Below are 72089 nucleotides of genomic sequence, written 5' to 3' on the forward strand. Positions count from 1 at the left end.
ATAACCTATAAACAACACCTGAAAAGCAACAACAATATTGGGGTGAGATAATAATCTTAGTGAGTTCCCCTATCTTATGGGTTCACTCGGCTCTACAGGGTTTCTAATCGATTTCCTAACTCAAGTCTTCAAAGAGGATAAATACTTAAGCAACTAGGAGATTATCACATTGTATGGAAACATGCACACTTGAGTTAACAACTAAAAAAATCATTATTCTGAAACCGTACCAAGGCATTTTTACCCGACCAACCCTACGTCTAGGATTCTCGACGCGGGTCACGGATCCTTGTATCATACTTCGAAGTTTTTGTGGATTTCATATTCTTTCATGGGACTTGTACCCAATCTAAGAATCATTGCTCCCTATGGGACCCAAACCCATTTCGAGCCTTATTCCTTGTAAGGGACTCTAACCCACTTTTAGGTCCACTATGGGACTCTAACCCATTTGGTTACATTATGGGACTCTAACCCATTTGGTTTAGCCCGAAGCATTAGTGCAAATATCCCAATTCTTACTTCTCATAAGCATCCAACTTTGAGACTGGCACGACAATGGGGTTGTTTCCGAATACATGATTTGTTTGTTAAAAGCAACATGATTAACCGCTAATCACTAGGTGATTACTTTCACCCTCACACAAACATCATGTTCCATACAAAGAATATTAATTCATGATTTGATTTATTTGTAACAACTATCCATCCACGAAACACACCGAGGTATCCTTGTGTTCGAATATTGCCAACTAGTTCTCTTATCCTAGCTTAAGTTAGGTTAATAATTCATTCACCTAGATGTCATCCTAGTTATCCTCACTTATCAACATTTTAGGTTATTAAGCACAAACAAGATAATTATCAAACATACATAATAACACACATAAGGCCCCTAACAATTATTATCATTCACCAAGCATCCTTGGTTTAAGAATCATGATTTTCTCATTACCATGCAATAAAGCACTGGATTAACCTTCCAATGGCCCTAGTCTCGTATTCATCGGTTCTCGGTTCTTTAATTATGGTGGAAACAAGAACCATGGTGTTCAACCAACAATCCCTAATATAGTTCATGGCATACATTTCAATATAACTCATAGATACCTCTCTTTATATAATAATTTTCTCACCACCATATTCCAATATAAGGAAAATATGAAATAACGCATGATATAATATTAGACTAACATTGCATTAGTATTTAATAAAAAGAACATGGCCTAATGGTAAGGAGCTTGCACTATGACCAAAAGGTCTTATGTTCAACTCTTGGTGAAGGCACATTTTTATATTTCAAAGAACTAATAACAACAATCGATAGTTGTAGGAATATAATCGATTGTTTGGCCTTCCAAAACTCTCTATTTGCAAAAAAAACTTGGGAAATAATCGATTGTAGTGAAAGATCACGATTACTAAGTTTTTAACACTTCATATTCTATAATTACCCCTTCAAACCATTTCAATACTTGTGCTAACATTAGATAATGAAATCAACATGTAAACTCTCAATAATCAACAAGAATTAAACATATTCCATGATCCCAACAAATACTAAAGCAATCATGGTACCAATACTACAACACCAACATAGAATATAACTTAGCACACTAACACCAACATAGAACACAACTTAGCATAATAACATATCATTCATAGATTTAACACAATAACAGAAAACCCTAACATCCCCAAGTCATGAAATTATTCCCCCAAGCTAAATCTAATTAGGAACTCACCTTCTATGGAAAGGATGGTATAAAAGATGAAGCGAAGTTGGTGATGATGATGATGAAATGAAGGTGTTGTTGATGATGATAACAACTCCTCCATGGACTTCTTATTCTTCTTCCTCTTCTTCTCTTCTTTTCCCTCTCTCTTTCTCTTTATTTCTTTTTTCTTTCTTTCTCCCTTACCGATATCTCTCTTCTTGTTCTTATCTACTTTTCTTTCTTATTCTTATCTTTTCTTTCCTTCTTTCTTAATCACCACACATATATAACATATACTATATAATATATAATATATGATATTAAGTAATGATACAAAATATCTCAATTGATATTTTATCTTCTAGTACCAATTGATCAATTATTAATGTTACCAAAATGTCTCCTCTTGCACTTATTAAGAATGGTTAGTCTCTTTTAATAATAATTGATCTCTTCTGAGTCCACTGGTTACTCTATTTGTTCCACCTGACAACAATTAGAGCATATAAGAGCTCAAATTATTCCAACTGACAAGAGATGGAGTACATATAAACTCAGTTAGTCTCAAATGATAACTAATTGAGCATTTAAGGGAATGCAGGATATTACATATTTATTTGATTGCATAATTCAAATATTACACAACAATACTATTTTAATTTGTGCTTTTAAAATTTTATAAACATATGTGATATTAAAACTAATAAGTTTGTTTTTGAGTTTTGCAATCAAGTCAATCTCGATCACAAATTCCATATATATATATATATATATATATATATATATATATATATATATATATATATATATATATATATATATATATACCAATCTCGATCACAAGTTTGCTTTTAAAAAATCCATCTTATATGGTATCTGTCGCTTGTTAGCATGACAACACCAATCCAAAACTTTCAACATGTCTAGCCACACTATTTCCATCAACGAAACCGCCAATTTCATTGTTCTACACACCCAGTCCTCCATCAAATTAGCACACCTTAATTTTCCAGCATGGAAGATGCAATTCAATGCCCTTCACATTGAATATAATTTGCAAAGTTTTGTAGATGGCAAAAAACGTTTCCCAGCCCAAACACATGGTGACTATGAGTATTGGACAAGGCAAGATCAACTCATACTTCATGCCATTCTCTCCTCCATGGATCAATATGTTGTCATTATGCTTGGTAATGCAAAAACAAAACTACAAACAATCATGAGACGTACTCAACAAAACTTTAGCTAGCAAAACACAAATACACATCATGCAACTCGAGGAACGACTCACAAGATACAACAAAGGCTCCAAATCTGTCACATAATACCTACACGATATTAAGGCAATTTCAGATAAACTTGTTATCATCAATTCACCACTAGATGATATTGATCTAGTTATACACACACACACACACACACACACACACACACACACACACACACACACACACACACACACACACATACTTAAAAGTATTGGTCCAGAATACACATAAATATTGGTTGTTATTCGTGCTCCTTAAAATCTTATTGTGTTTGAAGAACTTTGTGATCTCCTTCAAGATTATGAAGCCCACCTTACCTATGATGATGTCACTCCTCCTGTTACCCCAGCTCATACAACATACAAAGGCAAACCAAACTTTTCCAAATGCAACCATCCACCAAACATATCCAATAACCCCTCAAACACCAACGAATCTCGATAATCCCTAAAGACTATCACTTGTCAATATTGTGACAAGCTAGGCCACATGACTAAGTTCTATTATAAGCTTCATGGTTATCCTTCGATTTATCCCAACCGCCGTTCAGTTGCTTATCATGCTTATTATGCATCATTCACATTAATCTAACTTGGATCATTGACTACGGTGCCACTCATCACGTCACCAATGATTTGGATCAACTTCATCTCACTAAGCCTTACCGAGGCAATGATCATATCACAATAGGAGACTGTAACACTCTTCCAATTGCTCACACGGGTAAACTTGTCTTACCCACAAAAAATCAAAACATATACTTAACACAAATGTTTCATGTTCCAAATATCTTAAAACAATTGTCATATGTATCATCATTGTGTTAAACAAACTCTAATTCCTTTGAATTTTTTTCTTATCGCTTTTTGGTGAAGGATTTGAAGACAAGGGATCCTCTCCTCAAAGGAGTACATAACCACATACTATACTGTCTACCTTACTCCATCAACCATCCCACGATCTTAGTCACCCACTTCTCATCCTATCCACCATGGAACCATTTCCTCGTTCATCTTAGGGAAAGAATAATGAGCCATCTTATTTCCCTTCATCAAATAAAGTTGACCAATTCATCACCATGTATCTCTTGTGAAAGTTCCAAAATCCATAAGCCTCCTTTTACATTTTCTAGTATTATTAGAAATATGCCACTAAAACTTATTTACATATATGTATGGGCCCCTTATCCTATTAGGTCCTTAGATGGATACCTATATTACTTAATATTTGTAGATCATTTCTCTAAATATATTTGGTTATATCCAATGAAAAAATAAAACTAATGACTTTGTCATTTTTCCACAATTCAAAGCCATTGTTGATTTTTTTTTAATTTACCAATCATTACACTTTATTCATACAATGGAGGTGACTATATTAAACTTAAACAATTTCTATCACAAATGGAATATCTCATTGTACCACACCATCACATACACCTAAACATAATGCAACAATTGAAAGACACCATATACATATTGTTGAAACTGGTCGTGCCCTACTCCATCATGCCAAACTCCCACCCACACTTTGGTACTTTTTTCGAACAACCGCATATCTTATCAATATACTACCAACACCCAATATTTACATGAAGACCCCACACCAAATTCTTTATCGCAAATATTCCCCTCTACATCATCTACGTGCCTTTGGGTGTCTTTGCTTCCCATGGCTGTCATACCCCAACATTTACCCTTCATTTTCCTACCTTTTCATTTGTTTCATTTGCATACATAGAATCATATCATGCATCATCATGTCATTAGCATGACCATTGCATTTGGTCATGGATGCAAAAGCATGGCCACATTCCTGGGTTTGATCTTAACATTAGGGTTTTTCACTTGGTTTCATTTATCAACTAACCAAAATATCATAAGAGATGGTACTTGTTTGTAGGTGACCATACCTCAATTCAAGATAAAAACAAAGGCCGCTTTGGTCAAGGAAGATGCAAGTTGTGGTTATTTGATTCAAGAGTGGTTCATGTGTTTATTTTCATGTCACTTCATCCATTCATCAAGTCATCCTCAAGATAATTCAAGCCTTAATCATGTTTTCTTCAAGGGATGCTCATCCCATCATTATTTTGGCTTTGGATGCAAGGAAACTTCAAGTTTGCACAAGTTGGCATAACTTTGGTTGACCTAATTTGCAAGTATTGCTCACTATTGGTCCAAAGCCCATAACTTCTTTAGTTTTTAACCAATTTACAAGCTTCTTTGAGTCAAATGTTCCTAAGGAGTTCCTCTACAACTTTGCTTCACGACCTCAATTTTTAATACTTTACATTTTCACCTCAAGCCTCCTTTTAATTTGGTTCTTTTTGCATCCAATTCATTGCAATGAGATGAACATTTGGCACAAAGAAAATCACAAAACACACGAGTGGATCCCATTTGACCTAGCTTCAAACATGGCATGTTGAAATATATTTTGCCTGATGCCCAGAACTTGCAATTACAATTCATTTTTCATCTTGGGACCACTTGCACATATGCAACTTGTTTCTGATGCTAAAACGCGTGCAAACAAACACAAAACGACTTATTTCAAGTGCTAATTCATGCATTTCATGTCCCATTTCACACGCTTTAAAAATCATCAAAAGTATGACCAAATTCACACAAATTGACCTCCATTTCACATGTACCATGATCTCATCTCATTTCCTATAAATAAAGGAATCTTTTGCCTTCATTTGCATGCTTTGATAACCAAAGAAACTCTGAAGCCATTTGAACCCGATACCTCAAAAACCGGTTAAACATTTCTTCGATTCAAGCTCTTTTAGCTTTGAATCTTCACCAAGAATCACTCATCGGCACCTTCTGAAGCTGACTGAAGCATTGTCTTGGCTTGAAACTCCTTGGAACAATACTTCCAGATCCACCATTGTTGACCTTCGAAGCTCCAACTAGAAAGGTATATACGAGTTAAATTCTTGAGCAAACAAGTTACCACTCTCTTCATATTGTTCCACTGATCAAAAGCTCTCTTCTACCATTAACTTATCTTTCATATTAGTCATTTAATTTTACTTTGAACACTTAGGGTTCTTCGTGTTCTCGAGCTGAATTCTCCTTGCTCAGAGCCAATCAATGGCTTTGATGCAGGGAGACATGAACGATGAAATATTGTGAAGTTAACTCCATGGTTGGGTGTTTCTAAAAACACGAGTTCATGGATCTGCAAATTCGAATCCAAGCTTGAAGATAAAGTCAGATCGCGCGTGGTTTGCTGCCAACTTTGAATTCTAGCCAATCAGATCCTGACAATGCTTTTTTTCAAATCCTAGTAGCCATTGGCGCCCTAATTTCATTTTATTTTATTTCATTTCTTTCCCATTTAAATTCTCATTCATTTTTAATTCGTTTTGATCCAATTTTTTTTATAAAAAGTATTTAAAAATATTTTGCATCACATACATTTTTATCATAATTTTTAAATCATTTTTACATTTATTGTTATTTTTATTTTCATTTTATTTTTAATTTCCTTTTTCAATTTATTTTTTAATCATTTTCAAACCTTTTTGCATCCAACTTTTGATATCTATTCATGTGTGATATTTGGGACTTGGTTTAATTTTTCCAACCATTTTTGAACTATTTTGATCATAGTTTGGGATTTTATCTTTAATTTCCCTTTTTAATCCTTTTTTAAATAAATTTTTGTTTGACTTTTGATGCACTTGATATTTTGACTTGAGTTTTTGACTTAGTTGATCGATGCTTCTCCATTTCAAGTCATCCATAGATGGACTTGAGGTTGGTTCAATCTTCTTTGATTCAAACATGTTGATAAATGATCATTTGATCATTTTTGACACTTTGAATCAATGATAGGTTATCTCTTATTGCGCCATATGCTAGGGTCCCTTGATTTGATTGATAATGGATCCTAAGTCAAAAACTGGAGTTAGATCTCACTTTGACTTTGTTCATCTACTTTCTTCTTTTACTTGGACCATTGTGTTACATGTTTTAAGAGATTAACTTGTGTTAATTCTCGTACATATCTGACACATAAAATTGTTCTTTCCCGACCACAGATAGGTATGACTTCTACATAAGCATATTTATGATTGTTTAACATAGTGCTAAATTGTCCCGACACAATCCATTAACCATTGACTTTACTTTATTGTCATTTAATTCAAGTCATTTACTTTTATGCCTTTACTTTATGCAATTTACTTTTATGTCTCACTACTCATCATTTCACTTCATACATTATTCATCTGTTACTTCTTATATTGTGTTTGATCTGCTTGACAATCTCAATGAATCAAAACATGATAAAATGAGTTGACTTGATCCTTAAGACCTAAGCTTGATTTAGAGTGATGATACCCACACTTTTAACTTTAGACTTAGGACCTTGGACCTTTGCTTGACCTTGGACTCATTGACCTCTTGGTTCCTTGTACCTTTGTTCACTTGTTGAACTTTTAAACTTATGTTTTGTGATCTTGTCATTTGTTCATTACCTTATGCCTCTACTTATCACAATCATATGTTTAGGTTAGCACACACATGGCTTTCTCTTGCGCTACCTAACAATGAGTCCTAGGCTTAGTACACTTTTGCACCCACATGGCTTAATCTTAGGCTACCTAACAATGAGACCATATGATAGTCTTTGTATGATCATGCATTATGTTAGATCAACTAAATCCCTTGATTTTGCACAGTTTCCTTCAATATTTATCAAGTGACCATAAGTCCCTTGGTCACTTGATGGGAATTGTCTCTACTACTTTAGAGCTTCAGCCTCTCAACAAGTACAAGACCTCAAGCATTTAATCATCAATTATCTGCCTCATCCCTACAAAGCATTTATGAGAACCTTCTTCAACAACTTGTCAGACATTGACAGGGATTGCATTCCACGAGCCTTAAGCAATAGAGAAGGGGTAAGAGGGAGCATTCTTATCCTCATTATGAATATTTTTGGTACGTGATCAATGACCCAGTTTCTCAAAGTATTCACCTCTATTCATAGACTTTAGTGTAATTCGAGTCAATTAACTGTCAAGTCTACAACTAGCCCAGTGGCTCCTTTTTCAACTCCTTTTGGTTTCAACACCTTTGCAAAATCCTTTGGGACACACCTTTATGGTTAACCCGCTTTCTTGGTTATCACACCACAATTCAGGTTGACACCTTCATTGGTTATATACCTTTACTTTCTTTTCGGGACACACCTTTATGGTTAACCCCATTTCCTTTTGGGACACACTTTTATGGTTAACACCCTTTTTTGGTTTTAACACCATAATTCAGGTCGACACCTTTATGGTTAACCCCCTTTCTTGGTTTTGACACCACAATTCAGGTTGACACCTTTATGGTTATACACCTCCTCTCTTGGTTTTGACACCATTCTCTTACCATGTCAGTCCTAGTGCTTCGGTAAGATCCTTGTCATGTCAATCCTAGTGCTTTGACAAGTTCCCGCTTTCTTTCCTTACCATATTAGTCCCAGTGCTTTGGTAAGATCCTTGTCATGTTAGTCCTAGTGCTTTGACAAGTTCCTGTTTTCTTTCTTTACATGTTAGTCTCAATGCTTTGGTAAGCCTTCCTTTTGGTTTAAACACCACCCCCAATTATCTTTTCTCAATTTTTGTCCTCCTAACTAAGGAGCTCTGACTTCCTGATTGCACTATGAGGATACGTAGGCACGAGGATGCAAATCCTTGGCGAACACTTTCTTTCTTTTCCCCTTTCTTTCTCTCGTTCCACGAACTACGATGCTCTGACTTTCTAATTACACTATGAGAATACGTAGGCATGACGGCCCCAATCCCCCTCGAGTACACTCTCTCTCTCTAACCCATTTTCTGTTTTGCATGTACCTGAAGATAACAATACCCATCCAAGCAAGAGCATTCAAAACGGTTCCCATGGAGTATCATGGATGTGAGGGGTACTAATACCTTCCTCTTGCATAACCTACTTCCTTACCTGTTTATTTGCTCCCCCTTGGATTTTATTGATATTTTCCCTTCTCTCTTTTAGGATAAATAAATTTTAGTGGCGAATTTGTTGTATGTTCAATCGTGCGACGCGTTCGAGTATATATCGGCTACTTCAGTTGACGACTATGTTGGGGATTAAAACCTAGTTGCTGAGTTGAGCCTAGTTTCGTGTGACTTTTTGTCTGCTTGGATGTTTATTTTCATGTTTGCCTGCTTTCATGTTTGTTTATTGCATTTACCTTTATTGCTTTAGATATTCATTAGCTAACCCATTCTGGATATCTATATGTTGCTATTGTTGGGTTGGGCTGATGTTACTTGAGAGAAGCTCTACACCCGAGCTTGAGTATACACACAGAATAAACTCGTGGATAGTCATGTTGACCCGCGTTTCGTGAATTGGGTTGGCACGAGACCCACACCCAGACTTGATTCACTTAGGGGTGCTTTTATCCTGTGAGAATTTACTATGATAAAGTATTTTCACTTGTATTCAGGACTCTGGGAAGCCTTTTAGGGATCACCCTTTGGAGACTAGTACATACTTGTGAGTGGGATATTGGGTTTTCATAAGAAACCAAGCTTCTACATACCATATTACTCATGTAACGTCGGACCTTTGAACCTAAACAAAGCAGAATGTTCAGATTATCTAGAATGTGCCATGTTGTTGCATATCATAAATCATCATTACATCATATAAATCTTTTTACATATGCATTTCCAGGGAATCCGAGAGCCTAGTTTATTGTTCAGTATTCAGAGATAGAATGAGTCCTGGAAGAAAAGGTGTGTTCAGTTACAAGTTTGTGGAACCTCAGTTGAAGGCTTTGAAGAGATTGGGAACTCGTCTAGTTCTAGATCACCGAGAATATTTCAAGAAGGCCTATAGGAATCTTCTAGGTATTCTCAACACTGAAGTGAACACTACAACAATCCATACTCTGGTGTAATTTTATGACCCTCCCATGAGGTACTACCTAAGTCTCATCTTGTAGCCTAAGCTTTGCATTTGTAGCAGAAGCTTTGCATTTGGAGACGAAAGAAGTGGAGCTCAACCTTAAGCTCAAGGGTGGACCTTAAGGTTTTACTCTGAAGTTTTTGGTAGAGAAGGCCATTACCTTTGCCGATGTTGAAAGTTGGATTACTTTCAACGCTGTTTTTGCTTTGCTCATATATGGGATTGTATTGTTTCCTAGTACGGAAGACTTTGTGGACCTTGCATCTATTCACATCTTCCTATCCAAGAATCTGATTCCTACGCTTCTTGCTGAAACTTAGTACTCTATTCATATGAGAACTCAAAAGAAAAAGGGCACTATTGTGTGTTGTGTTCCCCTGCTGTATAAGTGGTTTACTTATCACCTGCCCAACAAGGGTCCTTTTGTCGAGAACAAAGACAATCTCAAGTGGTCTTAAAGGATCATGTCTCTAATTGCTCATAATATTCTATGGTACCCTAGAGCTTATGATGATGTCAAGGTCATCCTTAATTATGGACATTTTCCCAATGTGCCCCTCATAGGTACAAAGGGTGGAATTAACTACAATCCAAGGTTGGGATTACGATAGTTGGGTTACCCTTTGTTATACAAGCCAGATCCCATACATGTGGAGGAATTTGTTTGTATGAAGGGGGTTGACAATACAGAGTTGCTAAAGAAGATCAGCAGAGCTTGGAGGGAGGTTCACTTTCAAGGAAGGTATGAGTTAGGGAAAAGGAATTTCAGTGCCAATGAAGCTTATATGTAGTGGGTTAAGGACAGGGTTGAATATTTTTTGTTGTTGTTTCCGCTTGATCCATCTATGAACATCCAACAACATGTTCTTATAGTTGTTCCTAACTCCAAGGTTGGGAAACTCAAAGAGACTAGCTTAGAGAAAGAGAATGCTGATCTCCGATCTAACCTTGGTAGGCTCGCGAGAAGGAAGACTTAGAGCTTAACCTCAACCAGAAGAGAGCAATGACATCCCAAGCAGTAGAGGAATCCCAAGAGGAGTAGTTCAATAGGAGGAAAATAGGTGACGCCTTAACTGGATATGCCAAGCAGAGCCCGATGAAGAGCTAAAGAATTGGAAGGCTGTTGAAAGCATATTGGCTTACTGTAGGGAGCTTAGTGTTTTAAAACGTTTATTATCATGAATAAAAGGAAAATTTGCATTCAATTGTGTTCCTTTTCTTTCGTTTTTATATATAAAATAAATGGTAATGATTTATGCACACACTTTCTAAAAAACTGTATAAATCATAACATGCAGAAACACCACTGAGGCCATTGATAACACTACTTCTATGGTCCCATATGACTTTGATTTTCCAATTAACTAAGCCGAAGACAAAGGCGAGCAAGATTGTGAACTCCCTAAAGAGATAACCAGACTACTCAAGCAGGAAGAAAAGATCATTCAACCGCACCACGAAGACATTGAAGTTATGAATCTTGGAACCGAGGAGGAAAAGAAAGAATTGAAGATAAGCGGCGCCCTTCATGATGCAAAAAAGACAAAACTGATAGAGCTTATTCACGAGTACGTGGATGTATTCCCTTGGTTATAATAAGATATTCTTGGGTTGGATACAGATATCGGTGTGCGTAAGCTGCCACTCAAGGAAGAATGTCCCCCCATCAAACAAAAGCTAAGAAGAACTCTCCCAAACGTGGCCCTCAAGATCAGAGAGAAAGTACGAAAGCAGTTCGACGCTGGATTCTTAGAAGTAGCCAAGTACCCACAATGGATTGCCAACATTTTTCCGGTACTAAAGAAGGATGGAAAAGTCAAAATGCATTTTGACTACCGAGACCTAGACAGAGCAAGCCCAAAAGATGATTTCCCCTTTACCTCACATTTATGCATTTTGACACAGTCAACTCTATCAAAGGCGTCTTAGAAAGGAATTTGACAAGAAGGTCCGACCTCAGGCATTCCAAGAAGGCGACTTGGTGCTGAAGAAGACCCTGCTGATTCATAAAGATTCCAAGGGCACGTGGACACCAAATTAAGAAGGTCCATATGTTTTATTAAGGGTCTTTTTCAGAGGTGTTATGGTCCTCGTAACTATGGATGGCGACGAATTACCACTCCCTACGAATACTGACACAATCAAAAGATACTTTTCCTAAAAAAATGGAACACAAAAAGTCGCTAAGTTGAAAAATCGAAAGGGAGACTTAGGGAAAATATGGCTATCCCAATGGAAAAAAAAATATAAATTTCCAGGAAAAAATTAGGGATAAAATCAAAATAATATAACCCGCTAAGTTAAAAGTCTAAAAGGGAGACTTAGGAAAAAACGGGTATCCCGGTGGACTGAAAACCCAAAAGGCAGTCCAGGCAAAAGTTAGGGATCTTTTCCAAGGCAAATATTGCGATCCGTGAATCCACTTTACCATGAAAGGATCTCAAAGAGAAGAATTGATCCAACCGCTCTCCTTAGAAGTGAAGTGTTGAGATCTTCAGAGACATACCATCTATAGCAATGTCGAAACTCAACAGTTCTCATTTCCATTTTACTTTTTCTTACACAACAATTACCCCTTCAAGGAATTGCATCCTTATGTACAATTTCCCATTTATGGGTCAAATCAATAAAAGAGAATTTTCTTATCGAAATGTGCCGAACTATTTTTACTTTATCTGCCAGTTTGCAAAATGTCATTATCTTTGATAAACATTGCATTAAGACTTTGGTCAATAACTAAAGCATTTGAAAAGAGAAGTAATTTGTTTTTTATTTTTGAAATGTCTAAAGGGAGATCATTAGTCCCTAATAATGCCTTTATTGCATAGAAATATCAAATCATTTGAAGTTCGCCATGATCCTTTTAGCTCAAACAACCTAATTCGCTCAGAAATTTTCTCATATATAGCTCAACAACAACGGATCCCCGATGAAGTCATCAGAAACATCCACATATTCTTACTGATCATAGCACCATCAAACTCGGAGTGTCGAGATTTCAGACCCACTCAAACCACCAATCTCCATTGGTCTCCTAAAACAAAAGTCCACCTTGTTGGTATCATCATAAAACCAAATCCAATCGACATTGGTACCCAGAAAAGATCCTAGCTTCGAAAAAGGGAGACCAATTCAAAAAAAAATCTCCGATTTTCATTCCCACATGCATCACTTCACGCATAACATTCCCGCTAAAATGGGAAGTTTTAAAAACAAAATTATATCAATCATTTGATTCCCACATGCAACACATGTATCACTTCATGCATGGCTTTCTTGTCGAAATAGGAAGACTCATCAAAAAACACAATCCTATAAATCACCATCATGCATATATACATGCATGCATAACACTCCCTCTGAAACGGGAAGCTTCATCCAATTCCAAACATCCAATCACTCATATGCATTCCCACATGCATAGTGTGTATTGCTTCATGCATCGCCTTCCCGCCGAAATAGAAAGTTTCCAAAAAATCGAATCACTTGTATGCATTCTCACATGCATTACATGCACCACTTCATGCACAGCGTTCCCGTCGAAACATGATATTTCATAAAAAAAATCTTATATATCATCAACATGCCTATATACATGCGTGCATAGCGTTCCCTCTAAAACGGGAAGCTTCATCCAAAAAACAAAATTCAGTCAAATTACAGTTGCATCCCTACATGCATCTCCATGCATCATTCCGTGCATGATATTTCGACCCAAAATGGAATATCATACACACAAAAAGTCAAACATACCAATCAGGATCCAAGGTCAATCATAAGTATCCAGGACAATCCTCATTTAAGTCGGTGGTATTTCTCTGATATAGTTCTTACCCCGCATGTGCTCGTGGAATTATTTCCCCAACAAATTTATCTTCAACTTTGTTGTTGATAATGATATCCCCAGCTTTTCGCTATTTTTTTCTCCCCAAGTAGAGGTTACCCTAAAAAGTCTCTTATGAGTTTTTCCCCTGCAGAGCTTTGCCCACCAAAGGGAGTCTTTCCTAGATTTTCCCCCCAACGGACGAACACATGAGATACTTCTCTATTATCCTTAGAGAGTCTTACTTATATAATCGAGATAATGTTCCATTTCTGGAAAGTCTCAATTATATCATATAAGATACTACTTCGCTGATTCTCATGGAGTCTCATTTGTTTCGCTTGAGATACTGCTCTATTAATCGTAGAGAGTCTTGCTTATATAATTGGGACACTGTTCTATTTTTGGAAAGTTTCAATTATATCATACAAGATATTGTATCGTTGATTCTCAGGGAGTCTCACTTGTTCCATTGGAGATACTACTCTATTATCCTCGAAGAGTCTTGCTTATATAATTAGGATAACGTTCCATTTTTGGAAAGTTTCAATTATATCATATAAGATACTGCTTCGTTGATTCTCAGGGAGTCTCACTTGATTCGTTTGAGATACTGCTCTATTATCCTCAGAGAGTCTTGCTTATATAATTGGGATATTGTTCCCTTTTGTGAAAGTTTCAATTATATCATGTAACATACTACTTTTTTTATTCTCAAGGAGTCTCACTTGTTCCATTTGAGATACTGCTCTATTATCCTCAGAGAGTCTTGGTTATGTAATTGGGACATTGTTCTATTTTTGGAAAGTTTCAATTATAACATATAAGATACTACTTCGCTGATTCTTAGGGCGTCTCACTTGTTTCGTTTGAGATGTTCCTCTATTATCCTCGGAGAATCTTAAGTATTATAAATTGAGATATTGTTCCATTTTTGGAAGTTTTAATTATATCACAAAAGATATTGCTCTGACAATTATCGGGGAGTCTTGTTTGTTCTGCTCTACCAATTCTCCCCAAATATCATTGGTTTTAAGACAAAAATTTTGGGCCTTTTCGTATCTAATTGACTTCTACCCTAAAAGTAGGAACAATGTGGAAAGTCATCTTCCCCAGTTTAAGGAAATTGGATAAGGGCAACTGTTATACCCTTATTTTGTCCTACTTAGATTGCATTGCATTGTCTCTTTTCATATGCATTCACATGTGTAACACCCCAAAATTTTCCCTCCTCATTCATGCATTCATTTTTAGGTCATTTTACATTTCACATTGCATTTCATCATTATCAATTAGAATTAGATACATTACATTTCATCATGTCAATTGGGATTAGCTCCAGAAAGCTTGAACATCATCCAGGACACTTTGTGGGTTCTATTTAGATGATCAGTCAACACAAGGGAAGGACTTGAGTTACTTCCAACAGGGGTCTATTCGTCAGTCAAAACGTTAATCTTGAAGGAGCAAAAGTTTGTTCATGACACTACGCCAAAAACTGGAATAGACAGCGCCCCTTAGAGGACGCTTTATTACAAAAGCGCACTCTAAAGTGAAGAGAAAAAATAAGGAGTATACTATTGGAATAGACAGCGCACTTTAGAGGGCGCTTTTGTAACAAAGCGCACTCTAAAGTGAAGCGAAAAAATAATGAGGAAATGGAGGGACACCAATAGAGGACGCTTTATTGAAAGCGCCCTCTAAGGGTAACCTTAGAGGGCGCTTTTAAAAAAGAGCTCTCTAAGTCCATGTACATTTCCAGTTTAGAAGGCGCTTTTGGAAAGCCTTAGAGAGCGCTTTCAGAAGCGCCCTCTTAGGCCCCCTTTAGAGGGCGCTTTTTTTACAAAAGCGCCCTCTAAGGTCCCCTTTAGTAAACATTAAAATTATAACATATACTGCATGTCTCTTTATTTTCCCTCTCTATAAGCTATTTCGTTTACGTAACTGGGTTTTCTCTCTACTGCGATTACTCTCTACTGCGATTACTCTCGTCCTCCGTTCGTTCTCCCTCCCTCACCGTCATCGTCGCCGTCGCCTTTTTCTGCTGCTGCGTTCACGTTCACTGAGTTATCTGCGTCCACCGTCACTGTTCACTTTCTTCTCCATCGTTACCGTCACCTTGAAGGTATTTCTCTTCTCCATCGTTACCGTTCACTTTCTTCATGTGTTTGATTAGGGCATTTTCTAAACTTAGTTTTACATTTTGTGCATTATGTTGATTAATGTTGTTTAGGGCAAACTGAGTTTTTTATTTCTGATTGAAAACTGATATCATTTGAAGTGTGTTTGAGCTTGTGCTTGGAAGTTTGATGATTATGGATGCAAGTTTGTTCATGTTCCAAACACCATAAGTTTGCATTGGTCTTTTGCATGCAGTAGGTGTGTGTGAGTTTGTATTCAATAATGATAAAAAAAAAGAGTTTAGATTGTTGTAACATGAGAGAAATGGAAGGTATATGAATGTGTTCACGTATTGAATCATTGTAGTACATTGGAGTGCTGAAGACCAACTAATTGAGCCTAACGGTTCAATGTTGGCAAGTTACATTGGTTTCCTTGTTCGACAACATATTCCGATTACATGTGATAATTGGAGAAGTCCGGACTTGAAGGTTGGCAAAGAAAAAATATGGTCCGAGATACAGGTACTTACCATATATTGTTATATGTTTTTTTTGTTGACTATTTGTTGACCATATATTGTTATAATATTACTTTATAATAACACACATCCATGTGTATTGTAGGCAGAATTTAGGACTTCTCAAAGTTGATTTCTTGTTGCTTTGTTGTTCATAAAATACACCACTAAATTCTCTGCGTTTAATTTTTAATTTTTTTTCATCAGGCTTGTGTCTCAATAGAGGATGGGTATCTACCTAAAGTTACTTTTGTAGTGGTCCAAAAGAGACATCACACCCGTCTCTTTCCTGTCAACCCCAAAGAGACCGATAGAAGTGGAAATATTATGCCAGGTTTTTTCAATATATTTCTCAACGCAGCTGGTATATATTATCATTTGAATTTATCACTTTTTGCTGATTTTGTTGTTCTAAATTGTCAAAGGAACCGTGGTAGACACCAGCATTTGTCACCCTAGGGAATTTGATTTTTACCTTAACAGCCATGCAGGAATTCAGGTAATATTAGCTATGTCATTTAACTTTATGCCATTGTTTACTATTTGTTGCTCAATCGCCTTTTGACAGTTCTGTGTTATTTGCATTTGGACGTGTTCTTTTTGCAGGGGACTAGTCGACCAACGCATTATCATGTGCTGTATGATGAAAATAAATTCACTGCAGACCAGCTACAGAGTTTGACCAATAACTTGTGCTACACGTAATAATATGATTTGCTTTTTTAATCTTAATTAATGTTTTCTAAACTTGTACTGTTTTCATTTAATTTTAGAAGCCTTCTGATACTATTTTTTTCCATTCAGTTATGCGAGGTGTACTCGATCTGTCTCAATAGGTTTGTTACTCGATTCCCTTTGCTTGTTTTTGTTTTAGGCTATACAAAACTTTAGTTTAACAAAAATGTTATCTTGTATGCAGTTCCTCCTGCCTATTATGCACACTTGCTAGCTTTCCACGCTAGATACTACATAAGTGAAGTTGAAAATTCTGATTCTGGTTCTGCAAGTGGAAATAGGAGTGCCACTAACTTTGTATCGACTCTGCCATCTATCTTGGAAAACGTCAAAGAAGTAATGTTTTACTGTTGATCTTGATTTGTCGTACAAGCTTCGAGGATAGATTTGGGAGTTAGGATATTCACCATGCCTTTTTTGGATATATTACTTATGCTGCCATCTGTTTTTTTGGTTGAGCCTTATTTTGTATGGATGTGCGATAGAACTACTAGACAGCTTTTGGATATACAGAACATGTTTGCCACCATGGGTGGATGGGCGTTATTTTGTTTAGTATTGGTTAGAACTACTAGACAACTTTTGGATACAGTGGTCACTGGGTGTTGGTTGCTATGGATCTTTCGAGACTAATAGTGTATTATCTCGATTCGTTATCGGGTGATTGGAGTAAATATCCGAGTATGAAGAAGACGGTTGACGCATAAGTGAAATTCCCCTAAATATTCGTGTGTATTTGTATATTTAATTATGTCTGTCAGATTGATCTCAATATACGTTTTTATTTTGTTAGGGCAATAATAAAATTTAGATCGAAAAAGAATTATCGTAATAGGAAGGACATTACCTGGGTCAGAGTTCAGGTATATATTAAGTATCTTATTTTTGCTTATAATAGTGTTTGTTTTTTTGCTTATAATAGTGTTTGTAAGAAATTAACTATATATATATTGTTTGTTTTTCTGTATAGTGTCCTCAGCAAAATAATTCGGTCGATTGCAGATTTTTTGTATTGAGATTTATGAGAGATATCATTGCGTTGAATCGTATAGACATCCCAAAAATGGTATGGAATAATAACTTAGGGTTTATTTTAATATTATCGGATATTTCATCTAATTTGTTACTAAATCATGAATATGTTTTATTCTCTTAATTGTAGTACTTTGAGGAATACAAATCTTACTCAAGAGCTCATTTGGATGAAATGAAGGATGAATTGTGTCAATTCATTGTTGATCAAAGAATCATATAGCTAGGTTGTATATTGTTGTACATATATGTATGGAATATTGTTGTTGTATGCTGTTGTTGTATATATGTTGTATATTGTTGTTGTACTTTTACTAAATCATGAATATGTTGTTGTATATTGTTGATCAAAGAATCATATATTAATGTTGTATATATGGAGGATTAATGTTGTATATAAATGGATTCATGTTGTATATATCAATGGATTAATGGTGTATAACATTGGATTAAAGGATGAAATCAATATGAATTTTACACTTTTGCAGCATGCGAACAGGTTACCAATTAAATATCCACTGTTTTTCAAACAATTTTTTTTAAAATAACTAACACTTTAGAGGGCGCTTTCTGTAGGAAGCGCCCTCTAAACACTTTACATTGACAACTTTAGAGGGCGCTTTGTCCAGAAAGCGCCCTCTAAACACTTTACATTGACAACTTTAGAGGGCGCTTTTTCCTGAAAGCGCCCTCTAAACACTTTACATTGACAACTTTAGAGGGCGCTTTTTCCAAAAAGCGCCCTCTAAGGTGTCCCTTTATGGACCACTCCAGAGGGCGCTTTTTTCTGAAAGCGCACTACAATGTGGCCCTTAAAGGGCCACTTTAGACTGCGTTTTCTCCAGGAAAACAAAGCGCTGTCTTTACCTATGCCAGCGCCACTTTAGAGGGCGCTTAAAAGCGCTGTTATAGGCCAAAATAAGCGCCATCTTTTCCCTTATTTGGCGTAGTGTGAGCTCTCATGCTCGCTAGGCGAGCAGAATGGGTCGCCTAGCGAGTCCCAAGAAAAGCCACCAGAATCACCTACGCTCAGAGGAATTTCTTGAACTGTCATGCTCGCTAGGCGAAGCCCACGTGTTTAAAAAAAACGAAAAAAAAACAAATAAAATAAATAAATAAATAAATAAATAAATAAATAAATAAATAAATAAAATATAACAGAAATTTTTTGGACGTGGGCCTCTCTCATTTGAGCCCACAGGTCCACAAAAATCAGGTTATAAATTCAGAGTTTCAGTGAAACAAAAGGTCATTCTATTCCTATTACCCTGGCTGGGAAAAAGATAGTGAGAGAAGAGCTAACAGAGTTCAGAGCAACCTCCAGAGACTGAAGGGAACTCATCTGCAAAGAACCAATTCCATCTCATATAAACCCTCAAATTGCTTTGCAAACCCAACCGGGCAATTCAATTTCATTCGATCTCTCCAGTCAGGTTTGCCTTATTCCCATTACTTTATGCTTTTAATTTGAATGCTCTGAATGTATGAGGTATTATGGGTGAATTTGATACCCTTTTGATGCATGTGTTTGACAAGAGGTTTAGGCCTCCTACCCTTGGTTGCTTTTTGTGAGCTTTTTGTGAATTTTAATGGCATGATTCATGTGGTTACATTTTGATTTGGGGGCAACTCTTGATTACCCTATCTTGTTTCTCTAACCTGTTTGTTGAGTTTTGTTTTGTGATGGCTCATATGACTCTTGTAGAGATGGCTTGCCTGGTGTTCCACTTTATTTGTGGGATACCACCTGGAGGTTTATCCCGATTACCTGTACTGACTCGCTTTCTTTAATGGTGCTAGCTTGAGAGATCTCTGGGTTTCTTATCTCTTTATTTGCTGTTACTTCGGATCTTTATCCGTGTGGTAGATCTCTTAACCCCCTTTATCTTTCCCGCATTTTACTACTTTTTGCCTAAAGACCTCAATGAAGAGGCAATTGACGGATAAAAGGGATCAATAGTCAATCCCCCGTTATTCAGTGCGTCGTTCTTTAAGATCACACTACGTGTCGATGCTTCAGAACAAAAGCCCCAAGATCTTTCGTCCGGTCGGTCAGTGGAGAGGGTTCCATCTTTCTGAACCCCCACGCCTTGTCATGAGCTCACCATGTCCAGGGTTAAGAGCTATGAGGTCTTACCCTCATTACCCTTCTGATCTACTCACCCTGACGTTCAATATCAGTGGTTAAGAGCCCATTTGATTACCCTTCCATGGCTTGTTTGTCGAGGTTGATATGACCCCTCTTGACTAAAGCCCTACCCCTGCATGTTTGAGCCCCCTTGTCGGCAGTTTATTTTAAGATACATGTTTTGTGTGGTGTGATCGTCTCCCCATAGGATTGCTAGGCTTCAGATAGTCTCCCGTTTGCATGTCAATTAAGGTAGCGCGGTTCCTTCGTCTAGGACTGCCTTTTTGCATGAGCATCCCTAAAACACAAACAAACTCATTGATTTTTCTTCTCCTAAGAACACGTTTACTCCTTCTACTACAGGCGAGTAAGTCTCCAAAGGTCGATCATTCGGTAGATTGCGTAGTAACGTCGTTCATCCCAAAACTTAACCCGTAGTTAGACGAACTACGGCTTGCTCTGATTCTCATTCCAGATGAGATACGTAGGCATAAGACGCGACGTCTTAGCGAGCACACACTCCCTCCAAACCCATAGGTAGCCGAGCTACGAAGACTCTGATTCTCATATTCAGATGGGATACGTATGCAGTGGATGCGACATCCGTGCGAGTCATTTCCTTTTGACCCTTTTTTTAGTAAATAATACATTAGATAACCCATACCCTTTAGACAAGAACTACAAGAGTGGATCCCATAGAGTACTACGGATGCGTGGGGGTGCTAATACCTTCCCTTCGCATAATCGACTCCCGAACCCAAGATTTGGTTGTGAGACCTTGTCTTTTCCTTTCCTTTTTTTCCAGGTTTACTTCGAGCGTTTCCTTTCCCTCCTTTGAGATAAATAACGCACCGTGGAGACTCTTTTGTCTTTCCTTTTTCGCCGGTTGTTTTTTTCGCAGGTAGGTTGCGACAACATGACCATTTCATTTGGTCATGCCCCTTTTTTCATCAATCAATAGTTCATCTGCATAAGGTCAAAATAAGTGTTCAAGATCAAAAGATATCTCTTTTGGTGATTGTGATTCCTCATTTTGCATTACTCTTGGTCTTTAATTTTAATTTGAAGAAAGTCAAAGTTAATAAGTTTGACTTATGCTTTTGACTTCTTTAGGTCTCATGTGCAAAAGGTTTTGTTATTTGTATTAGTTTTCTTTAAATTTGTTTTAAATACTTGAATCTATTTTTAGTCAAATATATGTTGTTTCAAAGGTGGATAAGATAGTATTTTAAAATAAATTAGTTTCTTATTTTCATATATATATTTCTTTGGTGAAAAAAATCATAACACACAAAAGGTGATTTGATGATATCACTGTTAGTAGTGATCATGTTATTTTACAAGGTATATACATATTTTAAGCATAAAAAAGAACATTAAGAAAGAAAAATATTTATATTGATTAATGAATTTAGTTTTACATTTTATACGGGACAAAATGAAGAGTACCAAAATTTACAAAATACAAAAATGAGATGAAAATAAATAAAAAAGAAGAAAAAAACATTTTGTAGCAAGGTTGTCAGGTAACTTTTACACACCCTTCCTCATGTGCTCATGGCCCCTTTTACCATGTCCTCATCATCACATCATCCTTGTAAAAATCATCATCAAACACGAGCAAAGCATTACCATACCATAAACATACACATACCTCAGACATAGCACATGGCTTAGCATATTGCAAAATAAACATACATACATACCAACACATACATCATAAAGCTAAAAACATAAATGAATAAAATATCTCAGCAAAAGCAAATAACGCGTTTCACCACCTCCTACCCAAATCTCGTGATTTCAGTGATTGAAGAGAAATGCTCTAACAAAATGATTCTCCAAAAAACATCCACCTTCCCATATCTTAGAAAACTCACACAAGTGAGAGAAAATATCTGAGTGAAATAAAAAATCCTCACACGAATTTCGCTCTCACCCTCACCTCATTTCCAATCCCTATAAATTAACCCTTTCACTGCTTCACAAAGAACACACACAAAAAAAGAACAAACCCCTGCAGAATTTTATCCAAACCTCTCACCCAAAGCTCACAGTCCTAAAACTACTCAGAGTTTATCATTAAAACTCTGAGATAGTTGAGTTAAACCTAACTATTATCCCTAACACTGACCTAAAAACAACAATTACTCAATAAAGAACGCAAGAAGAAGAGAAGAAGGACACAAAAAGAAATTGAAAATCAAAGAAGTTGCGAAAAGATACCTGGGGATTTCTTCACTCCAACGACACTTGGAGTAGGTAATTTCCTTCTCTGTTGAGTTCTTCACTCCCTTGTGCAGACACTGAACCTTGTAGAATTTTTTTTGTTTGATTATTTTCTCTTTATTTATGCACCATTAGGTGTTGATTTATTGTTGATTTTTGATGTTGAACCATGGCTTGGAAGAGGATTTAAGGGATTTGTGTTTGATTTGTGGGTTTAGGAATCAGGGTTTTTGATTTGGGGTTAACTCTGATATGCTAGATCGAGTAGTTGTTTGATGATTTTGGATTTAGATTTGGATTTAGTAAGGAAAATGATCTAGGGTCTATGTTGAAAAGGGGTTGATTAGGGGTTATGGAGGTCGAATTTTGGGTTAGGGTTCACTCGAGTTGAGTTTTTCGGTTGAAACTAGCGGAAATGAGGCGACACCCGATATTTTTTGTGAACACAGGTGGTGTTCATGTTTGATATAGGGAGAGAGCATGAAGGCTCTGAGAAGAGGAGAGAGAACATAGTGTTTCAAATGAACACGCTCTCTCTCTCTCTCTCTCTCTTTGAGTAGTTTTTTTTGTATGGTTTCTGATACTCCATTCATGCATGCCACCTAAGTCTCTCCATATCCACTCTGCTTCCACTTGCACTCCCATTTGGCATTGACTTCAGGTCAGCCAAGGGGAATCTTGAGTGCATCCCCTATGTAACATTGTGCGCACACGCCTCCTTATCCATATGATCTCTTGCCCGTTAGATCCAAAGGCCTGGGATGGAGTCAACAATTGTTGACTCTCCCTTCTTTGACTGGCCTTTTTGACCAGATGGAGTGGGCTTAATTCCTCTGGGCCTTGCGTTTTGAATTATTTTACACACCCCTTTTATTTCCTTCAACTGATTTTTTTTTGTGATTGTTTGAATAATGGATTGTTATGCCTTGGGCCTCTATTGCTATATACCACTCTGATTTTTATTTTTCCGAACCTATTATTTAATATAATTGTTATCTTATTTATTTAATTCAATTACTATAATTCTTTAAATAAATAATAATAATAATAATGTATAATAATTTCAAAAATACTTTTCTCACAATCAAATATTCTATTTTTATTAGCTTTATTTATTTGTTTATTTAATTTTTCCAAAATAAATAAATAAATAAATACTAACATTAAATGAATAAATAATTACATAATTCTCAAAGACGATTAAAATCCTTGGTCCAACGCCAAATGGAATTTTCAAAACTCTTAGTCCAATACCAAGCCGATTTTCAAAACTCAACACACTTCACAACAATTTTACAATTTGCTTCAAAACTCTTTTCGCAATGAATAACCAATTGAAAAATGATTGGGGTGGAAGTAATTTCTTCACCTTTCCCCGAATGTTCATGTGATGGTCACACTTAGTCTATTGTTTGAACATTCCTCGATCACGTTAAAACACTTTAAATAATCGAATCAAGTTAATTCTTTCATGGACGAAAAATGATTAAGGCGGAAGTAATTTCTCCTCTTTTCCCCAAGTATTCGTGTGATGGCCACACTTAGCCTACCGTTCAAATACCTGTCGCCCATTTAAGAAACAAGACTTGATTCATCACACCAATTTCACAATTAATCGATTGAAACAGGATTGCGGAAGAAGTAATTTCTTTTCCTTTCCCGAAAATTCATATGATGGTCGTGTTTAGCCTACTGTTTGAATATTTGTCAATCACTCAAAAATATTCAAACACATCAAACCTAATTTCTCGCCCTGAGCGATCAACAACTATTTACAAAAGAACATTGGTTAGTTTGTTCTAATGTGAATACAAACTAGCGCTTAAGCCTCAACCGCGAGCAAACAAGTCAATGTTTAACCATTAAAATGCAATTTAAACACTTGTTCAATAAAACAAACCAACCAACAAAACCGTAACTTTTCACACCGAACTACGAAGCTTTGAGTTCCTCATTATACCCGATAATACGTAGGAGCGAGACCCATAATTTTGTCAAGCACCCTAATAAAAATCTTTTTGCGACCCCTTTTCTTTTCCTCTTTTGCATTTTTTATCACTCAAAGAAACACAACTAACATAAGTTATCATTCAATTGCAAAGTTTAACTAAAAGGTTCCCGTTGAGTACAATGGGCTGAATGGTGCTAATATCTTCCCTTGCGTAATCGACTCCCGAACCTGAATTTGGTTACGACGACCATCTTCATTTTCTTTTAAAGGGTTTTATCGATATTTTCCCTTTCCTTCTTTGGAATAAATAAAGTTTGATGTCGATTCTGTTTAAATTATTTTTTCGCGAGCGTGTGAACGCTTCGCGAAGGATCATATTTTTTGAGATGCGATAATTGTGATATAGAGAATTTTAAGAATTTTTTTTAACATGCAAAGAAATTAAGAGCATCTGAAGTGGAGGGCTGTCTTAGTTCAGTAGGAAGTATTAGTATCAACGAACATGCTCGACAGATGATAATTATAATTATTATTTTTAAGTTATATTTTGATTTATTATATATTTTTAATTAAAGTTAATTATTTTAGTTAGACTAAGGAGTTAGGGAGATCCTCGAGAATTAATGGGATGTTTCTGAAGAATCGTACCAAACAATCGGAGGAGTTTGTTCACGTCCGTTCCAGAACAACTTTAGTAAATTGTTTATATTTCATTATTTTATTTTATTATTGTATATAACTAAATTGTTTAAACTATATTTAATTTAATTTAATTTTTTTATGTATGTGTAGGAGTTGTATCAGAGATGGCTCACATAATTTCTAGTTGAAAATCTTCAATATGCTCTGATCGATTCAAATTCGATTGATCAAAGGGTGGATTTTTGTATTTGAAGTTTAGAAACTGGCGGGAAGGGAGCTAATGACTGTTTTTTTTTTGTTGAACCTTTTGCCGATAGTTACAGAAGAAGGGATACAACTTTATTTCAAGGACTTGAAGATGGGGAAGGAATGTCACGTCCATCAGAATTGACACCCGAAATGATGGAAACAGTGAGATAATTGACTCTAACTGAGGCGAGACGTGTGACGACGACACGTGAGGCGACGCTAAAGGCCGAAATTGGGGAAATAAATAAGAGACAATCTGAGATTGAGGAGAAAATGCGACAATTTTTGTCCTCGCAATCGAACCATGGTTATGGATGGATGATTGATTTTTTTAGCGATGATTGATATTTTTTTATTGTTATATACGTTTGTGGCGTGAATATCACGCGACTATAATTTTAATATTTATTAATGATAATTATTATTTGAAAATATGATTTTTTATTAAATATAAGTTAAATTTTTATGTTTTATTAATCATTAATTAGTTTTTTTAGTGATAATTAATATTTGAAAATATTTTGATATTTTATTAATTTTGATATTTTATTAAATATTTATTATTTAATTTTTTATTAAATAAATATCCTGCAAAATAGAAATTACGTGGCAAAATTGTAAAGAAAAAATCATTAGTGGCGTGTTTTCCACGCCGCCATTGATAATTTTGTAGCGTGAAATTCACATGGTTACCTAGTCACACTGACCCAACTGCTCCCTTTTATGGACGTTGCAGAGTGGTGCAATCTTTTTTTTAGCGACATGATTAGCATGCCATAAATAAATGGCGTATTTTTCACATGACAGTGTAGTGTTGTTTATTTTTTGGCTAATGACGTGAATATCATACCACAAATTAGTGGCGTATTTTTCACGTGGCAACCAGCTGCCACGAATTCTCCTCTGATGTGTTTGAGTCACGTTGCTAATTGCCTTTTGTGGTGTGATATTTGGGTTCGTGACATGAATTTCATGTGGCTAATGACTTTTTTTTGTAGTGTTAGCAGTCTCAATAATTAAATATTTGACACATAAGTTCTTTCATATGATAGTTTTCAATAAAGATCTCTTAGATTAACGGAAGTCTATATTCCTTTATATTTTATGATTTTGGTTTGGTAACAATTTAAAATTTATTTTATAATTATTTATAGAAATAAAGTACTCGAATTTATTACTATTATAATAATTTCTATATTATTTGTGCAAATATTGAATTTGCAAATTAGTTTGTTCTCATAAAGGTTTAGTAGGAACAACTAGAAATATATATGAGTCAGATAACACATTATATAAAAATTTCATATCACTCATTCCTATTGATTTATTTCATCAAGTACACTACTAATGTGGTAGTTATTGATGTTCAGTCATATTATATTATACGTCAACGACGATACTACGGTGGTTTTATTATTGATGTATGAAGTGAATAAAATTGTAAAATTTGAATCTAAAGATAAATATCATTCAAATATGTGTCTAAAAAAATGTGATATAATTATTTTTAAAAAAATTGTAAGCAAAGATTTTATTAAAAGAGTACTAGAAATACTCTTGTCCAATTACAAAAGCCGAGGAACTCGAAAGCGGAAAAATTCTCGACCAGTTAACAACTTAAGCTAAGAAAGAAATTAGATCCTTACAAATTTTGTAAATATTATAGTTGAAATAAGGAATATTTTCTATGATAAACCATCTCCACGCCATAAAGTTTATGAACCATACCAAATCTAATACATTTCAAAAGAAATTAGATCCTTACAAATTTTGTAAATATTAGTTATTTATTAAATTAAGAGTCTTAATTAATTAATTGATCAATTATAATTAAAAAGATTAATTAAATTTTTATTTAAAAACTAATTAGTTGGGTATGTGCTAAAAAGACAATTATATCTCTAATTTTTATTATAAATGTTCCATAAAAAAATTTAATGATCAGTTTTTTTATCTCTATATTTTCATTGTTTAAATTTTTCAGTAGTTGTGAATTTTTATTACTACTAGTAAAAAAAATTGAATATGAATATTTGAAATTCCAGCAGTTTGATAACAAATCAAGCATAATTCTGATTAGATTTGATATGTCATCCTCCAATAATTGCTTCAACATGTAAAACACCGACCAGGTAATGCATAGTTTGGTGAGTGGAAATTGTTTTAAGGAAGCAAATGGTGGTTAGAATGATAGATACACTATTGCAATCAATAAATCTTTGAGGTCTACCATTACCATTACAATGCTTTTTAAATAATAGACACAACTTAGCTTAGATTGCATTGCTTATAAAGGGACCATGATTGTGATTTCACTGAATTTTCTTCCCTACTTTTTTCATGCAACCATGTGCTACCAATTAATGCTTCTATTATAGCTAAAACAAAATTATGTATATGACCTTGAAAAAACAATATCCTAATTATGTCTCTTTTAGAATTATAACCACTCTCACTCTCATGTGTCTGTTAATATGATACAAACATAAACACACTTCATGCATTGCAATTTTTATGGTCCTTTATTGTTGTTGCGGAGTTAAGAAGCAAACAACATATACTAAGGGAATCATTGATTTGTGTGGGGAGAAAGAACAACACTCTCAGTAACTAATATGTGTCCTTGTTTTGAAAAATACAACATTAATTTTATTCATATTATGTTCAATGCAAAATAGAAAAAAAATCAGAAAAGCTGACATTATTTTGTCGACTTATTGTTAAGTTGGTCCCAAACATTTATCACACTGTTTTTTTTAGTTCAAATTCAATAGGTTCATTACTCAGTGTCACATGCTAAAAGGGGAAGTTTTAATTGCTTCTGAAGATATAAGTGTATAAGATTTTCTAGCTTTTATTTATTATGATGTGATTGCAAAATAAATTCAAATGGCAGTAACAATAAGTTGAAGTTTGTGAGTGTAATGCAAGAATGTACCTAAGATTAATTTTACAAATGTTGTTCATTTTGTGGTCACAATATGATTATATGGCCCCAACAAGGTAACTATACCTAAATTGTCAGAGGCTATATCGTGGTATGTCTTTGGATGTGGGTGCAATTCTTGCTAGTCTAATTAGTGGACATAGATTGTACTCAACAATGTTCATAAGTGTTTTATCAATTTAAACTATTTTAAATGTTGATATATATAGATGTATACAAGTTATTTTTAGAATAAATATTAATGGTATTTTTTTTTTAAATTGTATATAAAAGCTATAAGCTATTTTAATAAGATATTTTAGTAAACTAGAGAAAAATAATTTTAAAAAGTTTGTGTTTAAAACATAAATTTTATTTGAACATATATTTTAGTAAACAAAAAACTATAAGCTATTTTATAAAATTGTATTTAAGTTTGTAAAAACATTACTTTGAAAATTGAATATAGCATTTTAAATATATATTTGAATAAATTGATTTTAAAACAAGCATATCATAGTTGGTTGATTATAACAAATTTATTAGAATATTTTAAAATAGAATTCAATTATTTAATAACGATTATTTAAAATAAATGTACTCACGAAATTTGAAAAAGTTAACATTAGCTAATTTAACATGACACAAAAACTAACTTAATTTACTTATTCAATAACTAGTTCATATTGTATTACTATAATTATGCGACATAAATATACAATTACTCAATCTATTTTGTTTCACTATCCAAGCCATACAATCATCAGTTAGGAATATCAATGTTGGAAGGATGAAAAATATTGGTTTTGGTGGCCGGAAGAGGTTGGAAGTGAATGAGAGAAAGAATTGTGTTTCAATTCAAAATTTAATGGTACTATACACATATATTTTGTTAGTTTTTGATTTTTTACAATCAATAATTATTGTTATTTTTTAAAAATAATTATTTTTTCAATAATATTTTTAATTTTTTAATAATTTATTTAACTTTTTTCTTTATTTATAATAAATACTTAAAGTTAATTCTGATAATACTACAATTAATATCATATTGAATTTTCAAATGATATTTAAAAAAAAAAATCTTCATGACATTTAAAAAAGAATACATAGTCAATTCAAATTCACTCCAACTCAATATTACATCCATATTTGAACAATATTTTTTACCTTTTCTTTTGTTAGATAAGATAAGACCAACCCAAAACAATTGAATTAAATGGATATTCGATTTTGGATCGGATCCTACCTACTCTCAATATCTATTGGTCGAAATGGAAATGATAATCATCACATAAGTGCTGGTAGAGTGGCTGCCATTGGATTTTTGCTTTGAATGGGCGGGACAATAATAAAAAATCTCACATTAAATCGATTAAAATTTCTATATGGAGTACAAAATTCTCTAATTTAATTGAACTTTTCTTTTTCATGGAAAATTATGTTATTGCAAGCGCAACGGCACTTGGATTGATTGAGAAGGGATAATTGAGATTGAGATTTAGATTTAGAGAGAATTAAGGTTAAGAGTTATTGATTAAGTTAAAGAAAAGTAACAAACTAATGTACTTATATAAAAAAAATTAATTAATTGTGTACTCCCTCCGTTTTATCATAAGTGATTTAGTTGATCATTTAACATAGATTAAGAAAAAAAATAAACGGAAGAAAGAGAATGACATTTTTACTAAAGTGTCATTGTCAAGTATTGAGAATGATGAAAGTGATATTAATTAGATGGTAGAATTGGAAAAAATGTATTGAAAATTGAAATGTGTCATTCATTTTAGGACACTCTTTTATTCCAAATTTGTCACTCGTTGTGGGACGGAAGGAGTAGTAAGTGACCGACTAATAACAAACTAACTAATACTAACTTCTATTACACATTATTGGATTATATCACAACATACCCCCTTATAATACAATATATGTTCTTCAATTAACATTAACCAAGTTAATTATCAAATTGAACAACTCATAACTTCTTGCTAAGGGCCAAAAATCTCTCAATTTTCAGTCCCTTATGAGAATATCCACAATTTGAGATCCACTTGAGCAGTGTTTCACTTCAAGCTGTCTTTGATTCACCTGGTCCCTCAAGAAATGAAGCATATTCTCGATGTGTTTGTTTCTGCCATGTAGAACCGTATTCCTTGCAAGATTAATTGATGGTCAGTTGTCAATTTGTAGAACAAGTGGCTTTCTAACTTGGACATGTAATTCATCAAGCACTAATTTGATCCAAATGACTTGACAAGTTGCATAGGATCCTGCAATATATTTTGTCTCATACGAGAACAAAGTTACAACGGGTTGTTTCCTAGAACACGACGAAATTGGAGCACTAGACACTTGAAAGTAACCAGTTGTGCTCCTCCTGTCAGACTAGTCTCCATAATAATCTGCATCTGAGTAACAAGTAATCACTGCATCATTGTCATTTGAACTTTGAGGAAAACGAATTCCAATTGAGTGTTCCCTTCAAGTATCTCAAAATTCTCCTTGCAGACTTTGTAAGAAAGACTCTAGGAACATCCATGTATCTTCTCACTAAACCAACTGAGAAGCATATATCAGGTCTGCTATTGCCCATATATCTCAATGAGCCCACTAATTCTTTGAACAAAATTGCATCAACCTTGTCATCATCACCATTCTTCTCAAGTTTTAGGTTTTCTTCAATGGGAGAGGCTGTAAGGTTTGAATCAAGCATCCTGAGCCTCTTGAGAACCTCATTGACATATTTCTTTTAGTGCAACACGGCACCTTTATATGTCCTTAAAAATTCCATACCTAAGAAATAGGAAAGGTTTCCTAAGTCTGTCATCTCAAATTCTTTCATCATCAACTTCTTGAATTTCACCAAGTTGTTGATGTTATTTTCAGTTACTAGAAAATCATCAACGTACAAACATATGAGTGTTATGCCTTGTGCCATGACTTGCACATAAATACCATATTTAGACTTACACTTAGTGAAACCCAATTCCACTATATAAGAGCCAATTTTCTTATTTCAGACCATATGTGCTTGTTTTAGGCCATAGAGAGCCTTGTGTAGCCTATATACTTGCTTTCATATAATTGTATCATAAAACCAGGTGGTTGAGTAACATGTATTGTTTCATCTAAAGGTTCATTTAAGAAAGTTGATTTCACATCAAGGTGAATTATTGATCAACCTTTCTTGCAAGCTAAGGCTACTACTAATCTAATAGTTTCCAGTCTGGCCACCGGAGCATAAACTACAAAGTAGTCAATGTAAGACCCTAATTTTGACCCTAAGATCCCTCATGGCATCATATCATTTGCTCATTGCATTGCCTCAAGGATCATAGCATGTGTGGTTCCTTTACCCTTGGGTTAGGACTTGAGTGGGTTGGTTTGAGACCACCAAGCATGCTTGAATTGTACATTATTGCTTTTCTTATTTTGTTTACTAACCAAAAGCACAAAAATATGTCACTAACCTCTTTTTTTTGAAGCTCAAAGTGATCATGTGTGCCCATGCTCCTAGGAGACTCCTATGCTTAATGAAGTGGCTAGATGAAGATGAAAGCAAGCATGACAATGGTCCACAAAGCTCTCAATCATCATATATGTATCCCAAGTATCTCAATTTGCCAATTTGATCAAGATAAACCAAATGGCTTGAGGATTGTTTCCCAAGGAAACCCTAATTCAACTATGTATTGACCGTGCCTTGCTCATGAAGCAACCTCAACCTATGATCAAATTCAATCAAGTTAAGTTCATTCATTCATTATTTTATGGATATATGAGCCTATGTGAGTATCCCCAATCATTCATTCATCAAGATTTGAAGTTTGGCCTTGAGAAGTTGACCAGTTAAGTCATCTGACCAAACTGAGATCACTGAGACCTAACTTTTAATATGTTTGTCAAATGAAGATGACCCCAAGAGGAAAAATGTTATTAATAACCATATGAAAAACTTTCATGTTCATAAAAAATCCATTTGAAACTTTTAAGGTCATCATTAATTTCAAAACATTATAGGTCATTTTGACTGAAACCCTAATTTTGGGTCAACTTCCCAAGGACCTAACTTCTTTTATTTTTATGATTTTGAGGTGAGACCAATTGAATTGGAAAGCTTAATATGTATAATTCAAATGTTATGTTGGACAAAATTTCATAATCCTAAAAGAAACACATGTGATAATACAAAACATTATAGGTCACTTTGGACCAAAACCATTGAATCTTGAAAAAGTCCAACTTCAAGTGCCCATAACTTTCTCATTAAAACTCCAAATGATGCAAAATTTAAGTCCAAATTGATCATATTGAAAAGATCTACAACTTTGATTTTGGAGGTTTTTTCCATTTGAGGCTCGCATCATTGAAACAGAAGGGCTTGAAGTTGGTCACTTTTGGAAAAAATTTCAAAGGAAACCTAGACATGTTTTGTACCTCAAACTTCAAGACCAGTTTTCACAAATTTCCAAACTCCAAATGGATTTTTGCCCAACATAGCTTTTGTTCCTTATGTCAAGAGCTTTCCAACCATTACTCACATCACCATGTTTGGATTTTCTATGTGTGACTTTCGAAGAGGTGAATGTTTATGACCAAACATGCAATTCACTTTGTAACTTGATGCATAAGCTATCAGCATGCCTTTTGCACGTCCAACTCAATTGAAAATGATATCAGCTTGCATTTCCATCCAATTTTGGGTCTCACATGGGCCTGTACAGGCCCATGCATGGAAGACCCAATTCTCATGCACACGAGTATTTCCCTTGCTTGCTTCATCTCCAGCTATAAATACATGGCCTGGCTCATTCAAAATAAAACCTTATGGTGATCTAAAACCCTACTGGAATCAAAACCTAACCTTACTCAAAGGAATTTCCGTTTTTATTTTTCAAATTCAGGCTTGAATGTCAACACAATTAGTTGATCTTCAAGTTTCAATTCCTAAGCCTTGCATCCTCATCATCTCCTGGTCAAATTGGAAGCAAAAGCTTGAAGAAATCATGTTGTTCAAAGGTGCTCTTCAAAGGTAGATCACTCAACTGTTTTTATCTGAATCTCATCATACAATGTGAATTGCTTGTGTTTAAACTGTTTTCTGAAGTCCTCGAGCAAGAGGCAGGCCAGTGGTGGTCTTGATTTCATGATTGGAAGCATTTCAGTTTGCATACTTGGATTTTCAAGCTCAGATTTCTCACTTAATAGAAACATTGAGCACAATCCAAGGTTATAGGGGTGATGTACATCTCCCCAGCTTCATTTTGGTACCACGCTTTTTCATTTTGGTTGAGGTTCAAAAACCTGCACGTGGTGGTCGGAGTTCGTTCTCTGGCCGAAGAAGATGGTGGTTTCCACCACCATCCCCATGTGGATCCACCTGCGCCCTTGGATCTGTTTGAAACGATCTAATCTTGGCCGTGCGTGTGTTTGACTTATTTTAAATGCTTATGTTTCGCGTTTGACTTGTGACCATGGTACATCAGCGCTTCTGAGCCCTTGGATGACGCCATGTCAATTAATGAAGTCAATCCAGCGCTCCTGGTTTATTGCTATTTTCTATTTTCTGTTTTATTTTCTTTTAATTCCTTTTTATTTCAAAAATTCATAACTATTTTATTTGAAGTCACAAAAATATGAGACCAATGGCAAAAAATTTCTTGAAAAATCTAGTTTCATAATCTGATTTTTAATTATTTTTTGGACTTCATTTAATATTTTTTGTGAATTGTTTTGTTTTTACTAGTTTTTAATTCATTTTAAATACTCTTTTATATCTGAAAATTCCAAAAATATTTTCTTAACACATATGGATCATGATAAGTCTATGAAAAATAGTCTCATCAATTTCTTAATTGATTTGAGATTTATTTGAGATTTTAATTCATTTGTGTTATTTTTTATTGTTTTTAATCATTTTAAAATAGTTTCTATTTTCAAAAATTGTTGAAAACATTTGTCAAACCTTGTTTGACCATGTTAGACCTATGATGATTCAATTGGACTTGTCTAAGTTGATTTGAATTGAATTTGAGGTTTGACCATATTTTGTCCATTTTAATTTTGCATTTATTTTAATTCCAAAAAAATACCAAAAAATATGTTTGACTTGTTGACTTCTAATTTTCATTTCTCTTCTGTTTACCATTGGTTGATGATGATTTGACTCACATTTGATCATTGTGTTTTGATTATGTCATTTGAATTCTCATTTTGATCATTTCATCTTCATCTCACTTCTTCTTTTATTTTGGCCAATGAGTTAATGATTTGTGGTTAGTCTTGGCATATGAGAGGCTTAACCTTCTTTGATCCAAATCAAATTCAACTTGATCAAAGATCAAGTGAGTTGCTTTGTGTCCAAGATAGGTTGCTTCTTGGTCAAGCAAAAAACCTAAAGTCCATACAAGGCTTTCATCTTTTCTTTTGGCATGGCAAGTTGTAGGAGCTTGGCTTACTAGTCATGATCTCTAACTTGTGTTTATTTTCCTATAGTTTTATTGACCGACCTCAGATAGGTGTGACTACTACATTAGTCCTCTTACGATTGCTTAACATAGCGCTAAATTGTCTTATGACACACTAACATTAACTACTAACTACTAACTTTAATTCAAGCATTTAATTTCTTGCAATTTACTTTAATGCAATTTACTTTCTTGCTCATTAATTCATATTGCTTTTCCCTTTGCTCACTTGAGCACATATTTTATGTTTATGTCATTTTCCTTTTGCTCATTTGAGCTCATGATTGTGTATAAATATATTGTTGCTTTGTGATTGTTTTGTCTTTGTTTGTGTGAACCCAATGCAAAAAGGAGAAAGGACTTAGAATTAGGACCTTACCTATTCTTAAAGGAGTTCAAGAGCAAATAGGCCTCATGCCTTTAGAATGCTAAATTTGTTGAAGAGCAACTAGGCCTCATGCCTTTAGAATGCTAAATCTTAAAGTTGACTTCAAAGGACTTCATAATCTAAACTCATTCTTTGTCCATTCCTCTTATTGTGTTGTGAACTTTTTGATGTTTGTTCTTGTGTGATAGGGATTCCATCTTGAGATAGTAAGAAGGACCATTGTCATGAACAACCAAGTTAAGAGAGACAAGCCAAATGGAGATCCTAGGAACTTGAATATAATATTTGATTGATTGCTTGAGTTATCTGCTAAGTCCAAAGGAAATGAGCATCTTGAATCATCTTTATGATTTCAAGAAAAGGAACTTCAAGGGTTTTATCTCTTCTCTCATCTTTACATGTTTAGGACTAGCCCTTCTCTTCTTCTCTCCACTCTAACCCAAGCCAAACTCATTTATGTGCAAACTTGGACTTTGTTTCAAACTAGAAACCTAGGCCTTATGCCTTTGATTTTTCAAACTCTTTTCTTTAATACTCATTATGAATAAACATTAATTCAACTTTGACCTCATTTTATGAATACTTCTAACTTGTAAATACAACTCACTTCAAGTTGTTTTTGTGGTTCCAATGGCCACCTTTGTCAAAACTTTTCATAAACATTAGCCATAGGTTTGAGTTATCATAGTGGTTGATGTAAACCTCACCTTATCCTTAGTGATTAGACTATAAGTCTTCCATACTTATTATAGGCTAGATCCCTCACTAGTATCTTGAAGCTCTCCTCACATGGTGGATTATTGGTTTAGTTTGAGTTTTCTCCCTTTTATAACAAAAGACCTTAAGGCTTTTGACAAATCAATTCACCAATCTTTTGAGATTTTTACCCCGAACTACGAGGTTTTGATCCTACCTTTGTGATGGTACGTAGGCAATGGGTTCATCCATTCAAATAACAAAAATTGTAAATATAATATTCACTTCGCATCCCCCCAATCTTGTTTGCACATATTTTCACAAATACCAACCTACAATACACATTTGCAAAAAGGGCTCCCTTAGAGTACTAAGGATGTTTTGGGTGCTCAAAACCTTCCCATTTCATAACCAACCCCCTTACCCAGATCTCTGACATTTTTATTAGTTTTTGATTTGATAAAACTTCTTACTTGGCTTTTGTTCGCTTTTTAGCCTTTCCTTTGGACAAATAAAAGTGAGGTAGCGACTCGAATTGTATGCTTACTTTTGGTTTAGTCAATAAATCTAAAGGTAACGAATACCCCGCTACAGTCAAGGCTTACTCTTTCATTGAAAACATTTTGCTACTAACCTGGCCTTATGCCTAGCAACCGAGCCATCAGGATTGTGCTTCATTTTATACACTCATTTGACATTAATAGCTTTGGTATTGTCTGGAATTTTGAATTGTTACCAAGTCCTATTCCTTTTAATAACTTCTAACTTTTCAATCATTGCATCCTTCCACTCTTTGTTCCTTAAGGCTTGATTGTGGTTTATAGGCTCTACATCTACTAGTAGTGCAAAATGAACCAAATCTACAAATGTTGTGACTGTATTATCACCAATGACTTTGCAACCTTGAAGTCTCGTTGGAGTTATTCTTGTTCATTGAGGTCTTTGAAACATGGCCACCATATTATCATTATTGTTTTCATCAACATGGAAATGGTCAATTATTTCAACAAATGGAACTTTCATATGGTTCATCACTTATCTCATCCAAGCCATAGCTCAATAGTGGCTTGTTAGTTGTGCTATTTTAGTCCCAATATCTCTACTCACCATGATTCTACCATTGATTAGATTAAAAAACCTATAGGCTCCAGTTTTATGATAACCAACTAGTATCATTAGGTACATGTTTGTAGCAAATAGAGGCAAACACCTTCAGATGGTTCACATATGGTTTCTTGTCACTCCATACTTCCTCTGAAACTTTATTCTTCAATCTTCTAGTTGGGAACCTGTCTAACACGTAAGCAGTCGTGGTGACTGTTTCACCCCATGGTGAGTTAGGCATGCCCTTTTGTTTCAACATGAATATCTAATATACTTTTATTTCTTCTTTCAGTTATACCATTGTGTTGAAGGGTGTATGAAATTGTAACCTCATGATTAATCCCATGTTCTACACAAAACTCCCATAATTATTTGGATATGTATTCACCATCTTCATCAGCTCTAAGTATCTTGATATTCTCATCACTTTGATTTTCAACCAATATTTTGAATCTCTTAAAGATTTTAAATACTTCATCCTTATGCCTGATCATGTACACCCAGAGCTTTCTACCATGCTCATCAACAAATGAGATAAAAAAATATGTTGTCACCAATAATGTGATCCTTAAAAGGACCATATACATGTGAGTGAACCACTTCTAATGTGCAAGATGATCTCATTGGCATATGAGTTTTGAAGGCCTTTCTAGATTACTTCCCCACTAAGTAACCTTCACCTAATTTTTCAGGCATTACAAATACTTGGTAATATCGGTCACCATTTCTTGTGTGATAAGTTAATTTAGTAATCGAAAGCTTAAATGATCAAACCTTATATGCCACAACCAATTTTTCTTGTGTTATACCACTGCTTGCAGGCATTGAACTTATATGGAACTCATCATAGTCGTGAATGTCCTGTTCTTAGAAAGATGAGATTTCAATACTAATTTGTTATTACAATCAAACAGTTCAAAATCCTTATTCTTCATGATCATTGAGAACCATTTCTCAATCAGCTTTCCAACACTCAAGAGATTGCACTTCATGCCAGACACATATATCACATCTTAAATTATCGCTGACTTGCATTACATCTTATAATGGCCATGTTTATTGCTCATTATGCTTGCAAATAATAACTATCTACCAATATAATCTTGCTTAAACTAAGTCTCATCAATGTTGGTCAGCGAAGCTTTATGACCAGTCATATGATTTGAGTAGTCTGTGTCCAAGAACCATGCTTTAGAGTCAATGTGATCATTTGAAGCTGCAGCCATATGCACCATGGTTTTAGAATAGTCTAACTCCTCAAGAGCAAGATTTGCTCCTTCACTGTCTTTTTCCTTTGCAACCCATTTTCCTTTGTACCAGCAATTCTCTATCAAATGTCCCCACTCCTCGCAGTTGTAACACTGCACACTTTTCTTGTTAAGCTTTTTTTTCAAATTTGAAGTTTACCCCCCTCTCTTGGAGGATTCAAACAACTTCTCATCATTCTTTAACTTTTGGGAGTTAAGCCAAGAACCCTTCTTGATATAACCTTTGTCAAATTTTCCTTTAATCTTGCTAACCACCATACTTCTTCCAGGTTTGAGCTTGCAAGACCTACATTGATTCTTGACCACCTATTCTCTCAATTATCCTCAATTCATGAACCTCCAAGGAGGTAGCCAGATTTTTCAACTTCAATGTGTCCAGGTTGCTCGCTTTTTGTATGGCGACGATCACATGATCCAATGAGAAGTTAGAGTTCTCATTACCTTATCATCCTATCAGACATTATATCACCATAACCCTTCATCAAATGAACAAGATTCTGAACCTCATACATGTAGCCTGCGGCCTTCTCATCTTCACCCATCTTTAATAATTCATACTTCCGTTTTAACGCATGCAACTTGACACCCTTCACCTTTTCACCGCCTTCATAATATTTGGTAAGAATATCTCATGCTTCTTTTGTTGATTCAGCATGAGAGGCTTAATCAAAATTTGCACCATCAACTACGGATTGGATGCAAAAAGAAACTTTACAGTCCTTTTTTCCTGCATCTTTATGAGTCGTGTTTTAAGTTTCACTCACATGTGTTGCAATCTCTGGTACACCATTGAGGACGACTTCAAGAGAGTCTTGAAATCCAAACAAGGACTTCATATGTTTATGTCATCGGCTCCAATTCTTACCATCAAGAATAGGAAGAGAGTTAGGAATTCCATTACTACCATTCATTGAGCATATGCGGATCACAATCTTTGGAAACAAATCACCAATGCGTAAAACCAAAGACTCTAGATACAAACTTATTAATGTAAGTGCAACCGCATTTGGCGTGAGAGAAGGGACCGTTGAGATTGAGATTTAGAGAAAATGTAAGAGATATTGATTAGAGTTAAAGAAAAGTAACAACTAGTGTATTTATATATACAATAAATTAATTACTTGTGTAGTAAGTAATCGACTAATAACTAACTAATACTAACTCTATTACACATTATTAGATTATATCACAATAATTTCATCATATAATAAGTCTGTAACATATAAAGTAGAATTTTTTATTAATTGGTATACTATATCAATGGAATTTCATTGTTTGTTTTGTTGTATCTAATGCTTTTTTCTGTGTATTTAATGATTATTCATAGAGAATGTTGATAAATTTGGTTATCAAATAACATATTCTAAATGTTCTAAATTATCCGTGTATATTTATGATATTTATTTATAGACGATTCGAGCCTACTATAACATACATTTGGAATTGAATTATTTATATAATTGACTACATAATAATAAAATGTTATTTTTCCCTTTCTTCAGGTTGTGGGCAAAAAATTTTGTTATAGTGTTTTTTCCCTATCTCTCTTTTATATTTAATGATTGTGACACTAAAATAAATTATATTATCATTCAATAAATATATTATTTTATCATTTTATATATATATATATATATATATATATATATATATATATATATATATATATATATATATATATATATATATATATATGCTCGCGATGATAAATAATTTGTAATCTGAATTAGTTAATATAATATATATATATATATATATATATATATATATATATATATATATATATATATATATATATATATATAAAGTGTGATGTATTAATTATGTAAAATTAGATTAAAAATTTAAATTTTTAATATAAAATAGTAAAATAATATATTTTTGTTAGAAAATTTATAATGTCAGAATATCATGATATTATATATATATATACTCACAGTGACAAATAACTTGTAATCTGAATTAGTTAGATAGAGAGTAAGTTTCAATGATGACGTATAGCATATTATTTGTGAAGATGCATGCATATATACGGTGCAACAATACAAATCAGACATTAATTTATTTGTTCAAAATGATGATATAATGAAGTGATGTAAATGAAAAGGCCTCGGTATATATCTTTCTAAGCTTTGTGGTGGTTATGTATTTAATTTATTCTTTTGCTGTTACTGTTGGAAATTAAGCATGCTACATCCTTCCATCTTTCTTTATCATATATAGATATAGATTTTTATATACTGACGTGGGTTTTCATGCTGCCTGGATATATGACAGACCAAATTGTGTATAAATATACATGTATTTATAGCTATTAATAGAAGCACTTTTTTGTTAATAGGGATTTCTAGAAGCCACGTCTATGATAATATGCATATGCGTAATTCGTATATAAACTATGAACTGTTACCAATATTAAGTTTAAAATATATGATAAAAATTATATATAATCAAACCGTCTTAATTATTGGGGAAATTTTTTCATTTTTGGATGAACATTTTTGTGAAAGACACACCACATATTCATTTTAAATTTTAAAGTGATAGATGAACGAATTCTTTTATTTATAAATGCTCAAATTTTCATATTTTTAACTAATTTATAATTCATGATAATCTATCTTCATGGTAAGTTTTTTGTTTGGAGAAGAATTGTTGAGATTTACAATTAGAGTGTATAAAATCCTAGATTATGAACGGATGAGATGAAGTGTTTCTAACTCATAATTTATCTTCATTTTAGTTTTCATCAATTAATTTACAATACCTTTGAAGGTATTTAGATGTTCCATCTTTTTTTAATCATTTGAGTAGTACAACTTCACAAGTTGTCTAATGAGTTGAGTTTTACTTATAGATTGTTTTCTTTTGAATAAATGGTTCAATCTTTGTCAAAAACTCACCGTTACATCTTTTCGGTTCTACGTCTCCCACTTGTGTTTATCCTTCTAAGAGATTGAAACATGCAAATCTTTGCAACATAAGGGGTCTTCCATCATTGACTTCTGACATGTTTAATCTTCATACATTGGTTTGGATAGTAATATAGCTTTTCATCTTGAATAACACATGATATCCTATTTTTCAACTAAGAAGACTATTTTAATATACATGTTAGGCTTGTCATTTTGTGATTGACTGCATTTTGCAAAAACAAGTATTTTTGACAGATGTTGAACAAGATATCCTGACATGTTGTTTCAACATTCAACATAACCGAGCTTTAAATGATTTGTGTAAAGATCCTCTGAAGATTTAGCTCTAGTATATTATTGCGTGTTTTTCTTGTACATGAAGAATATAGTATCTTGACTTGTTTACGAAGTAACAATATCAAGACATTTTAGGAAACATTTGATTTGATTGAAATCATATCTTCAGAAGATTGAGCAGAGATCTTGAATCTGTTGCAAATCAAAGACCAAAATCCATGACTCTCACTACTATTTATAGAGGAGTTCTAAACCTAAGTATGTATTGAAGTAGTGCAATATTTTGTTATCATTAGGGTTTCGTGTGTGTGTGTGCTTTGTGTGAGCCATTTGAATATCACATTGATACTTGAATTGGACCTGATGTATTGAGTTGTAACTAACTATCCCTCAGAAACTTTAAAGCAAAAATGGATTGTGTTTTTCTATTGTGTGATATCGTGTGGTTGAGGGAAGTGAGAGGGGTCTCATATCTAGGTATGCCCTAGATAGAAACGTCCACAAGTAGAGATTATGTGAGAAGCCTGTAAAAACTAAGGTTGTTAAGGACTTCAAAGTAATTCTGTGATAGTGGATTTCCTTCTTGGTTTGGTAACCCTCAGATGTAGGTGACGTTGCACCGAACTAGATTAAAAGTTGATTGTGTTATTTACTGTTATACTGTTTTATTTATTCTACTACTGTTTGTGGTGTGATAATGTGCAGACCCTGAGGTCGTGACATTATGTACGACATCAGGGATCTGCTTTCCAGAATTTCAATACAAGAACAAAATGAGCTCGTGAATATAATGCATCAAGTATGTTCCTAAAAAAGAGAGGTGTGTAAAAAAAGACATTTAAATACCAACTTTTTCCTTTGCACGAGCTTTCCTAACATGCACTAAATCATTAACGCATATTATTTTCAGCAACAAGAATATCTTTTTTATGATGTGAAAGACCAAATATTGTTGCAACCATAGAGAATACAAACAAGATCTTAGAGCTCAAAGAGCTCAGATGCCACAATTGAGAAATGTATACATAATTTTTCTTCGCCGTGAACTCAAAATTAACATTAAACAAAAGCAAAAATAAAGAGAATGGAATACTAAAATCACTAAGAATATTTACGTGGAAAAAATTTCAATGTGAAAATGAAAAACCATTAGATCTAATCTAGTATAATATCTCCCCTCTAAAAAGTAAGATTACAAAATCTTTTGGTACAAAGATACATCTCTCAATATCACTCAATTTGGATGGCATACAACATCTATCACCTCTCACCAAACTAAAATGGAAACACAACTCTCTTTCTCTCAAAAGACTAAAAATCTATTTCTCACTATCACTCTTGGAATAGATGATGAAACTCTAGAGGAGAAGAATGTGGTTTAGAAATCGTAAGAGAGATGTTGGATAATCAATGCTTAAATTTACAAACTCTTATAAATCTTGTACTTGCTAAAAAGTACGATGAGAGTGACCCTATGTTGTAGGGTTGTTCGTGATGTTTAGGATATTTTGACGATGAATATGGTTGGTTCACATAGAGTGGTGAGAAATTATGTAATGGTTTTTCAGGTAAAAATTGGAGATCCTTTTAACTTTAGGGTTGAAGTATTTATAAAGGTTCCTTAAGTCTAAGCAAGAGAACCTGAAAACTGTTTTCTTTGCCTCCATGACTAGAGAATGTGGTATATAAGAAACTTAGGGCTCGTTTGATTGAGTTTTGATTTTCTATTTTTAAAAATGATTTTATAAATCAGTTTTAAAAAATTGTTTTTAAAAAAACTAATGGAATAAAATCTGTTTGGTAGCTCTGTTTTAAAAATCGTTTTAAAAATTTAAAAGTTAAAAACTTGTTTGGAGAAATTGTTTTTGGTTTCTAAAATCTAAAAATTGAAAATTTTATAGTTTTTAAAAACTATTTTATAAATCAATTTTAAAAAAGTTTTGAAGAAAAACAATAAAATAAAACATGTTTGGTAATTCTACTTTTAAAAATCGTTTTAAAAAGTGTACCACTTTTCCTTGTTTTTTCTTCATCATAATTTCCAAAACTAAAAACCAAAAACCAAAACCTCTAAAACCTGTTTTAGTTTTTTAGTTTTTAAAACTCTCAATAGAGAATAGTTTTCAAAAACAATTTTATAAAATTAGACTACCAAACAAATTTTCTTATTTTCAAATTTTAAAAACTAAAAAACAGTTTTACAAAATCAAATCAAACAGGCCCTTATTCTCCCTAGAATCATGGGAGGCAGTTTTCTATATTGACTCTCTTCTTTAGTCGGTCACCGAATGAACACATGTCATCACCTATATTTACTAGACACATGAGAGTTAATTTGGAAGGCTCAAACCCAATAGAAATGACTTGTCACCGAATTCAGGTGGCCTCGTACCTCATCTCAAAAGGTCAGTTGTTTCGCTTGGAAGCTCGCCTCTCGTCAATAAACTTGGTTTTCTTTTAATCCCTCATATGTTATCTCTTCTTAAGATTTAATAAAATTATCCTAATACAAATCTCATATCTTTATCTTTATGTTTAAATGTGTAATCTCTCAAGATTAAAAAACACTAAATGGCCATCATCATTTATATATTTAAATTAATTTGACAAGTTGACTTTAACTCGTCGTCACAAATTAAATAGAGAATATCAACCCAAAACATTAAGTACATGACTACTCTTAAATTAACTAAAGAAACATCAATATTTAATTTAATAAAAAAAATGTTAATTAACCTAATTGTGTCATGATGTACTAGTATGCACTTAATCTCGAACACTACGGTCAAAGACAAATGGAAACAGCCAAAAAGAAAATTAGAAAGTAAGACTATTGTGATTACCGGCCTAATAAGTTGTCTTACCTTAACCATGAATGTGAACCACAAATTAAAAGTAAATTAAACTTTTTATTCTTATAGAAAACAGCTGTTAACACTTGCATGATAAGATAATTGAGCTGAGGTTAACTTCACTTACCATTCACGTAAAGAGTGTCTGAAAAATTGCCGGCATTAAGCAATTTAAATTGATTTCTCACTTTGAACTTCAAGTTTTTTTCCTATATTTGTGGTAATAATTAGTTGACGCCTCCGAATCAATAGTAGAATAACATAGTAAAAGGCAAATACAAATTGAAATGCTTTAACTCTTCATTATTATTATTCACCTTTATGATTTTCATTGTTTCACAAAGTTTTATCGACATCAAATTATTGACCATGAAATGATGACAGTTAAAAAGAGAAGCATTAGTGGGTTTAGGTAGCTAGCCACCACCCAATTTTGGCTACTTGACTTTTTGACTAACTCTCACTCATACAATCCTTGTTTCCATCAATTATGTTTCTTCCTCATTTTATGCTTATCATATATATATATATATATATATATATATATATATATATATATATATATATATATATATATATATATATATATATATATATAATTCTTTATAATTTTTTATTAAAGTTACATTAATTGGTTGACTTAAGAGGAGAGTGACAAACGGATTCGGTCCTTCAAATATACTCGTTTTATGCACACACAAAATGTGGAAAGGATCAAAAACTATCTTATCTAATATGTTGGTTTCGTCCCGTCTCACTTTTTTCTTTAGATTTTACGAATGCTGATATTATTATAAATATTTATAATTTTTTAGATTTAAATGTGTACTGTTCATATGTCTGTCATACTCTTTTTTTTTTTTAAGACAAATCAAAATTTTATACCACGTCTTTAATTATATCTTTCTCGTCCGATTTTTTTCCACACTTTTATGGGGTGAGCATGCATGTTTGTAACCCCTATCTAGTAAAAAAATTATTGTCTTTAGTATTAAAAAAATCAAAAATATCAAAGACAAATAATATATAAAAATATTGATTGTCGAAATTTTATTTGAGGTGGATTTTAGATTGTTTGTATTATTGTAAAATCTTTAGTTATCAATCTCACAAATAAGAGAAATTTTAATCAATTTCACACATACATATTTTTCTCCTATCCACTCATAAACTAGAACATTTGGTGATTAGTTATCCAATCTCCCTCCCACATGCATGTTTATCACTAAATAAATAAAAAAGAAGAAAAAGTTGAATCAAGAGAAATATAACATAATAATTAATTCTTAGAAGTGAAAATAACAGAGAATGTTACTAGCTAGGTAGTAGCTTGAAACTTACTCAAAAACATGGGCCATGATGAGTTGATTGAGCACGTGAGTGAGATATACTTATTCTGTATACGAGGAAGCAAATGAGAAGCTAAATGCGTTTAAGCAACTCAAACATTGGTTCCCTTTCTTGAATCCTATTTATGGTTCGTTACGCTAAAATCTTGCAAATCCCAATTACTTATCATATGTACTCTTCTACCACTGTAGTTTCAAGAGCATATTCAGGAATAGAAGAATGACATGATTTTACGTTACTTGAAACCGACACCACGTTTTATTGTAATCTAACCATTGTGTGTTTTATAATTTTTAATCATCTTGGTGATAACTACTAGCTTAACTATTCTCAAGGGTTCTTTCCTGATTTGTCCTATTTACTTTCATTTGATCCTAATCTAGCCGGCAAACAAGATTTGTATTTATCCGACTCATGTTCTCATTCAATTGCACATGCTGAATTTCAGGGCCGGCCCAATCAATCTGGAGGCCCTGTTTTAATTTAATAAATAGGCCTAAATCTAAAATATATATATAATTTAATAATAAAAAAATACACTAAAAATTCAAAGTATTGTTTAAACTAATAATATCTTTTTAAATAATATATATTTTAAATTTTTTCATATTAATTAGATTTAAAAAAAAAAAAATAGGCCCCCAAAATTTTGGGGCCCAGTTCCATAGGGCCTGTTGCGCCTGTGAAAGGCCGGCCCTGCTGAATTTGAAGTGGCTTTTGCTGCATGGCTTAGCTTAAGTAATTATTTATTAATATTATTAATATAAATTATAACTAATTGATATATATATAAAAGACGTCAAATTCGAATAGAGAGAATAACTAATTTGCTATCAGCTACTATAAAAAACACATTTAACAATAATTGAGAGAATGATATTACCACGGTTGAAAGTCTTTGATAATAAATAGTGTGGTAGTATGTGCTCTCTTTACCATCTTGGACTAATAGCCATAGTAAAAACACTATAGCACGTAGTATATCACCACCATTCCAGAAACCAATCGTAGTAAAATGTGTAGATCATGGGTTTGATACCCATCATTAGCATTTGGAAGATTTCTCAATATTTCACAAGGATTGTATGTTCCAACCGTAGTGAAAGATTTAATGCACAATATTTCACCATAGTTATACCTTTTAACTATGTTGATATGATCAATTGAATTTATTATAACTTATGTGAAATGCTTATTTCACCAACTACTCACTATATATATAATATTTGAATCTAATTTAGAAATTAATGATATAACAAATTAAGTTATATTAGAAGAATAAATTACATTAATCAATATTTTTTGAGCTTTTAGAATTTGTTTCAGTACTTCTAATTTTTCAACCAATATTTTCTTCTCTACTAGTTCATTCAACAAAGTATTGAATAAAATTACTTTGTAGACAGAACTACTAGATAAGGAAGTGATGGAAGAAGAACTAGAAGTATTGAATAAAATTATAACCGTCAAAGAGTGAGATACAGACAATGGGTTGTGGAAAGCCTCGAAAAACATTGATCAATGTAAGTTGTTTTCTAATATAACATAATTTTTTATATTATTATTTTCTAATTCAATTCGAAAGGTTATATATTCAGTGAGGGGTTATATAATAAACCCATCTTCTAAGAAATATTGTCTGGACAAAATAAAAGTATGAGTGTAAAAGGAATAACATTAACAATAACATAGATACACAAACACATCATACAATAACACAAACAATAACTTTTATCAACAAAAAATAACAACTTATCTTAACAAAATAGAAAAATACTTCAACAAAAATATCTAAAATAACATAAATAACAACATTTATCAATAAAATTATAAACTTGCTATAATAAAACAACAATATACCTCAACAAAAACATCAATACAACTAATAAAAAAACATCTACAATAACACAAACAACAATATTTATCAACAAAAACAACTTACGTTAACAAAACAACAACATACCTCAACAAAACCATCAACAAAGAAATCTACAATAACAAAAGAAACAACTTGTCTTAACAAAATAAAAATATACATCAACAAAACCATCAACATGCCTCAACAAAAAAATCTACAATAGCACATTACTACAAATAATGTTTTTAATGCCGCACGCGAAAGAGATGTTATCTCAGCTACCAAAAAGTGCACATTTTACCTCTCGGTTTTTAAAAAACTGACGGGTATGTGATAAGATCATGAGTTCGATCCCCAGGGAGGCCTTTTTGGAATTCTGAAATGGCGAAAATACACGTCTCATCGGTTTTGTAATTTCACCGACGAATATACCATATTTTCACCTCGATTATCTCATAAAATCAAGGGGTGAAACAATGTTGAGTTTATTAAATCTAATGTGGATTGTTTATTTCACTAAATCTTATACTGAACATATAACTTCTCAAAATTGGTTAGGAAAAATAATTATATGAACAATTGTGTTATATTTGAAGAACAACTTACATTGATTATAATTTTGAAGCATCATGCTACTCATCATTCATCTCACGCTATTTTATGGTTAAAATCTCTCAAATATTTAAAGTTCTTTATTCAACACTTCCTTTTCTACTAATTCATTCTTGAAAGCATAAAATTTGATGCTTTGAAAAATGAACAAATATGAAAGAAAGTTGAATAAAAACTAGAAGTATTGGAGAGATTTTAACAATAAAACAATATGAGATGAATGATGAGTTGAAGAATGATAGACAATCATTAATCAATGTATGATAAGTTTATGATATAACATAATTTTGCATATGATTCTTTCCAAACTTAACTTATTAGGTTATATGTTCAAAGAGGGGTTAGTGAAACAAACAATCGATATTAGATATAATAAATTCAACTATACGAAACAAGATGAGAGTTGCACAAAGAATCACAAAAAACATAATCTCAATAATAATATCAATAACAAAAACAACAACACCAAACACAATATCAAGAACAACAACGTCAATAAACAACGACAATATCAATAACATCGTCAATAAATAACCTCTAGGGTTTTGGGTCTAAAAAACAAGAACAACAACATCGACAAAAACAACATCAATAATAACAACATAAACAACAACAAAAATTCTAGGGTTTTGGATTTCAACAACACCACAACAAAAATAACAACAACAACAACAACAACAACAACAACAATATCAGTAATGATATTTGACGTACCAGATCTATGAAGAAGAAGTAAAAGAAAATAATTTGAATCTCTAAAGAAGAAACGAGAGCAGTAAACACATAACATCTTCGTAATGAAGATGGTATGTGTTTAGGAGTCTCGTTGTTTAGAGCTCTTTGTTAGGGCTCTATTTATGTTGTTTAGACAAATAAAACTGAATGCTACAAGCTATATATACTGAGGCTGATGGGAATCGAAGCACGTACACTAAATAAGTTTACCCGTCGGTTTTCCAAATAACCAGCGGAATATATTGTATATTTTATTTTATTTTTAGAAACAGGGTGTGTCCAGAAGTTATACCTCAGTTTTTTAATACGTGAGGTAAAATCTTTGTCATGAAATGTATTATTTGTAGTAGTGACAAAAATAACAACTTATCTAAACAAAAAAAAATCACATACATCAACAAAACCATCAACATGCTTCAACAAAAAAGATCTACAATAACAAAAATAATAACTTACCTTGACAAAACAAAAACGTACTTCAATAATAACTTAAACACTTTACTTATCTCAACAAAAAACAACAATTTAAAACCTATAATCTCATCTTAACAACAAGAAAACAAAAAACCCCATGCTAGACAAATATTTAGAACAAGACAAATGTTTCATGTATGTTTTAAACAAGATAAACAAGACAAATATTTCGAACAACAACAACATCATAACTCATAAAATGTATGGTGGAAAATTTTTCATGTACGTACCTTTCCTTGAAAAGATTTGTGAAAAATGAAGTCCTAGAAATAAGTTACTTGTTTCGTCTTGCAAAGAGTCATGACACCATTCCATGATTCATACTAGTTAGAGAAGTTATGTTGGAGTTTTGTAAAGATATGATGCAGTTTTTAGAGATTGAGAGAAGGCGATAGAAGTTAGGGTTTCACTTTAAGTGAATGCAATCTGTTATGTTGTAAATAGACTTAGCTTATATAGGTAAAATATTTCACCACGCTTGATAAGAAAAATCATGGTGAAATGTATTGATATTTCACTACGGTTAATAATCTAGACAATTGTGCAAAGTATTTAATTTTTATTTAAAAATAGAAATTAAGGGAACACAACATTTTTTAATGAAAATAAAATAAAATAGTTGATGTTGAGATTCGAAGGATGTCACTCCTTCACATATCACAACGGTTGTTTACTTGGACCGTGGTGATATGTGATTTAAAAATAATAAAAATGAATGACGCTTAATGAATATATATTACTTCGGTTGCATAAGTGGTTTTAGTAAGAATTTATTATGGAAGAAGAGAATGTTTAGGAAGAAGAGATGTTCCTCCTGGTGGTCGTCCGGGATCAATATGGTCGGCCTAGAATATATGCACCCCAAGCCCTTGCTAATATGTAGCAAGGTGAGAGTTTGCAACATTAGTCTCAGATGTCAGTTGTCGCATCTCGAAAAAACACGCACACAAAAACAGAGTCGCCACCAATGTTATTTATCCCAAGAGAGGGAAAGGAAACACTGAGTAAACCTACAAAAGGATGAATCTAATGATCTTGCAACCAAAAGACGGGTAAGGGAGTCGATTACGCAAGGGGAAGGTATTATCACCCCTCGCGTATGTAGTACTCTACAGGACCCACTCTTGTTATTCTAATCAAAGGGTGTGTTTATTCTAAAACTTATTAACTAAAAGGAATGCCTGCAAATATTAAATTACAAACAAAAAGAAAATTTTATTATTGCGATCGCTTAGGATTTGCAACCCAATGCCTACATATCAAAAAGAACCAGAGCACCGTAGTTCTTCTAAAAAAAAAAGGTCAGTTGGTGCTTTTTATGGGTAACCACCCTTATTGAAAGTTTTCATAAGAAAATCCAAGTGGCAAAATAAGTTTGATTGGTTGAGTGTTTTGTTGAGAGAATACACCAAATGATCCTCCCAAGGAAGGAGGTATCTGAGTACTTTTCTCTTATTGTTGAAAGAGTTCAAGTAGTATTAGAATGTTTTTTATCTTGATTAAGAAATGATTTTTGTTTTAGAATGAATGCAAAAAAGAAATAGAAAATCTAAGGGAATTCTCAAGATAAACCCTAATGTTGACATACAAGAGTGGTCCTAAAGTTAGGATAAAAAGGGAGACATTTATCTAGATTATCATGCAAAGATTGACCTAGGGTTAAGGATCAAAAGGGGGGAGGGTCTACCTAATGTTGTCATGCTTGGTTATCAAACCTATGGTCTACTTTAGTTCAAACTTATCCAAGAATGAACCAAAGAAAATATTATGGGGAGCATGTTATTCACAAAAGAAAAAAGATAGAAGAAGAAGGATAATCCATATCAAGTCATGGAACAATAAGCAATACAACACCATATCAAGTCATGATGGAAAATAAAATATAGTGGAAATCCATATAATGTCATGGGAGAGGAAATAGAAGGTAAATAATTGCAATCCATGTAAAGTCATATAAGAATAAATGAAAGACCAACAAAATAATCCATACCAAATCATGAAAAGAAGATACAAGCAATGGAAATCCATATCAAGTCATGGAACAATAAGCAATACAACACCATATCAAGTCATGATGGAAAAGAAAAAATAGTGGAAATCTATATCACGTCATGGGAGAGGAAATAGAAGGTAAATAATTGCAATCCATGTCAAGTCATAGAAGAATAAATGAAAGACCAACAAAATAACCCATACCAAGTCATGAAAAGAAGATACAAGCAATGGCAATCCATATTAAGTCATGGAAAGAAGATACAAGCAATGGAAATCCATATCAAGTCATGGGACAAAAAAGATAGAAACCAGGTAATTCATATCAAGTCATGAAAGAAAGATGAAGGATAAACAATGTAGGCCAAATTAAGTCATGAAAGGATAAATGAAGTAATAACAATCCATATAAAGTCATGGAAAGATAAAGTAGTACAATTCACACCTAAAGTAGTCCATATTAAGTCATAGATAGAAGATGAACAAATCATATCAAGTCATGAAAGGGTAGATGAAATATGAAGAAAATGATCCATGTCAAGTCATGGAAGAAGGATACAAGCAAAAGACTAGTTATCAAGTCAAGATGAGCAACAACATCACATAAGTCCCAAAAGAGGCTCAATCAAGAGATAACCAAACAATGGAAGCATGCACATGAAATTAAGGAATGAGATGTTTGTGAAACAAGTTAACTCAAGATGAGATTCAAGAGTAACAAAAAGAAGTCATCCCAAACTGAATACACAAATCAAAGTCAAGTAACTTGATAAGCAAGCAAAAATATCATCCTAGAAAAGGAATCCTTTATCAAAATCAACAAGATGAAAAAAAAAAGATTAAAAAGGGGGATCCTTATAGGAAATGGGACAATGACAAAGTCCTCTTAAAAGAATCAAATAAAACTTCCAAACTCCAAGAGGTATCAATAAACCAATAAACTCATATTTCATGTACAACTAGCAAGTCAAAAGATAAACATCATCCAAACAAGGGATCCTTTGTCAAACCAAAGTAAAAAGGCAATGTGAAATAAAATTGAGACAAAAATAAATGAAATAAGTGTAACATTAAAATACACAAGGACGGATCCCAAACTCCTAAGAGTTTCACCATCCACCAAATTCAAAACTAGGTTAAAACAAGGAGGAATGTAGCTCCTAATGTGTCATCATGATGAATGGCAATGGAATACCATCCAAAGAATCATAGGAGTTGGGTACAAGGATACTGTCATACGGTGAACTGACTTGGGGTGTTTTGCTTTTTATCGCAATGTCGCGGATAGCAAGAGTCGCCACCGACTTTTCTTTTATCCAATAAGGAAAGGTGGAAAAGAACAGGAAAGACCTCAATAGATTTTGGGTTCGGGAGGTACATTATACAAAGGGAAGGTGTTAGCACCCTTTGTATCCATGGTTATCCATGGGCTCTTAATTACTGGATCACTTATATTTTTGTCTGAAAAGTGTCGGTGAATTGCTTAAAAAATGTTTGAAAGAGAGTTTAACTTTGTAATGATTCTCGTATGAATGTATACAAAGTATTTATCTCATTTGATTTTGAAAATGGTTTAGAAAAATATAACTCGGTAATGATTCTAGTATGAATGTATACCAAGTGGTGATTTTCTAGGATTTGTAAAGTGTAAAGTGTGAGGGGTGGAAAATGTTTTAGGTTATGATCCAGTAATTGAGAGTTATACCTTCCTGAGGTCGTTATGGGCATTTCCTATCCTTATGAGGGTAAAACTGTCCTTACTATTGAGAAGTAAGTAATCTTACCCTTTGGATGTTAAAGGGTCATCGTAGGGTCATCGATTGGTCATTGAAGGCAACATTTGTAAGGATACCTTAGCATTCGAAGGGACGATCATCATTTAACCGTAGGCTACACCGAAGGGTCATCGAGGGACAAAATCGTATTTTCGAAGGCAACATCCGAGGGACCATGATTTATTTTATGATGATTTAATCGAAGGGTCTTTGCTAAGTGTATCCCTACATTCGCGGGACATGACCGTTATACCGTAATACCGTAGGGCAGCAAAGAGAGGTCTAAGATCACTTATTTAAAGGCAATATTTTAAAGTCAATTAGGTAATTAGGACGAGCCTCCATATTAAAATCAATACATTAAAATTAATACATTAAAATTAATACATTAAAATTAACACATTAAAATTAATTAAGTAATTTAGGGTGAGTCTCCACAAGGGTATCCCACAAATAAAGTGGAAGACCTAATGGCAATCTTTTCCTGGGACATATGAACCTTTGCAAAATTCAACAAACGGGTTAGCATACCAAATCAGGGTGTAATCGAAGATTACACCGCAAAAGAAAAACAGCAACAAGAAAACAGTGTATAATTAACATAGGATCGACCAGATACGCATAAGACATAACAAACAAAATATTGGCGGCTGCCCCGTTCGCCTCTGCCTCGCCTAGCGAGGGCCTAGCGAATACTCGCTACATGCTCGCTTAGCGATGTGCTAGCGAGCGGCTGCAGGTTTTGAATTTCAGAACAGTATGACTTCAACCTGCGGCATGGCTTATGGCATCCAACACATAATTATACGGTTCAGCATTCACAATATTCAGGCACACTTAAATTCACATGCAAAACCTCAAATATGTTTATGAATTCAATTATAATATCACATGCAAGTTAAGAACATAAAGCGGTATCACATGCAAATTAAGAAAATAAAGCGATAATAGTAATGCAAACCTGTTTGCAATCGAATTGCAACCTTGAATTGGCGAGCCGGATTGAGTTGGGCGGTGGTAGCTTCGGAGCGGAGGAGCGGCCTTCAGGGTTTCTAAAGTAGCCTCCAGGGTTTTTGTGTCAGGGTTTTCGTCTGTCTCCCTCTGTTTTTTCTCTGTTTTTTGTTACTGAAGTGCTGGTATTTATAATGCCCTTTTTCATGACCTAATGGGCTCAGAACGAAGCCCGAAATTTTTTGTTGTCTGTCAGCCTCGCTAGGCGAGCTGGTAGCGAACGTTTGCTTCGCTAGGCGAGCGTGTAGCAAACGTAACGTTCGCTAGGCGAGCGTGTAGCGAACAGGCCAGTTTGGGCCATTTTCTGGATTGGGCCATTCGTGAGCTGGGCCTTTGTCCCTTTAAGATCAGTGCCATAAAATGAGTCGGAATGCCCCTGAAAAATGTCTTGAAATATTAATGGGCAAATTTTGGGGTATGACAGCTGCCCCTGTTCAATATTCTTGAACCGAGAGAGTTAGGATGACGTGCATGCCATTCGTGGTCTGGAGGTGGAAGATTATTGAACACTAGAATGCCCCCAAAAATTTGCACTTGTCAATTAGTCTTGACGGAGATGGGCTTAAAGATGCCATCCAGGAAATTTGATGATGAAAGCTTCAGATTGCGCCGTACGTTAGGCCAATTTGAAGACATGGGCGCCACACTGGGTCGTACGTTAGACCGAATAATGAGTCATCCATTAGGCTGTTGACTTCGCTGGGGAGTCGGAGTGTGTCATATGCTGCTGGGGATAAAGGATCAGAATGGATCATGCGCTATATCGTATCTGAGTTGAAGAGAGGGCCGTACGTTAGGCTGCGTCTGATGATGAAAGGGGGTAGTCGTACACTAGACTACACTTCAGAAATGTACCTTACACTAGGTAGCATCTGAGGAGACGAAGGTCTAATTGGGTCGTACATTAGACCGTATCTGAGCAGAATGGGCCGTCCATTAGGCTGAATCTGATGATAAAAAGGGGGTAGTCGTACACTAGACTACACTTCAGAAATGTATCGTACACTGGGTAGCATCGAAGGTCAAATTGGGTCGTACATTAGACCGTATCTGAGCAGAATGAGCCGTCCATTAGGCTGAATCTGATGATAAAAAAGGGGGTAGTCGTACACTAGACTACACTTCAGAAATGTACCGTACACTAGGTAGCATCTGAGGAGACGAAGGTCTAATTGGGTCGTACATTAGACCGTATCTGAGCAGAATGAGCCGTCCATTAGGCTGAATCTGATGATAAAAAGGGGGTAGTCGTACACTAGACTACACTTCAGAAATGTACCGTACACTAGGTAGCATCGAAGGTCAAATTGGGTCGTACATTAGACCGTATCTGAGCAGAATGAGCCGTCCATTAGGCTGAATCTGATGATAAAAAAGGGGGTAGTCGTACACTAGACTACACTTCAGAAATGTACCGTACACTAGGTAGCATCTGAGGAGACGAAGGTCTAATTGGGTCGTACATTAGACCGTATCTGAGCAGAATGAGCCGTCCATTAGGCTGAATCTGATGATAAAAAGGGGGTAGTCGTACACTAGACTACACTTCAGAAATGTACCGTACACTAGGTAGCATCTGAGGAGACGAAGGTCTAATTGGGTCGTACATTAGACCGTATCTGAGCAGACTGAGCCGTCCATTAGGCTGAATCTGATGATAAAAAGGGGGTAGTCGTACACTAGACTACACTTCAGAAATGTACCGTACACTAGGTAGCATCTGAGGAGACGAAGGTCAAATTGGGTCGTACATTAGACCGTATCTGAGCAGACTGAGCCGTCCATTAGGCTGAATCTGATGATAAAAAGGGGGTAGTCGTACACTAGACTACACTTCAGAAATGTACCGTACACTAGGTAGCATCTGAGGAGACGAAGGTCAAATTGGGTCGTACATTAGACCGTATTTGAGCAGCATCTGGTCTAACTTGGTCGTACATTAGACTGTATTTGAGCAGCATCTGGTCTAACTTGGTCGTACATTAGACTGTATTCGATGACTGGAAGGTCTAACTTGGTCGTACATTAGACTATATTTAATGACTGGAAGGTCTAACTTGGTCGTACATTAGACTGTATTTGCAGAATCTGACTTGAAGGTCTAACTTGGTCGTACATTAGACTGTATTTGCAGAATCTGACTTGAAGGTCTAACTTGGTCGTACATTAGACTGTATTTGAGTGGTTGAAGGTCAGAATGGATCGTACGCTAGATCGTATCTGAGTTGTTGAAGGTCAGAATGGATCGTACGCTAGATCGTATCTGAGTTGTTGAAGGTCAGAATGGATCGTACGCTAGATCGTATCTGAGTTGTTGAAGGTCAGAATGGATCGTACGCTAGATCGTATCTGAGTTGAAGGAGTCATATGTTGAGATGAATCAGGATGAACCGTATGCTAGGCAGTACCTGAGAAGTGAAGGTCCAACTGGGTCGTACATTAGACCGTGTTGGGATAGTTGAAGATCAGAATGGATCGTCCGTTAGATCGTATCTGAGTGGAAGGAGTCATATGTTGGGCTGAATCAGAATGAACCGTACGCTAGGCTATGTCTGATAGTATTTGTGTATGCTGTATTTGCAATGAATATTTGGGATGGGCTTATAGATGCCATCGTTAGGAGGATGTCATAATGGATGTTGACATGGAGCAGATCTGGAAGATGTATCTGAAGAAGAAAGTAGTCGTACGCTAGACTACACCTCGGAATGTACCATACGCTAGGCAGTATCTGAGGGATATAGTTAAATCTTGAATGTAATAGATAAAGATGCCCGTCTGAACGGACCTTTGTTTTGACTGTGTCAGGAGGATAATTGACCTGAAAAATAAAGTTAGCTTCATGCTATGTCATGATGCATGAGATGCAAATGTTGCATGCATGCGTATGCTGTGAAATGATGTAATGAGTGAATTATGCGTCTGGAATGAATGAGAGCATTGTATACATGTATATGTTATGAAATGATGTAATGTATATGATGCGGAACGAAAATTGTATGTAGGTATGTGATGTGAAATGATGTAATGAATGCACTATGTGTCTGAAACGTTCTTCCAGGGGACTCTACTGGGGAAATAAATCTCAGTCTTCTGGTCGGAGATATTTGTATTGATGACCCTTCCTTAGCTAGGGGATACTTGATTTCTGTCTGACGATGGAACCACTCAACAGAGCCTGGCTGGGGGTGGAAGAGATGACCAGTCCGTCTAGTGATGCCCATTTCTTCTGGGGAATAACTGGCTTAGCCGGGGAATAGAATTGGCAACAGATTCATTGGAAAGCCTGGTTAGACCTTCTCCTCGATCCTGAAGTCCTTTAGTAATTGTCATTGTTATTTTATGCATGTATTTTGATAAACATTGATCATATTCAAATGCATATATCAATGTTAAATCAATGGACGTTTATGCAAACAAAATAGAGAAAGTAAAACAAAAGCATTTTTTTTTGAAACAGAATTGTATTGATTTAGAAAGAGGGCCTATAAACAGGCAATTTGTGTACAAGGAGACAGAAATCCTAGTAAGAGGAAATCGTCAAGAAACGAAGACAAAGCTATGCAGAAAAAGTCCTGTTGATTTTAATTCCACTACTGTCATTATGTCTTCAAGCCTCTCATCTCCTGCTGTCGAATGAAAGTGATTGGCTTGTTCAGTCCCTTGAACTTGGTTGAAGCAGACAGAGAACGGGGCATAGTCATACGCTTTAATCCCTAATTTTTGCCTGGACCGCCTTTTCAGGTTTTCAGTCCACCGGGATACCCTTTTTTTGCTCAAGCCGCCTTTTCAGGTTTTCGACTTGCCGGGTGTATGTCTTTATATGTTTATCCCTAATTTTTTGCCCGAACCCTTTTGGTTCGCCGGGATGCCCTTACTTTTGCCTAGGTACGTCGACCTAGCGGGTCTCTTTTATGCGTAGTATTTTTTAACTATGTCAGCGTTCACAGGATGCGGGAACTCTTCGCCATCCATTGTAGCAAGCATCATGGCTCCACCAGAGAATACCTTCTTAACTACAAATGGCCCTTCGTGTGTGGGAGTCCATTTGCCTCTGGGATCACCTTGTGGTAGAATGATACGCTTGACCACCAAGGCGCCAAGTTGGTACACCTGTCTCTTGACCTTTTTGTTAAATGCTTGGGTCATACGCTTCTGATATATCTGCCTATGACAAACAGCCGCAAGTCTCTTTTCATCAATCAGATTTATCTGATCGAGTCGAGTTTGAATCCATTCATCCTCATCTAAGCCTGCATCTTTCGCAATTCTTAGAGAGGGAATCTGAACTTCCACTGGTAAAACGGCTTCCATTCCATAGACTAAAGAGAAAGGGGTTGCCCCTGTCGAAGTGCGGTAACCATGAAGAGCAAAAGGTAACATCTCCTGCCGGTCTTTGTATGTTACTGTTATATTCTTGATATTGTTAGCAGCCTCCACGGCGCCGTTCGTCTTTGGCCGGTACGGAGAAGAGTTATGGTGCTTTATTTTGAACTGCGTGTAGAGTTCAGTTTAGTACCATTATCAGTGATAACTCTCTCAGGAGACAGCAGGTTTCTCAAGTAGATATTTGATAGAATCCATCTTAGAAATCAATAAAGTGGTATGATTCAACATATACTGTCTTAGTCGGCGAGCAGCCTAAGCCAAAGCACAGTAAGCTTTCTCGAGCTGTGAGTATCTTGTTTCACAGTCGGTACCTTTTGCTAAGGCAGTGTATGGCATGCTCTTTTCGACCAGACTCGTCATGTTGCCCCAGCACACCCTATTGAATTTTCTAACACGGTCAAATACATGATTAGAGGTCTTCCTTCAACTGGTAGCATTAGAATTGGAGGTTCTTGGAGATATTTCTTGATTTTGTCATTCATCATTCCATACCATCTCTTGATTTTTCTTTTTTGGTAATTTGAAGATGGGTTTGCAGGTAGCAGTCAAATGTGGGATGAATCGGGCAATGTAATTCGAGTGCCCCAAGAAACCTCTGACTTCTTTCTTGTCTATTTCAGTACCCATTGCAATTTCAATTGATTCCTCCTGCGGCTGTATAGTCTTTTCTTCTTGTAGTAACAGTCTGACAAGTTTACCAGGGACTTCACAATCTTCCTCGCTTCCATCCTCGGCTTGGTAGATCGGATTTTCAAAGTCATAATGAACAGTAGCAGAACTATTATCAACAGGATCCAGAGTGGATATGGATCGGAAAACTGTTACGTGCGTGTGTGCAAGAAAACATAGCTTGTTTTGAAAAAAATGACAGGAAAGATAAAGAGCGCAATATTTGAATGCAAAAAGTCCATTGATTTATTGAATATGAATATGCTTATGAAATGACAAAACCCTTGAAAAATTAGCTATTATGCCCCGGGTATAGACACAATGCTTTGAAACACAAAAATAGCAATAACAATTACTCCTGACTAAAGGAAATCGGGATAGTGTCTTCAGCCTTCCAATTATTGGGTCCGTCACCAATTGTTGGGAAAATCCAGCTATCCAAGTCATAATCGTTATCAGTATCTTCCACAGCATTGACAGTCTCGTCATGATTAGGCAGAGGGGCAGTGATGCCATTAGGAGTCTCCGGAGGATCAAAGATAGTCGCCTGTATCTTCCCACTTCGAATGCCACTTTCAACATGTTCACCTGTTAATATAAGTTCAGTGAAACCCAATGAGGAACTCCTCAATAGATGGCTGTAGAATGGGCCAGTCAGTGTGCTCATGAACATGTCCACTAATTCTCGATCAGTCATAGGGGGTTTGACTCTGCCAGCCAAATCTCTCCACTTTTGAGCATATTCTTTGAAACTTTCCTTAGATCCCATAGTCATATTCTGCAACTGTAGCCGAGTAGGCGCTAGTTCAGAATTATACTGGTACTGTTTATAGAAAGCAGTTGCTAAATCAGTCCATGTATGGATGTCAGAGCTCTCGAGCTGATAATACCACTCCAATTGTGTGCCAGACAGACTCTCTTGGAAGAAATGGATCCAGAGTTTCTTATTAGTGGTATACGGCTGAATCTTTCTCACGTAAGCTCTCAGATGCATCTGAGGACAAGATGCCCCATCATACTGAGTGAAAGCGGGGACCTTGAATTTGCGAGGAATGATCACATCGGAGACTAGACCCAAACTTTCAAAATCCAGACCGGGCGCCTTCTGACCTTCCATAGCTAGCATGCGTTCTTCCAGCAACTTGTACTTGCCATCTTTTGGAGAGTACTGTTCATTCTCGTAATCTTCATCGTCATCCTCAGGGTTGAAAGGATCAGCATTCTCATCTTCTGAATCTGTCTCTGTTTCCTCTTCTTGATCCTTCGGAATTCTGATTTTGATTCCCGCAGCCTGTCCTTTAAGCCTTCTTCCCGGGTTAATGTAACTCACAGCTTTCTTGTCTTTCTTTTTCTCGAGCAAGAGAGCTTTCAGTTCCTTCTGCCCCCTGGATAAGTTCAAGATCATCTCCTGGAGTTGAGCATTCTGAGCATGGAGATTCTTGACAGTTTGTTCGAGGTCCATTTTTCTGTGTGGAGGAAAACCGTGAGAACACTGATCCCTTTAGAGTACCTGTTATGCTATGTTATGCTATGCAATGCATGAAATGTTTTCAAGGCCTTTTGGAATTTAACTTTGCATAAACTACCGAAAAGGGAAACTTTTTTTTTTGTTTTTTTTTTGTTTTTTTTTTTGTTTTTTTTTCATACAAAACAGAGCAAAGTTAAATCCCTAAGTCCTTGAAATGGTTAGTACAATGTTATGATGTCATGATGTTATGATGTTATGATGTTATGAGGTTAAATAAATAACAAGCACAAGCAAGTCACACAACCATCATTCCTAGGTTTTAAGGCTTGCATGAGTTCCATAGGTAAGTACCCTCCCCACTGAAGTTTAGTTGGTTCAACCTGTCCTAGAATAGTAACCGGGTTCTAAAAGGATCTCCAATCATTGACCTTCCTTCAAGTCCACTTCAGTGCAACACCAAGTGGTTGACCGAAGCTTCCCTAAAGTCCAATCTCAAAGAGTGTAGTATCGAGTCTCAACCAACCCTAGTCGGAACCGAAGTCAGTTATCTCACTACTTTCTAATGGCTAGGATGAGTCAATTAGGGTTCTAAAGGTCTGGTTAATGCTTTGATGACACCACGCAGATGCCAAATTTTTCCTCAAGTAAACATGAGGAACATCAGGACATCCAAAGTGTCACATTAACCGTAGCCATCATTTTAACCATTCCAGTATACGCCGGATAGTCGCGATGATCTATTGCTACTTACCTAAGGTACACTAGATCCGGGTGTAGGATCTTTCACTCAAAAATACCCAAGCAATCCCTTAAAAGTAAATCAGAAAATTTGGAATAAGTGATCTTGTTTTTAAGGTAACCTCTCTTTTTAAAGCATCCCCAGCAGAGTCGCCAGTTCTGTCATACGGTGAACTGACTTGGGGTGTTTTGCTTTTTATCGCAATGTCGCGGATAGCAAGAGTCGCCACCGACTTTTCTTTTATCCAATAAGGAAAGGTGGAAAAGAACAGGAAAGACCTCAATAGATTTTGGGTTCGGGAGGTACATTATACAAAGGGAAGGTGTTAGCACCCTTTGTATCCATGGTTATCCATGGGCTCTTAATTACTGGATCACTTATATTTTTGTCTGAAAAGTGTCGGTGAATTGCTTAAAAAATGTTTGAAAGAGAGTTTAACTTTGTAATGATTCTCGTATGAATGTATACAAAGTATTTATCTCATTTGATTTTGAAAATGGTTTAGAAAAATATAACTCGGTAATGATTCTAGTATGAATGTATACCAAGTGGTGATTTTCTAGGATTTGTAAAGTGTAAAGTGTGAGGGGTGGAAAATGTTTTAGGTTATGATCCAGTAATTGAGAGTTATACCTTCCTGAGGTCGTTATGGGCATTTCCTATCCTTATGAGGGTAAAACTGTCCTTACTATTGAGAAGTAAGTAATCTTACCCTTTGGATGTTAAAGGGTCATCGTAGGGTCATCGATTGGTCATTGAAGGCAACATTTGTAAGGATACCTTAGCATTCGAAGGGACGATCATCATTTAACCGTAGGCTACACCGAAGGGTCATCGAGGGACAAAATCGTATTTTCGAAGGCAACATCCGAGGGACCATGATTTATTTTATGATGATTTAATCGAAGGGTCTTTGCTAAGTGTATCCCTACATTCGCGGGACATGACCGTTATACCGTAATACCGTAGGGCAGCAAAGAGAGGTCCAAGATCACTTATTTAAAGGCAATATTTTAAAGTCAATTAGGTAATTAGGACGAGCCTCCATATTAAAATCAATACATTAAAATTAATACATTAAAATTAATACATTAAAATTAACACATTAAAATTAATTAAGTAATTTAGGGTGAGTCTCCACAAGGGTATCCCACAAATAAAGTGGAAGACCTAACGGCAATCTTTTCCTGGGACATATGAACCTTTGCAAAATTCAACAAACGGGTTAGCATACCAAATCAGGGTGTAATCGAAGATTACACCGCAAAAGAAAAACAGCAGCAAGAAAACAGTGTATAATTAACATAGGATCGACCAGATACGCATAAGACATAACAAACAAAATATTGGCGGCTGCCCCGTTCGCCTCTGCCTCGCCTAGCGAGGGCCTAGCGAATACTCGCTACATGCTCGCTTAGCGATGTGCTAGCGAGCGGCTGCAGGTTTTGAATTTCAGAACAGTATGACTTCAACCTGCGGCATGGCTTATGGCATCCAACACATAATTATACGGTTCAGCATTCACAATATTCAGGCACACTTAAATTCACATGCAAAACCTCAAATATGTTTATGAATTCAATTATAATATCACATGCAAGTTAAGAACATAAAGCGGTATCACATGCAAATTAAGAAAATAAAGCGATAATAGTAATGCAAACCTGTTTGCAATCGAATTGCAACCTTGAATTGGCGAGCCGGATTGAGTTGGGCGGTGGTAGCTTCGGAGCGGAGGAGCGGCCTTCAGGGTTTCTAAAGTAGCCTCCAGGGTTTTTGTGTCAGGGTTTTCGTCTGTCTCCCTCTGTTTTTTCTCTGTTTTTCGTTACTGAAGTGCTGGTATTTATAATGCCCTTTTTCATGACCTAATGGGCTCAGAACGAAGCCCGAAATTTTTTGTTGTCTGTCAGCCTCGCTAGGCGAGCTGGTAGCGAACGTTTGCTTCGCTAGGCGAGCGTGTAGCGAACGTTCGCTAGGCGAGCGTGTAGCGAACGTAACGTTCGCTAGGCGAGCGTGTAGCGAACAGGCCAGTTTGGGCCATTTTCTGGATTGGGCCATTCGTGAGCTGGGCCTTTGTCCCTTTAAGATCAGTGCCATAAAATGAGTCGGAATGCCCCTGAAAAATGTCTTGAAATATTAATGGGCAAATTTTGGGGTATGACAGATACCAATATCAAAGAAATCAGAAGTTTGGACAAGAGGGATCAAATTATGTTGGTCCTATAGTACTTAAGTTGGAATGCACATGACATAATCCAAACCATGATCTTAAAAACACACAAGAAGAATTCATGGCAAATAATCAAAGAAATAATAATTTGGAAATTCCTAAAAGGGGCCACATGGGTGAATTTAAGACCGATAAATGATGATTATTAGGTCAAGAGAGAATGAGAGAAAGATCCCCAATTGTTCCACAAGTTCAATTTAAAACAAACAAACTGGATGCAAAGTGTAACACAAAGAAACAAGCATGCCTTTCATAATTCAAGAAAAATAGTTAGAAGCATAAATAAATTATGAAAAATTATTCAAATAAATGTGAGGTCAAAATAACAAGATTTCCTAGAGATATACTCAAAACCATGTGTAAAATATGTTCAAGTAATTTGATCATTGAGGCTAAGCACAAAAAATAACCATTACAAAGATGCCTTCAAAATATGTTCAATTTTGACTTAAAATTAACAACCAAAGAAATAATGAAAGCTCAAAAGACTTATATACATATGTCTACAAATGTGTAAAATATTGGGTCAAAACTCAAAGGAGAAGATTAAAAATTAAACCCTAACAAAGTAAACTAGCATAAATAGATACATGTAATAAAAAAATGAAATAATTGTTAAATTAATTGAAAAATAAAATAAAGAATATGAAAAATTAAATAACACTTCAAATTTCCTTCATGAATTAAATCAATATTTTTGGCCTTAAAGAAATATTTTAAATAGAATTAAATAAAAGTGATATAATAAAAATAAATGAGAAAGAAAGGGGGGCGGGGGAGGGGGGGGGGCATTAGTAAACAAGGAATGAACTGGTTATTAAGTAAAACGTGCTCATGGGCCTAATACGAGGGGCTGTGAAAAGAGAAATGTTTAGGCCCAACGACCAACCGAAACCCAAGGCCAGGTTTTTTTTGCAGCATGACATCAAAAGAAAGAATTAAAATGTACAAAAATCATGTGGACCTGATCATCAACTGGTCATGTTACTTAAGTCACTAGTGGACAAAATAAGGTCCCAACCAATCACAAATGGCCAACGAATCATACCCTACCTCAAGCCATGCATACACAAACCCTAAACCCGGTTCTGGAGGTATCATTTCCAATCCAAATATCTCATTCCACAGTGCATGAAAACGTATGAAATAAAAAGACAAAATATAGATTTCATGGAGCACTACAATGGCATCTCAAACCAAATTCAAAAACAAGGTCTAGGTTAAGAGAAATATGGCATGAAAGTTGGAGAAAACACATTATAATAAAAACTTCAGCAAGCTTATACATCACATATTCGAGTATGCAGTGGGAAAGGGACATGTCTCATGGCTTGGGAAGGAGTGTGTATGAAGAAAGCTGGGTCAAAAAGCATATTTCCCTCATTTGAAAATTCTGATACATGACATGCATGCATGGGATAACATGATGCTTAGCCAAAAGGAGTAAAGAATGACGTGTAATTGAGTGGTAAATGGACTTGCTGCAAGGGAGTCTAATCATCATTCAAGAATTTGACCAAAGAGGTGATGTAGGAAGGCTTGCAACATGGTGACATTGAATTAACACAACTTCATGTTCTCTTGGCCAAAAGGAGTGAAATAGAGCTTTTTGAAAAGAGGGAAATGAGAGGAACATGTTTCATGTTGGGGATAAATCGAAAAAAATCCTTGAACCCCTTCAAAAGTGGCCATGAAGATGCCTACCTGAAACTGAATGTCAAGACGACAAGTATAATACAATTAATGACCCATGAAATTCTGACTTGCTATATCCATAACTTGCTCCTTAAGTTACCAAATGTGAAGATGTTTGAATCAAAAGTGGAGAGGGGAAAGTGCCCTATAACTTTCATGTTGAGGTTGAATCCCAAAAAGATTTGGAACCTTGTGAAAAATGGGCATGAAGTATGTGGTTTGGAATGAGTAAAAACATAGAAAAATTTCACTAAGTACAAAGGTTATTCAAACAATCCAAGGTCCTGACTTGTGAGGATGATTTCTTGAGCTATGATGATCCAAATGACTTGATCTTGGTATCAATGGAAAGAGTAGACCTAATAATAGAACTTTCATGTTGGAAAACAAATGAGATGAAACCCTTAAGGTCCTGAAAAAACTGCCATGAGCACTGCTTGGTAATCCTGACTTGAGATACTTAGAAATTTTGTAAGTTTTGGGACAAATGGATGAATTTGAAACACCCTACTTTCCACGACCATATCTTTGGCTATGATGATCCAAATGACTCAATATTGGTACCTCCTTGAAGCTTGGAGGGAGGAGAACAAAATCCATGTTAAGGCCAACTTGATTCAGAGTCTTGATCATATAGAACAAACGCCATGAAAGTAGCTGTTCACAAACACAAAACTTGCCATAAATAGTAAGTTTCAAAACCCTAGTTTCCAATTTAGGCAACTTTCCACAATTCTTGATTTTTGACGAAAGTCTTGAATTTTCTTGATAAATATCCACCCATAGAACAATTTTGACTTGAGGAATACAATGTTGACTAAAAAAATTAAAAGTTAACTTTTTAACCTGCCCGGTTGACTTTTCCCCAATTGAATAAAACCAATAATCATCTGAACAATTGAATCTCTTATGAATGGGATTGGTGGAAAATCTTCTACACATAGACATTTAGGGACACATAGAATACCATGGAAACAAGTATTGCTCAAATAGTCATAAATAAATTGACTTCATCACAAACCCTAATTTCAGTCAAAAATGACCAAATAAGAGTGCACATCCTCAAAACCTTGATTCTTCTAGGGAAAGTAGGAAGAACTTTGGGACAAGGATGTATTGTATGATAATAGGATGAAGATGATCCAGGATTGGTCCATGAGCATGCCACATATTGATATAATCAACACTCTAGCTTATGGATCCAAAGATAGGAAAGTGTGATCAAATTCCATTTTCTTGTAATTATCATTCAACTGATGAAGCAATGGACCATTTGAGATGTCATGTGGTATAAGGAAATCCTTGTGGCTTGAATGATCAGTAGGTTGAGGGCACCCCACCCTCCGTGCACTGATTGTCACTTTTTTACCTTCTAAATCTTGAAGAAAATCCCCAAAAGGGATGCCTTGATCTTAAAACTATAAAGCCAATGATATGCATGAATGGATGTGATGATAAAACATAAGCCAACTATAGTGAAAAAGAAGAGGGTAATTGTTGGTGTAAGCCCTAGAGGCCAATACTTTTGGTACTTGTATCGAATTATTTAAAGGCATTTTCTTTATTATGGTTGATTAATAAAGTCCCTGGAATAGATAGTCCGTTTAATGTATTAAGTGTGACTTAATCATGAGAACACATTAAACATAAGGACATTATTCTTAAAGTATCCGTAGTCGAGCTTTAGTGTGAAGTGGGATAACATTAAAGCATTAAGATTATTATGTTTGTAGACTGATGATCACATCTCATGGATCATGGATAAAGAGTTATCAAGTCTTAAACATAGGTATGAATATTAGGAGTAATATTTATACCGGATTGACCTGCTATGAGAATACTATATAGAAAGTTATGCAAAGGGTCATAAGTTATTCTCATGGTGATAATAGTGTATACCACTCTTCGACCTGAAATCACTATGGATCCTAGATGTAGAGTTGAGTGCTTTATTGCTGATCCAACATTGTCCGTAACTGGATAACCATAAAGACAGTTGATGGGTACTCCACGAAGCATGCTGAGGGACATGAGTGTCCTAGATGGAATTTGCCAATCCTGCGTAACAGGATAAATGTCTATGGGCCCAATATTGAACTGGACAAGGGTGACACGGTCTATACCTTGTGTTCAATATAGACATAAGGGCAAAGGGGTAATTATACACATAATTATTATCACAGGAGGTTTTGTCAGATCACATGACATTTTCGGGACTTGGGTAGCAGTGATGTGTTGCTAGATACCGCTCACTGTTTATTATGTTATATGCGTGATTTAATATAATTGCCAACGCCGTGAAAACCTATAGGGTCACACACAAAGGACGGATTGATGAGAGATAGAGTAACTAAGGAACACCGTAAGGTACGGTGCACTTAAGTGGGAGACGAAATATGGTAAGGTACCAAATACTTAAGTGATTTTGGGCATATTATAAGATATGGGCCAAAATACACTTAAGTGGGCTTTTTAGCTGAAGCCCACACAAGTGGTTCTATAAATAGAACCCCTTGGGTAGAAGCATTGTCACTCCAATCCACTCAGACAGAAATTCAAGTAGAGACTTGGAATTTTGTTTCCCTCTTTCTCTCACTCAAAACCTTCATTCATAACAGCTAGCACTGCGATTGAAGGAATCCGTTCGTGTGGACTGAGTAGAGACGTTGTCATCGTTCAACGTTCGTGATCGCCCCGTGGATCTGTATCAAAGGTTTTGATCATTATCAGAGATCTGCACCAAAGGTTTGAATCGCCACAAGAGGTAACGATTCTATCACTGATCATGCTCATTCGTAAGGATCACTAAATGGAGAAATTTTTAAATTCCGTTGCGCCTTGGATGGCAATTCTCCTTCAAAATTTTGGGGTACAACACCAACCACACTCTTTATCTATTTTAAATTTGCAATAGTTTTTATTTTAATCACCTTTTCCCAAGAGGATAAAGACTAGCTGTCATCCTTCTCTCAGTTGAAGGTTGATTAAATAGGAGCAGTTGTAATACCCCAAATTTTGACCACCTTTATTCTAACCTAAGGTTTAGGTCACTAACACGTCCATGGCCGGTATAAGCCATATGGTCAGCCCTAATGACCTAAAAAATCAAAGTTGGACCATTTTGACTTTTTCCTGGTCCGTCTCGATTAATTGATAACTATTTTGTTCCTTAGGGTTATTTTTTATTTTATATGGTATATTATTACCAATTAGGATGGTTAATGATTAATTTAGATTTAGCTTAATTTTATTAATTAGGTTAATATTTAGTTTTATTAAGGTTATCGATCAATATTATTATTATTATTAATATAATCCAAATTTATAAGTAAATTAATAAACTTTGTTGATTTATATTTAGATTTGGTATTTAGTTAATTAAGATTGATTAGGTTAATACTTAGATTACTAAAACTAATTCAGTGTTGTTAGGATATTAATTTAGATTATTATTAATTACTTTAGAGGTAATTATTTAGGTTTTATCGGATTATTAGTGTTGGATTGGTCAAGAGATGACTAAAGCCCAAGTTCGTTGGGTCCAAAGGATGACCCAGGTCCATATCCAATTGGGTCAAACGCAGACCTTAGTCTTTCCACAATTCCCCTAAATCTTCAGAAATCCTAATCTACATGCAAATTGGACACAGAAACAAATCAAAACATGCATTTTCAAAATCAATCAAAACTTTCCTAATTAATTTAGAGATTCATTACACAATACGGTTTACAAGGTAATTCAGACACAATACATTGCAAATGATCAATTACAATTCGAAACCCTAAAATACAAAGTAATTACAATCAATCGGAATCAAATTAGAATTGCAAATTTCCTAATTTAGACTATCTAATTAAAATCAAAACCCTAATTCTAAATCTATATAAACCTAAAGAGAAAATCAGAAAAGGGAGAAAAAAAGAAAACCCTAAGAAGAATTCTTATTGCTTCAAACCTAACCAATATCAAAGCTCTTCACCTTGATGCTTAGGGTTCTTCACCTTGAAGCCCTAAGTAATCAGAGCTCAGCCTCCAGATTTAATCCCATCAGAACCTCGCAATAAAAAGAAGGAGAAGGAGTCCGAGAGGGATCCAGATAGAAATTCGAAGAAAAAAAAGAAAAGGAGTTAAAAGAAGAGAATTTTACCTTTGAGACCAGAGAGCGCCTCTTCTCTGTAGGTTAGTTGAACTCCATTATCCATTTATTGTTTGTTTATAATGTTGTTGTTGATGTGTTTGTTTGATGATTTGGGTTAAGGGATTTAAGGTTAATGTTTTGCTGCTTGATTTGTATGTTCTTATTTTTTATTGAGGTTGAGGGTATCAAGATCTGTGATTTGATGAATGTTTGGATGGATTCTGGGTAGTTTTAGGTTTGATCTAGGTTGGGTTGGGGTTTGGATGAAGGAAGAATATGAAGATTCATGTTTTTCAGGGTTATGGTTCATCATTTTAGGGTTAGGGTTCATCTGGTATGGTGTTTAGGGTTAGGGTTCTTGAGAATGGGGTTAGGGTTCTTAGGTTTAAATAGTTTATGGGTAGGTGTTCATCATCCAGATGAACACCAGTTAAAGATACTAGTCGAACTTCAATCGGAGATTTGTGGATTATGGTGTCTAGGCGGTGGTTGCTAGGTTTGAGGGTGGTCAAAGTGGTGGTTCGGAGAGAGGACGTTGTAGAGAGATGGGAGAGCAAAATATAGAGAAATGAGAGTATAGGGAGAAAGAAAAGAGAGAAATGAAACATTATGGATGGACTTTCTTAAGTACCCCCTCTGCATCCCCTTTGATGTGCGCCAAAGGCATTTAGTTATGCATCTGATCAGTTGACTATCTCAATAAATTGATGATCATATGCCCCACGTGTAGCCTGCACCCTATGTTGACTTCATATTCCATCCTTCCATTGCACTTACTTTGACTAGTACACCAGATCTAAGGTTGTGATGTGGGATTCTTTAGGTTCCTTTGATTATGATTAGACGCGCCCCAGAGAGAGTCAATTGTTGACTCTCTCTCGTGAGCCCTCCCTCCAGCGCGGGCTTCAAAGTAAATGGGCCAAAGCCCCATTAGTTTTCACATCCCCATTACACGAGCCCATTGCTATCTAAACATAAAATGCACCCTTTGCCCTACTTGTTTTATTTAATTAATTTAACATATTTTATAATAAATAATTAAATAATTTAATAATTTATAATGAGCACTTAGTCAATAATTAATTAAAATAATTAATTTTCAAAATCAAGGGTTTTATTTTATTTTTAATTACATAAAGCAAAAATATTTGTTTTAACGATTAGGGTTTATTAAAATGATTCCGCGATTAATTTTAGGGATAGGATTCAGACATTATTAGGATTAATCAGGGTTTAATCAAGACCGTATAGTTTTTCTTCGTCAATTAATCATGTTTAGTATTCTCAAATAAAATTAATTATGTATATATATATATATATATATATATATATATATATATATATATATATATATATATATATATATATATATATATATATATATATATATATATATATATATATATATATATATATATATATATATATATATATATATATATATATATATATATATATATATATATATATATATATATATATATATATATATATATATAAAATTTATAATTAAATTAATTATACTAATTTTTGAAAAATAATCAATTAACTAAAATCAATTTAACACATTCAAATCTTAAGTCTTTTGCACGTATGCATTGAGGCATTTTCAAATCAAACATTTCTTCGCCCCCGATGCGTTGAGATATTTCAAAATCTAAAAACAACAAACAAACATTTTCTAAACAAACTATAGTGCTCTGATCCTTTAACAAACTTGAAGGTTCGTAGGCATAGAGTTGTAACACTCTAGCGAGAACAATAACCAAAAACATTTTCTTTGTCCCTTTTTTTCAACATTTTCTCTTAATAATAAAATAATTCCTTGTAAATAAATAAATTAAGCAAGAATAAATAGCAAAATCAAACTTTCCTTAGACAAACACATTAACCATAGATTTAGAGGAGGATCTCATTGAGTACAATGGAAGTGAGGGGTGCCTAATATCTTCCCTTTACTTAAATGACTCTTATACCTTAGTCTATCACCCTTAACATTAGGTTTTATCATTATTTCTCTGTTCCTTATGAACGAATAAAGGATGATGTGGACTCTGTAAATTTTCCATCTACGACAACCACGGTTGGAAGAACCAACCGTGGTGAATTATTTTGTTTTTTAATACATTTTTTTACTTTCAAAAATCTCATTTTTATAACCTGTAATTTTGTGAAACATAACAAATCAAGAAAAATATCAACAATATATTTTTTAATCAAAACCAAATTGGCAACTGTTATAAACCAAAAAATATATATTACATCAAAAGGAAAATGGCACCAAAACAACATACATTTTACACATCATTATATCAAACAAGAAAACAATTGTCATACAAAATTATTGTGTACTAGATTCATTATTTTGAAGGAAGCAAGATGCACAAAATTATTGTGTACTAGATTCATTTGATCCGCTGTCGCACGCGGATCAAAACGAGTAATAAAATATAGTAAACGGGAAGCGACACCTCGAGTATCGTATCACAAGGATTCTTGTATTATTCTTAACCTAATGAAATCGATTTAAGGGGGGTTTATGTTTTAGTGGTCAATTTAGAAAACAAAGCAAAAAAAATGATTAAAATAAGCGATTATAAAATAAGTCAATCTACTGTTTTCGATTTCCGGCTAATCATTGGTTTTTACCTACCAATTTCCTAAGCGGCTTCGA

At 34.7% G+C, this 72089-nt stretch overlaps 2 long non-coding RNA genes across 2 annotated transcripts; both read right to left on the reverse strand.

Moving 5' to 3' along the window:
- Positions 1–21668: 21668 nt before the first annotated feature.
- Positions 21669–23282, reverse strand: LOC127105850 (uncharacterized). The gene is made up of 2 exons (XR_007795149.1): positions 22519–23282; positions 21669–21886 (listed from the first exon to the last, which is right to left on the reverse strand). It is a non-coding gene; the product is annotated as an uncharacterized LOC127105850 (long non-coding RNA).
- A 6930-nt stretch (positions 23283–30212) lies between these two features.
- Positions 30213–45847, reverse strand: LOC127107832 (uncharacterized). Its single transcript, XR_007795830.1, has 3 exons — positions 45621–45847; positions 44407–44488; positions 30213–30444 (listed from the first exon to the last, which is right to left on the reverse strand). It is a non-coding gene; the product is annotated as an uncharacterized LOC127107832 (long non-coding RNA).
- Positions 45848–72089: the final 26242 nt, after the last annotated feature.

Source organism: Lathyrus oleraceus, chromosome 7, assembly GCF_024323335.1.
Source record: "Lathyrus oleraceus cultivar Zhongwan6 chromosome 7, CAAS_Psat_ZW6_1.0, whole genome shotgun sequence".
Classification (NCBI taxonomy): domain Eukaryota; kingdom Viridiplantae; phylum Streptophyta; class Magnoliopsida; order Fabales; family Fabaceae; genus Lathyrus; species Lathyrus oleraceus.